This window comes from Epinephelus lanceolatus, chromosome 14 (genome assembly GCF_041903045.1).
Source record: "Epinephelus lanceolatus isolate andai-2023 chromosome 14, ASM4190304v1, whole genome shotgun sequence".
NCBI classification, from domain to species: domain Eukaryota; kingdom Metazoa; phylum Chordata; class Actinopteri; order Perciformes; family Serranidae; genus Epinephelus; species Epinephelus lanceolatus.
This window is the reverse complement of record NC_135747.1, coordinates 39,759,411-39,830,000: the sequence shown is the minus strand read 5'-3', so window position 1 is coordinate 39,830,000 and position 70,590 is coordinate 39,759,411. Positions and strand designations below refer to the sequence as shown.

General features: G+C 42.8%; 6 protein-coding genes across 6 annotated transcripts; all 6 read right to left on the bottom strand.

The window, feature by feature from the left end:
• Nucleotides 1–4,609: 4,609 nt before the first annotated feature.
• LOC144466775 (trace amine-associated receptor 13c-like) lies at nt 4,610–6,166 on the bottom strand. Its single transcript, XM_078174192.1, has 2 exons — nt 6,009–6,166; nt 4,610–5,426 (listed from the first exon to the last, which is right to left on the bottom strand). The coding sequence occupies exons 1-2, from the start codon at nt 6,164–6,166 to the stop codon at nt 4,610–4,612; spliced, it is 975 nt and encodes a 324-aa protein (XP_078030318.1).
• A 5,351-nt stretch (nt 6,167–11,517) lies between these two features.
• LOC144466774 (trace amine-associated receptor 8a-like) lies at nt 11,518–14,373 on the bottom strand. The gene is made up of 3 exons (XM_078174191.1): nt 14,209–14,373; nt 12,915–13,111; nt 11,518–12,328 (listed from the first exon to the last, which is right to left on the bottom strand). Exons 1-3 carry the CDS (start codon nt 14,371–14,373, stop codon nt 11,518–11,520), a joined length of 1,173 nt encoding a protein of 390 aa, XP_078030317.1.
• Nucleotides 14,374–25,285: 10,912 nt separating this feature from the next.
• LOC144466773 (trace amine-associated receptor 13c-like) lies at nt 25,286–30,420 on the bottom strand. The gene is made up of 3 exons (XM_078174190.1): nt 29,974–30,420; nt 26,544–26,740; nt 25,286–26,102 (listed from the first exon to the last, which is right to left on the bottom strand). The coding sequence occupies exons 1-3, from the start codon at nt 30,418–30,420 to the stop codon at nt 25,286–25,288; spliced, it is 1,461 nt and encodes a 486-aa protein (XP_078030316.1).
• Nucleotides 30,421–38,159: 7,739 nt separating this feature from the next.
• Nucleotides 38,160–40,800, bottom strand: LOC144466772 (trace amine-associated receptor 13c-like). The gene is made up of 3 exons (XM_078174189.1): nt 40,790–40,800; nt 39,558–39,740; nt 38,160–38,976 (listed from the first exon to the last, which is right to left on the bottom strand). Exons 1-3 carry the CDS (start codon nt 40,798–40,800, stop codon nt 38,160–38,162), a joined length of 1,011 nt encoding a protein of 336 aa, XP_078030315.1.
• Nucleotides 40,801–45,072: 4,272 nt separating this feature from the next.
• Nucleotides 45,073–47,928, bottom strand: LOC144466771 (trace amine-associated receptor 8a-like). The gene is made up of 3 exons (XM_078174188.1): nt 47,764–47,928; nt 46,470–46,666; nt 45,073–45,883 (listed from the first exon to the last, which is right to left on the bottom strand). The coding sequence occupies exons 1-3, from the start codon at nt 47,926–47,928 to the stop codon at nt 45,073–45,075; spliced, it is 1,173 nt and encodes a 390-aa protein (XP_078030314.1).
• Nucleotides 47,929–64,660: 16,732 nt separating this feature from the next.
• Nucleotides 64,661–66,353, bottom strand: LOC144466770 (trace amine-associated receptor 13c-like). Its single transcript, XM_078174187.1, has 2 exons — nt 66,064–66,353; nt 64,661–65,477 (listed from the first exon to the last, which is right to left on the bottom strand). Exons 1-2 carry the CDS (start codon nt 66,351–66,353, stop codon nt 64,661–64,663), a joined length of 1,107 nt encoding a protein of 368 aa, XP_078030313.1.
• Nucleotides 66,354–70,590: the final 4,237 nt, after the last annotated feature.

Sequence of the window (70,590 nt, the reverse complement as noted above, 5' to 3'; positions counted from 1 at the left end):
GGTTCAACCAGATCCTGCCCGCCAGTTCGTGGTTGAGGTCGACGCTTCTGACGTCGGGGTGGGCACTGTGTTATCCCAAAGAGCTGCAGGAGACAACAAGCTCCATCCTTGTGCGTTCTTTTCCAAGAAACTGTCACCTGCGGAGCGAAACTATGACGTGGGAAACCAGGAGTTGCTGGCTGTCAAGTTGGCTCTGGAGGAGTGGAGACACTGGCTGGAGGGAGCGGAATCACCTTTTACGGTATGGACTGATCATAAAAATTTGGCTTACATTCAAAGTGCTAAACGATTGAACTCTCGCCAAGCCCGGTGGGCTTTGTTTTTTGGCCGGTTCAACTTTAACCTCACTTACCGGCCAGGGAGCAAGAATGTTAAGCCTGACGCCTTATCTAGGCAATTTCACGATGACGGGGGCAGCCCACCTGTGCCAGACACCATTCTTCCCCCGTCCTGTCATGTTGGTTCTCTGACCTGGGAGATTGAGTCCGTGGTTAGGACTGCTCTCCATACTGACCCAGATCCTGGTGGTGGTCCCCAGGGTCGTTTATTTGTGCCTGTCTCTGTCTGTCCTCAGGTCCTCCAGTGGGGACACACATCCCGGTTCACCTGCCATCCTGGAGCCTTCCGCACCCTGACGCTCCTACAACGCCACTTCTGGTGGCCCACCATGTCTTCAGACACCCATGAATATGTCAAGGCCTGTACTGTGTGTGCCCGCGGTAGAGTGACCCATCAGCCACCTGCTGGACTCCTCCGTCCGCTCCCAGTGCCCGGCCGTCCATGGTCCCACATAGCCCTGGATTTCGTGACCGGATTACCTCCATCCCAAGGTAAAGACACCATTCTAACGATTGTGGATCGTTTTTCCAAGTCTGTTCCTTTTGTGGGTCTTCCTAAACTGCCCTCTGCTGCTGAAACTGCTGAACTGTTGGTGGATCATGTGTTCCACATTCATAGAATTCCAGCCGACATTGTGTCAGACAGAGGCCCCCAGTTTACTTCTCAGGTATGGAAGGAGTTTTGCCAAGCACTGGGTGCTACAGTGAGCCTGTCATCGGGTTACCACCCCCAGTCTAATGGTCAGACAGAGAGGGCCAACCAGGACCTGGAGACCACCCTCCACTGCATATGTGCTCGGAACCCAGCTTCATGGAGCACTCACCTCGCCTGGGTGGAGTATGCACACAACTCCCTGACGTCAGCAGCTACGGGTATGACACCATTTGAAGCCTCTTTGGGTTACTTACCACCTCTGTTTCCCTCCCAGGAGCAGGAGATTGCCGTGCCATCGGTCCAGCTCAACCTCCGCAGGATCCGCAGAGTCTGGAGGGAGACCAGAGCGGCTCTCCTGCTCACCCAGGACCAGAACTGGAGGTTGGCTGACCGGCGGCGTACTCCTGCTCCGGAGTACAAACCAGGACAAAAGGTTTGGTTGAATGCGAAGGATATTCCCCTCAGTGTGGCTTCTAAGAAACTGTCTCCCAGATTCATTGGTCCGTTTGAAGTTGAGTCAGTTGTTAATCCCTCTGCTGTTCGCCTCACACTCCCTGCCTCAGGGGGCGTGGCTACCAATACCTGGTGGACTGGGAGGGATATGGACCCGAGGAAAGGAGCTGGATTGTTCGGGGACTGATCCTGGACCCCTCTCTCCTCACTGACTTCTACTGGAGACACCCCGACAAGCCTGGTAGACCGCCTGGAGTCGGTCATTGGGGGGGGGGGGGGTACTGTCATGATCCTCATCATGGCAGCCTCTCCCTCATGTGTGTGTGTGTGTCATTCCCTGTCTGTATTACTCCTCCTGTGTTTCTCCCCCTGTGTTTCTCCCCCTGTCTGTTCTGTGTGTGTGCATATGGGCGTGGCTTCCTTCCACAGGCAGTGCCAGATGAATCCACTCCAGTAATCAACCTCTCCATAAAGCCTCTGGATTCCTCCCTACTCGTCGCCAGATCGTTTCATCAGTCTGCGCAGTAGTTTGTATCCTGGCTCCTCTGTGTTTTTGCCCTCGTGCTTTGTTAGCTTGTGTAGCTAATGCCTCTGTGTTTGTTCCACCTCGATTGCTGTGCTTGCCTCGTGATCTCGTGTGTGCTACTTAACTGCCTGCCTGTGGACCTTCCTGCCGCCGTCAGCTCTCCTGTGTTTCCCCTCGGAGTGAGTACGCTCGAGAAGACGGAACCTGCTGCGCCGTGCCGCAGCACCGCCACCACATGGCGGACGCCACACCACGGACACTCTCACTCTCCTCCTCACCGGTGCCTTCACTGAACACGTTGGGATCCTGGGACCATGCTCCACCCCTCCACCTTGCACTAATCTGCACATTTGAACATTAAAGACTTGTTATTTACTGTGTACCTGTTCCCTGAGTCGTGCTTTTGGGTCCAGACTTTAAACCAAATCATAACACACGAGATGATTAAGGCTCCAACGAGAGACGCACTACCGAATGAGACGGAATTATCTGGCACTCAAGGTGAAGTCAGAGATGGCTTTATAGCAAGGTTGACAAGGTGAGATGGAAACCAGGTGTTCCTCACCACCCGTGGTGGAAAAGTAGGTCAGCCCCGCCTCCACACACCAGCCCTGCAGGTCCAGGAAGGACAGGAAAACAAACAGAAAAACACAAAAGCCACCACCAAACCATGCATCAAAAGCAGACCATAACAAATAGGCTAAATAGTATCTAAGCAATAATAAAGTGTCTAAACAATAATAAATAGTATCCAAGTTATCTATTAGGCTACCATTCCACTCTGTAAATAGATTTTAAAATTTCAATATAATTTCGATATTATTTTTGCTTATTTCATTATTGTTATTATTGGTTTTACTTTGGTTTTACTTTTTAGTAGTATTGTATTGTCTGAGGATGACTCATTTTAGTAACTATCTACAGTAAAAAAGAAAAAACAAGCAAAAATCATTTTATACACTGGGCCTTCAAAGTGCTCTCTGAAACTACACCTGGCATGGCTTGTGTCCAAAAAAAGACAAAATCAAAACTTTGTCGTAGAGCTAAACCAAATACATCATTGGAAAGGTCTCAACCTGGAGAGTAACATATGTCAGTATGAAGATTCTACATGGCTCCTGCTTTCAGCCATTGACCTTTGAACCTTGACCTCAGTGCATGTTTGAGTGCTTATAACTCAGCAACAAAAGGGGGTGCAGACATGGGACCAACTGTTATAGAGAGCTCTTGACCTCAGCTATCATGTGAGTGTAGTCAACAACTGGGGGTGCTGTCAGATATGGGTAAAATATGGATACAATTAATTTTCACCCATTTAGAAATTAGATATTTAAAATCTGATTACACAAGTGTGTTTACCATCCCCTTAAAGTCCACAGTGTACTTTCAATTCAGTATTTACAACTTCCAAATCTGGGAAAAAAAACTTATATTTTTTAAAAACTACAATTCCCTGGGACCGCTCCATGCAGCTTGATACATATCAGCAACATAGTTGTAGTTCTTCTGATTTGCAAAGTAGGGTTCTAAATAGGGTTGTAAAAAGATATATCTACCCAATATATCTAATATCTAGTGAAGCCGAACTAAAACACTAAACACACTGCACCTAGATGAACTATGTTAAGAAAAAGTAAAGATGTCGGCTAATTTTCGATATTTTAGCTAATACACTAGAAACAGCATTTTCGGGACGGCAGGTTTTTTTGCAGCTTGTAAAATAGGGTTGTAAAAAGATAGATCTACTGAATATATCTAACATCTAGTAAAGCCGAACTAGTAATGACACTGCACCTAGATGAACTATGTTAAGAAAAAAAGCAAGGATGTTGGCTAATTTCAGATATTTTCGATAGTACTCTAAAAAAACTGCGTTTTTGGGACGGTAGGTTTTTTGCGGCTTGTTGTAAAATAGAGTCGTAAAAAGATACATCTACTGAATATATCAAATGTCCAGTAAAGCTGAACTAGTAATGACACTACACCTAGATAAAATATGTTAAGAAGAAGCAAGGATGATGGTTAACTTCAGATATTTTAGCAAGTTCTCTAGAAACAGTGTTTTTGGGACTGAATATTTGAATATATCAAATATCTAGTACAGCCGAACTATCATGTTATTATTATTATTATTATTGTTGGTGGGAAATTATAACAGAGGAATATATTTGCCGTTTTAATATCAAGAACACTTTAGTGTTTTTGTGTCTATATAGGACGTTGTTGAATCGGGGAATTTGTGTGTCCACCATGAAAAAGGATCCTAATCGACTTTACATTGGCATTGTTTCTGTGGTACCAGCACGTAATTTCAACCCATTACGTGCTGCCACCATGGAATGCGGTGTTAAGAGGTCGTGGTCATTTCACGTATTTCTGTCAGATCAGGTTGGAAAGGGAGGTACGGTCTAAGAAGCAGCCTAGTTATACTGTAAGACACGGGGAAATATGTGCGGGAAGTGAGTGCGGGAAGTTACACTGTACATCTGTGGAAGTTGGGGTAAAGTAGGTGGTAGGTGAACGGGAGGTACACACTAAGGACGCGGGCCGTATTATGTAGTGTTACCAAAGGTTTTTGTGATTTTCAATTCAAAATCTTGGTGGAGCAGGCCTCATTTAAGTCACTCCACAGCCTCTCTACAGTATGTTGGGGGAGCAGGAGCCAGGCTGCAGAATCTGAAGACTGACAATGAGTTTAACTGCTTTTCTAAACCAGGAATAAAACAAGGCATAGATCAAAGGATTAAGACATGAGTTCAAATAGAACAGATAAAACACAAATGATGCAGATGAAGAACTGACCAAGGCATCACCTGCAAGAGTGACACAGTAAAATGGGCAGAAACATATTAGAAACACAACTACAAGAACACCAAGAGTCCTGGCTGCTTTCAGCTCAGATTTCTTTGTTTGTTGATTCACTGAAAGCTGGAGAGTGACAGCTGTGATGTGAGAGCGCATGGCACGAGCCTGAGACACAGCCACAACAAATACTCTCATGTACAGAACGACAATGACAGAAATGGGAACAATAAAGGTTACAACAAGGTCAACAACTCCTACAGTGTGGTTAATGACAATCACACACTCTCCATGGCAGGAATTATACCTGCCTGGTTGAGTCAGGTCATCCTTTAACAAGAGACTGCAGTAAGAAACAGCACAGAGCCAACACAGACACACATACAGTTTAACTCTTTTCACAGTGACTCTGGTGGTGTAATGCAGAGGGTCACAAATCGCGACACAGCGGTCGACTGATATGAGCACCATGTCTCCTATCGAAGAAGACGTAATGATGAAGGACACATAAAAATAGAGCAAACACAAGAGGTCACCAAGAAACCAGCAGTATGTTTTTAGCAGGACTTCTCCCGGTAGCACCAGGAGGCCCACGAGAAAGTCTGAGAGAGCCAGAGAGAGGAGGAGGATGTTGGTGGGTGTGTGGAGCTGCCTGGAGAGAAAGAAGAAAAACTCATAAACCCAACAAGTCCTCAGATCTAAATAACAAAACAGATAAAACAAGTGTAAAAAAAGGTCTATAATGGAATGTTTTCTGATCGACAACATCTGTAGTTATAATTAACAGTCAGCAAGACAAAGTACATTTCCAAGGTACATTATTCAGTACCAACTCAAAGACAGTTCTTCTAATCTACAGTAGCTTTTGACATTTTTAAGTTAATCTTTGCCTTAAGTGGGAGACTGAGATGATGACAAGGAGGTTAAGAGCCACAGTGAAAACATGAACTCACCACGTCCCCAAACTGAAATGACTAAAACAGTTGTAAAAAAACAAACAAACATATAATTAAATGTTTTCTGATCGACAACATCTGCAGTTTCAATATGGTTAAATGTGGACATCTAACTGCAATATCTGGTGTCAAAATCACAGTTAAGTTTGTGCAAAAGGGCAGAATACAAGTCAAATGTGTCTAAAATACATTTCCAAGGTACAACATTATTCAGTACCAACTCAAAGACAGTTCTTCTAATCTACAGAAACTGTCCACATTTTTAAGTTAATCTTTGCCTGAAGTGGGAGACTGAGATGATGACAAGGAGGTTAAGAGCCACAGTGAGCAGAGAGATAAAGTACAGCACAATGTTAAGGAGCACAAAGTTGGCCCAAGGAGAGGTGGGCTTTCTGCAGGAGGTGTTGAGCAGTTGTGGAAAGCAGAGCTCCTCCATCTTCAGAGAGCTGCAGCTCTGGCAGCTTCCTCAACAAATCTGAGTTATATAATCGAATGACCTCTTACCTCTCCTCCTTTTTCTCTCTGACCTGGTGCATTACTATTAAAACTACTGTTTACATTAAGAATTGACCCCAAAGCAGTACATTAGTCATCATGTACTTTTATTTAACATTACCTGACACATACAAAATAAATATTTTAAATTAAATCTAATCACAAGGCAGACAATTTAAATGAAGTGGCTACAAAAAATGTAAACAAAGGACATGCACAAGTTTGCTGCCTGTAACCGTCTTATAAAGCTTTTGTGCAATACACTACAGTGGTTGTGATACACACATTGACTGTATCAGAAGAGAAACAATGTACGTAGGTGAACCCTGCAGCAAAGTGAACCCTCTTCCTCAGAGAGGATCTTTGTCTTCCAGTTTGTTCCTGGCGGCAGAGCAGAGTGAACCGTCTTTCTTCTCAGAGGATCTTTGTCCCATGAGAGCAGGCACGCTGCTCTCCGTGTCTGTGTAAACAAGTTTCGCTGACGATTTGACAGTCACTAGAAGCACATTATGACCCTTTGTAAAAGTTTCTGTGTGGTACCTGTGTTGTACATGAGCTAACGTTAGCGGCTAAGGACTGAGAGGCTGTCTGGTATGTGTGTGTGTGTCTGAGGAGCGTCAGTACATTTACGCTTGTTACATTAGTCGTAACGTTAGCCTTGCTGTTTGTCATGTTAACGTTATCGTCGGCAGCCCTGAATAGCTTGTAAAGCTGTAGCATAGTTAGTTAACACATTTGTTATCGGCCCATGTGTTTACTGCTACAGAGAATTAATATATCTTTGGTTTATTTGCACAACGCCGCCTCTCTGCCGTCTTTTATCACGCTTGCTAACGCTAAGTTAACATTACCAGCAGATCTGTATGAGGCACAAACTGAGGCTACAGTTAGCAGTGTGCTGATGCTTAGTGGTATTTCTTAATCTTTTTCTGTGAAACTGATGTGTATTTAATAAACATGTGTACATTATTAGCGTTATATTTTTAGGGGAAAATGCGAGTGAAAATACTCGCACCGTAGACCCATGCCTTCAGTGGACACGCTCCCACCATTGTTTGCTGCTCTGTCTTCATTCAGTGTCCGGCCGTCTCGCGAGATCTCTCGCCATGACCTCAGGTGCTAAATGCTGATCTCGTGAGACTACCTGGGTTGATAGTGCTGCAGGCTGCTGCAGTCTGCTACCGGCTGCACAACACGTCCACAGAGGAAAACAGTTGTAGTAAAAGATCGATTTTTTAATTAATGAATCAATTTTGTGCCATTTAAAGGAAAATCGATTCAAATCGATTAAATCTATTTTTTCAACCCAGCTCTAGTCAACCTCATTTTCCTCAATGATATCTTTAACATTCCTGTATACACACAAAAACACGGAAGTGTCCTTGATAACACAACAATATGACAGGTTAATGTCAAGGCCATAAAATAAAATAAATGTATTTTGCCAGCTTTTGATAGCGTAGGGCTTTAAGAGCATTGTGCTGTGGGCGGATGGGGCACGTTCCACTACCATTTTGTAGCTACTGTCCACTGTCTGTGGGCTTCATTGCATTTCAGATTGCCATCCGTCTGCCGTAACTGAATCCAAACACCACTAATAAATAAATAAATAAATAAGAAGAAAAAAATAAGGCTGAGCACGGAAGAACCAGAGAGGAAACACCATCACATGGAGCCATCCGCCCTCCACTCCACCAGGGGAGAGCGGACCCCAAGCCAGCGCTACAGAACCAGCTGCCCCGCCTCCTCCACACACCAGCCCTGCAGGTCCAGGAAGGACAGGAAAACAAACAGAAAAACACAAGAGCCGCCACCAAAACATGCATCAAAAGCAGACCATAACAAATAGGCTAAATAGTATCTAAGCAATAACAAAGTGTCTAAACAATAATAAATAGTATCCAAGTTATCTATTAGGCTACCATTGCACTCTGTAAATAGATTTTAAAATTTCTATATAATTTTTGCTTATTTCATTATTGTTATTATTGGTTTTACTTTTCAGTAGTATTGTATTATCTGAGGATGACTCATTTTAGTAACTATCTACAGTAAAAAAGAAAAAAACAAGCAAAAAACAAAACTCATTTTATACACTGGGCCTTCAAAGTGCTCTCTGAAACTACACCTGGCATGGCTTGTGTCCAAAAATGAAAAAATCTAAACTTTGTCGTAGAGCTAAACCAAATACATCATAGGAAAGGTCTCAACCTGGAGAGTGACATATGTCAGTATGAAGATTCTACATGGCTCCTGCTTTCAGCCATTGACCTTTGAACCTTGACCTCAGTGCATGTTTGAGTGCTTATAATTCAGCAACAAAAGGGGGTGCAGACATGGGACCAACTGTTATAGAGAGCTCTTGACCTCAACTATCATGTGAGTGTCGTAAACAACTGTGGGTGCTGTCAGATATGGATAAAATATGGATACAATTAATTTTCACCCATTTAGAAATTAGATATTTAAAATCTGAGTACACAAGTGTGTTTACCATCCCCTTAAAGTCCACAGTGTACTCTCAATTCAGTATTTACAACTTCCAAATCTGGGAAAAACACTTCGATTTTTTAAAAACTACAATTCCCTGGGACCGCTCCATGCAGCTTGATACATATCAGCAACATAGTTGTAGTTCTTCTGATTTGCAAAGTAGGGTTCTAAATAGGGTTGTAAAAAGATATATCTACCCAATATATCTAATATCTAGTGAAGCCGAACTAAAACACTAAACACACTGCACCTAGATGAACTATGTTAAGAAAAAGTAAAGATGTCGGCTAATTTTCGATATTTTAGCTAATACGCTAGAAACGGTGTTTTCGGGACGGCAGGTTTTTTTGCAGCTTGTAAAATAGGGCTGTAAAAAGATAGATCTACTGAATATATCTAATATCTAGTAAAGCCGAACTAAAACACTAAACACACTGCACCTAGATGAACTATGTTAAGAAAAAGTAAAGATGTCGGCTAATTTTCGATATTTTAGCTAATACGCTAGAAACGGCGTTTTCAGGACGGCAGGTTTTTTTGCGGCTTGTAAAATAGGGTCGTAAAAAGATAGATCTACTGAATATATCTAATATCTAGTAAAGCCGAACTAGTAATTACACTGCACCTAGATGAACTATGTTAACTCTATGGGCCCGAACGACGCACAGTGCGTCCAAATTCACACCTGTCCTTCTCTATTGATTTTCTCCGCGACCGTGCGTCATAGCAAGAAGCCACACATACCATGTGAAACAGCAAAATTGTAGCTTTCCGACAAGACCAAGACTTGTCCGTAGTCCAATGTTTTCATAGCAAAAAAAAATGAAAAATTTACACTAAAATCATGAATAACAGAGCTTTCATACAGCTCTGCACACACATTACTGTTGGATGGATTACTCGCGAATGCAGGCTTGCACAGAAATGCCACACATATCACATGAGAGCGCAGGACCACACACATCATTGTGCTGTCATCCCATCATGCTATAAATCCAGATTAATTGTCTACAAAATAAAAACCTGACGAATTTCTTTACAACCCATTATACAGATCTTGTTATCAGTCACTTCATATAGTGAGGAATATCGTATCTCACCACGTCTTAGGCTTGCGTGTGTTTCTCCCTGTCTATCCACATTTGTAGTCCGGCTTTCACGATGCAAATATCTCCATATTGTCCAGTTGACACTCCATCAAACTTTGTATGACAAGACCAGCCACTTCACCTTTGCACACCCAGACAACTGCAGCCTAATTATGCATGCTGACAGGGCCGTAGTCACCATATACATTGAGGGGGACATGTGCCCCCCCCCCCCCCCCCAATGCCCAAAATGCCCCCCCAGTATATAACTGAAACTGAAAAACAACAACAAACTTTGTTTACTGCAAACAAAGTGGCAAATATTATCTTGGAGGACATCATTGCACTTGGCTGACTATTTTTCTATTATCTTATATGTAAATATTGCATGTTTCCTTCAGATAAAACACATTTTTGACTTGTGAATGAGTCAATGGAATTTCTTGCAATAATGAAAAAATACTGGCAATCATGTCCGCCTGGCACAAACCACATGTTTTGGACAGCTGTGAAGTGACAGAATGTCCCACCATCATGGTTCTTATATTGCCAGATTCCAGAGAGTCTCCCCTCTTCATATATGGCAGAATATGTCAACTTCCAACTTGCTATGGTGAGATACATGTAAAAATGTAAGAATTTAGTAACACGGATTTGTTTTTTTCATTGATATAAAAATTAATATAAAATACAGGCACATAGAAGGACATGTAATGATGGCAAATCTGGTTAGCCCAGATTGTCCTGAAAAAAAAAACAAGATATAGCATGTGTATGTAGCCTTTATAATGACTGTGATATGAGCTTAAAAGTAAAGGCAGTAAAAATACCCCAAAAACGCCTAGGGCCCATAGGGTTCAGAAAAAAAGCAAGGATGTTGGCTAATTTAAGATATTTTCGATAGTACTCTAAAAACGGCGTTTTTGGGACGGTAGGTTTTTTTGCGGTTTGTTGTAAAATAGAGTCGTAAAAAGATACATCTACTGAATATATCAAAAGTCTAGTAAAGCTGAACTAGTAATGACACTGCATCTAGATAAAATATGTTAAGAAGAAGCAAGGATGATGGTTAACTTCAGATATTTTAGCAAGTTATCTAGAAATGGTGTTTTTGGGACTGAATATTTGAATATATCAAATATCTAGTACAGCCGAACTATCATGTTATTATTATTATTATTATTATTATTATTATTATTATTATTATTATTATTGGTGGGAAATTATAACAGAGGAATATATTTGCCGTTTTAATATCAAAAACACTTTAGTGTTTTTGTGTCTATACAGGACATTGTTGAATCAGGGGATTCATGTGTCCACCATGAAAAAGGATCCTAATCGACTTTACATTGGCACTGTTTCTGTGGTACCGGCATGTAATTTCAAACCATTACGTGCTGCCACCACAGAATGCGGTGTTAAGAGGTCGTGGTCATTTCATGTATTTCTGTGAGATCAGGTTGGAACGGGAAGTACGCTCTAAGAAGCAGCCTAGTTATACTGTAAGACACGGGGAAATATGTGCGGGAAATGAGTGGGGGAAGTTACACTGTACATCTGTGGAAGTTGGGGTAAAGTAGGTGGTAGGTGAACAGGAGGTACACACTAAGGACGTGGGCCGTATTATGTAGTGTTACCAAAGTTTTTTGTGATTTTCACTTCAAAACCTTGGTGGAGCAGGCCTCATTTCAGTCACTCCACAGCCTCTCTACAGTATGTTGGTGGAGCAGGAGCCAGGCTGCAGAATCTGAAGACTGACAATGAGTTTAACTGCTTTTCTAAACCAGGAATAAAACAAGGCATAGATCAAAGGATTAAGACATGAGTTCAAATAGAACAGATAAAGCCATGCAGATGAAGAACTGACCAAGGCATCACCTGCAAGAGTGACACAGTAAAATGGGCAGAAACATATTAGAAACACAACTACAAGAACACCAAGAGTCCTGGCTGCTTTCAGCTCCGATTTCTTTGTTTTTTGATTCACTGAAAGCTGGAGAGTGACAGCTGTGATGTGAGAGCGCATGGCACGAGCCTGAGACACAGCCACAACAAATATTCTCATGTACAGAACAACAATGACAGAAATGGGAACAATAACGATTACAACAAGGTCAACAACTCCTGCAGTGTGGTTCATGACAATCACACACTCTCCATGGCAGGAATTATACCTGCCTGGTTGAGTCAGGTCATCCTTTAACAAGAGACTACAGTAAGAAACAGCACAGAGCCAACACAGACACACACAGAGTTTAACTCTTTTCACAGTGACTCTGGTGGTGTAATGCAGAGGGTCACAAATAGCCACATAGCGGTCGACTGATATGAGCACCATGTTTCCTATCGAAGAACACACAATGATGACGGACACATAATAATAGAGCAAACATATGAGGTCACCAAGAAACCAGCAGGATGTTTTTAGAAGGATTTCTCCCGGTATCACCAGGAGGCCCACGAGAAAGTCTGAGACAGCCAGAGAGAGGAGGAGGATGTTGGTGGGTGTGTGGAGCTGCCTGGAGAGAAAGAAGAAAAACTCATAAACCCAACAAGTCCTCAGATCTAAATAACAAAACAGATAAAACAAGTGTAAAAAAAGGTCTATAGTGGAATGTTTTCTGATCAGCAACATCTGTAGTTATAATTAACAGTAAGCAAGACAAAGTACATTTCCAAGGTGCAACATTATTCAGTACCAACTCAAAGACAGTTCTTCTAATCTACAGTAGCTGTTGACATTTTTAAGTTAATCTTTGCCTGAAATGGGAGACTGAGATGATGACAAGGAGGTTAAGCGCCACAGTGAAAACATGAACTCACCAAGTCCCCAAAACTAAATGACTAAAACAGTTGTAAAAAAAAAAAAAAAACATCAAATGAAATGTTTTCTGATCGACAACATCTGCAGTTTCAATATAGTTAAATGTGGACATCTAACTGCAATATCTGGTGTCAAAATCACAGTTAAGTTTGTGCAAAAGGACAGAATACAAGTCAAATGTGTCTAAAATACATTTCCAAGGTGCAACATTATTCAGTACCAACTCAAAGACAGTTCGTCGAATCTACAGAAGCTGTCCACATTTTTAAGTTAATCTTTGCCTGAAGTGGGAGACTGAGATGATGACAAGGAGGTTAAGAGCCACAGTGAGCAGAGAGATAAAGTACAGCACAATGTTAAGGAGCACAAAGTTGGCCCAAGGAGAGGTGGGCTTTCTGCAGGAGGTGTTGAGCAGTTGTGGAAAGCAGAGCTCCTCCATCTTCAGAGAGCTGCAGCTCTGGCAGCTTCCTGAACAAATCTGAGTCATATAACCAAAGTACATCTTAAGCTTTCGAAATTCCTCTCCTCCTTTTTGTCTCGGTCTCTGTTGGACTCAGATGCCCCGCCTCCCTCACTCTGCACATCATCTTCATCACTTTTACTGGAACCCAGTGTTTCTGCTCTATGTCAATCTCCGCTCTTGTTTTCTTTACCTTGTCTTACCTCTTTGCCCTGTTTTAAGTCACCTAAGCAGACCATCAACAGGAAGTTATGGAACAGCCCTTACTGATTTCAAAGAGGCCACACAGCACAGGTGCCAGTGCAGAGGGCTCAAGGAAAAATATTAATATTGTTGTCCAGCGAAAGAGACGAGCCTAGCTCAACTTTTGTGGCAACACAATGCGGAAGCACACATTCCTGATGGACTGCACTGTAATGTGACAGGCTGTTCTCATGCACTGTTTGTACGAACTCATTAATAATATGGTAAATCATTAATGTGCTACCTGTGATTTTATAGAAGACTTTAGAGCCGACGTGAAGAAATGGACCAGAGTTCCGAGAGAGTAACAACAACCTCACAAATAAAATGACACAATATACTTGCTCAGATTTTTTGCATCACTGATAGTTACAGTGGAGAAAAAAATCCATGGTATATACAGTAAGCGTTACTGTTATTGCACAGCTCCATTCGGTGGCATTACTAATATAACATTAACATTACAGCTGTCAAATTTGCAATTATTACATGTTCCCTCAGCTAAGGATCTGTGCCGCTCATAGATTGACTAATGACCACAGAGTGATGCTGTTTCTAAAATTGTTGGGGTGTGAAAGGCTTTTGTTTTTTTTGTTTTTTTTTACCAATTTTATGTTGAAACTCTGAACGTCAACTGTTCCCAACCAGGCTAGCTGCATAGCGTTAATACAGTGATGTAGTCAGCTTCAAAGAGAGCTTTTCTGTATGTAGTTGCCATGGCGGAAAAAAAGCAATATATACAGTCAGCACTTCTGTCATTGCATAGCTTCATTCAGTGGCATCACTAATATAAGGTTAAAATTATGGCTGTCAAGTTTGCAATTATTACATGTGTGACGACCCCTCCACTCCTCTGCGTAGTGCTAGCATACTGTGTGCTGTTGTCTTCCTGGCAGCTTCTGGTCCGAGGCGGGATCGTCGTCATCAGGTGATGAGCTGCACCTGGGCCTGGTGATGTGCTCGACCATATATTCCTCCTTCCTCAGATACCTTGTGGCCGCCGCTGTACCTACACACGCGTTCCTTCCGTGGGGCATGGGGGTGCTCCTACACCGCTGGTTGCTGAAATGGACCTTTTGCCTTCTTTTGTTTTACTTTCATAAATAAACTAAGCGCTATTTGGCACTGATCCCCTCTCTGCTCTCGTTTCTGGTTGCGGCCTCAGAGCCAGGTCATAACACATGTTCCCTCAGCTGAGGATCTGTACTGCTCATAGATTGACTATTTAATACAGAGAGACTATTTCCAAAAGGGTTGGGTAGTGTAGTGTAATGTACTGATTTACTGAAGACATATACTGTACCTTTTAGCTGACCTTTAAAAGATATGTGTTGAAGCAATATAATCTGTGCAACTGACAAATTACACACTGGTTTAATATTTCATGTATTCTTATGACACACACGCACACTCATTGAGCACTTAAGCATTGTGGTGGAGAAGTACCTAGGACTCACTGTGAATCATTTCTAAAAATAGCATGAGGATGGGTTCAGAAAACACTAGTGGAAAATTAGGGGAATTACAGCTTGTCCTGAGAATGACCCTAGTAAGAGGAGGCAGTCTTAGATCTAGGAAAAACATTACTCAGCAGAAATATGACACCATTATGGTGGAGAAAAAGTGACTCAGCAGAGGTGGGATATGTTACGATCAGAGCCAAGTGAGAAGGATTAAGGGAAAGAGATGACTCAGCAGAAATTCTACGATAAAAGAGCGAGCGCAAACAAAGAAATTCCAGCCTTGCTCCGGAGCTTGGCTCATTTGGGTTGTGATGTGTTTGTTGCCTGCGAGCACATTAAACTCAGTTGCGTCTGATTCTACGTGTCTCCAGTGATTTTTTTGATCTCTGAGTATTTGAGTTTTTGATATCTAATGGAAGAAAAAGAAAGTCCGTTTGAGAGGGGAAGAGCGAGGTCGCGAGCTAACTGGCCCAGCTCGGGACCTTGACTTTTTTGCTTCTACAGTAGTTTTTTGCCATTTTTATGTCAAATCTCTGTTTTTGACTAGGCTAGCTGTGCAGCATAAATACAATGATCTAGCCAGATTAAAACAGAGCCACCCTTGTGACACGGAAAACTTTTTAGACTCTTCAGCCTCGACATATCCCACTAACCCACTAATCTTCCTTTGCAGTACAAGCTTTACAGTACTCTGATGCCTTTTGGGAAAGTGTGTTTGTTTAGAGTTTGTGCAGTATAATACACAGAGCAGAGCGAAGGTGAAAGTGTGATAAACTGGAGGTCTCATTTCAAATGTTGAAGGATCTGCTGAAGAAATACCAGCTAGCAGTCAAAAATGCCAGGGCCCAATATTTCTCTGATCATATTAACTGTCATAACCCCAGGATACTTTTTAGTGTGTTAAACTCTGTTATCTCCCCCACCCCAGTGGTGTAGTGGAGGGTATACTCAGGTTTACGGGGTATACCCACTTCTTTTTCTATCCAGTGACAGTATACCCACCTATCAGCTAAACAGCCATTGTAATATATAGGAGAGTATGCCCACTTCGTCACTGGTAACCTACCTATCTACCTAGTAGTACACTCACCTCATCAACTACCACTACACCACTGTCCCACCCCCACCCCTTGTCTTGAAGCATCTGCCTCTAAATGTGCAGAGCAGGGCTCTCTTGATATTATACCAACCAAACTCTTCAAAGAAGTAATTAATACCATTGGTCCCAGTATTCTCTCAACTATCAATAGCTCTGTGGAAACCAGCCATGTTCCCAAATCTGTCAAACATGTGGTAGTCCAGCCACTTTTAAAAAACAGAATTTCATCTCAACTCATCCTCCTCCTCAGCCCCCATCTCCTGACTTCCTGTTGTTAGTGGGTGGCACAGTGGTGCAATGACTATAAGTCAATTTGATAATGTAGATGTCTTTAGAAGCCAACGGTTTCTAACTTGGGTTTTGAGATGGACAGTGGTTTTAAATTGGAGCGTCAAATTGGTGCAGTGGTTAAGTCCAGCTTCTTTCACCTTAGGCAGCTGGCAAAGGTTAAACCTTTTCTTGCACAACAGCACTTTGAGATAGTAACCCATGCCTTCATCACATCCTGGCTGGATTACTGTAACGTACTTTATTTTGGAGTCAGCCAGTCTTCCCTCGCACGTCTTCAGTTGGTTCAGAACGCCACTGCTCGGCTCTTAACTGGAGCACGTAAGAGGGAACACATTACGCCCATTCTGCTCCTGGATGTTCTGAGGTCTAAGCGGAAGCTCAGAGGGGATAGAGCCTTTTCTGTAGCGGCTCTCAAATTGTAGAATGATTTACCTGTCCACATTAGACTGGCCCCCTCACTATCCGTTTTTAAAACCAGTCTTAAAACCCATTTTTACTCCTTGGCTTTTATCCCAGCGTGAGACTCTGCTCTTGTTTTACTGTTTTGTTTTTATTGTTTTTATTGTTTGTCTTATGTTTTTATTTTTGTACAGCACTTTGTTTCAGCTGTGGTTGTTCTTAAAGTGCTCTATAAATAAAGTTGAGTTGAGTTGAGTTGAGTTGAGTGGACTCTCTTATCCAGCACGTGAAATTCAAGACAGCTTGGATGGTGTAAAGTCAAATTACAACAACCTCCTGCCTCCAGTCAAAACACTGAAATTTTCCGTGCAGCCAAGGCAACACCATTCGATGAAAACTCACAAGCTTCAAAATAAAGCATAATCAGGGTCTTAAGGCTTGTCATCCGTCAGCATGATAAGAACTACCCAAAATGACAGAAACCATCTTTGGGAAAAATTTTAATGAGCTACGCTGCAGCCAGCCACCAGGGGCCAATCAAAATGTTTTGACTTCACTTTTGGGGAGCTGTCATGTTGTCCACCTTCATAAACAGTCTATGGTTGCAATGTCATAAGTAAAACAAAGAGTGAGAGGTGGTCAGGAGGTCGGGGTGGAGGATGGGTCAAACAGACACACGATTTTCAACCAGGACACTGCTGTTTGTGTCCTGTGTGAAAGTAAAAGTCCTCTTTTATGTATCTGTACTCAGCGTACTTTAATCTTTTAAGTAGTAACGTCACATTACATGAGGTACTTATGTCACTTTACAATATACTTACATCCCTTACATGTAGTTAAATGTAGTTATTTTAACACAAAACACAATCTTTTTCTAAACCTAACCAAATACTTTTGGTGCCTAAACCCAAGCATGCTGCCATCATGTAATTTCAACACCACAGGTGCCACCAGTACGTGATGCGGTGTTCAAAGATGGTGGTCATTTCACATTTTTCTGTGAGATCATGTTGCATCAGCAATTGTGGCATGAAATATTTTTTATCATTTGGTTTTGGTATTGCCTGAAACAAAGCATGCAAATACAGATCTGCCCAAGGTGTGGTTTTAGATACAAATCACATTTGTTCATGTTTTACATGTTAGCTTTTTTGTCCCATTTTGAGTTATGCATTTTTTTAATTGGACACAATTATCTCCAAATTTGCAGACACTAAGAATGCTCGCTGGTCACCTTTCTCATTGGCCTCAATAACCTAGGCTGGATTATATTTATTACTCTACATGAACACGTTTACTTACATTTTGCATCACTGACAGGTTTTGTTGTGCTGTACAGCACAGAGATGGTAAAATTACAGAGATAAAGTCTTGTATTGTGGGATTTTTGCAAAATTAGAAAAGCGCTTCATTTTTTATTCCATTGTTTTTATTTTGAGGGTACACAATACATACAGTTTACACTTAGTATTTAGACATCAAAGTACGTTAACAAACAGCAGATGAACTGTGCAAACATCAATTTATAATACAATGTGACATCCACTTTGTGATCAATTCATTTGCATTCACCAACCTCCCTTGTCACATTTGTGGGATATCTGGGATATATATGACTTTTGTGCCAGCTTTTATTTTGTCTAAACTTGTCATAATTATATTTTTGTCCAAAATATGCAGCAATATGTTGTGATTCACTGGACCACAGACGATTTGTCATTTGTGCAGATCTAAACTGGACATGTAAGGGTTCTTTGTTCTTTGTTCGTCAAACAAAGAGCAGCCATTTGGCCCTTATCTCCACAGGATGCCCCACCTCAAACCTAAGTGAGAGACCAGTGTCCTGCTTTCTCACACAGTCTTTGTTTTTTCTCCTGAGCTGTTGACCAGCTCAGACGTCTCTTTCTCCTGGGCCCTTAACTGGCCCAGATGCCTTCTTCCTCTGAGTGGCCGACCAACTCGGATCCCGGCGTCTGCTCCTGAGACCTCTTGCTCTCTTTCTCCTGGACCACGACTTTCCCTCACTCATAGCAGGAGATAAACCTGGAACCAGAGAAGTTAGTGTGCAAACACAAGGTTCGCAACTACCTTTCCAGCAACAAGGTGAACCAAGTTGAGTTGCAAACCCAACATCTAGCTCTGCAAGGACCCCGCGCGACCGGCTTTCTCGGATCTGCACCTTTGGAACAAAGGACACAACAAAGACTGCACATGGAACCACAGCTCTATCCACCCCTCATCAGCCGGCTCACAAAAGCAGCCACCACAAAGCAACTCTTCCCCCATCCATTCAAGGATTGGTAATGTAACAACTGGCATAGCATTATCACAACTGCACAAGTTAAGCAAGGCTATTTAGCTTTGCCAGTTGTGATTTAATGCTGTTTATTGAGTTACTGTTGTGATTATTGCAGTCTTTTTATTGGTTGGTTGGCTTTACCAAAGCTAAGTGATGTTATATTGTTAATGCTTTTCACAGACAGAGTCTTGCATGCAACTAAACATCCACAGCACTAATCCAGACCCTTTGCAACACATATCACTCACACACTGGCTTTGAACAGGGCTACACCCAAAGAGGCAACTCAAAGTTCCTGCTTCTTTTCCTTTATCTTTGCCCTAACCACATGCTCTTCTCTCTCTCTCTCTCTCTCTCTCTCTCTCTGAGTGAGGAGTGAGTGCGGTGCCTGGAGTGAGATGTTTTTTTTTTTTTGGTATAATCTTTGTTTAATGTAGTATAATTTGTGGCAATAAGTTTAATAAGTTTATTGTTAGTGTTTGGGTTTTGTTTGGTGAGGTGAGAGGGGTTTCTTGGTGTGTTTTGTGCCCTCCAGCATAATCGCTGGTCGGCGTCTGACACGCCATGGTGAATGGAGATTTTTCCAGGCTGACTAGGAGGCATGGCATCAAGGTCGGTGCGGGCCTTCAGTACAATGTGGAGGAGGTCAGCCTGGCTGCTGGAGAGGTAAATTGGCCACAGCAGCGTGAAGTCGGCGGCTCGGATGAATGGTGGCGTGGTTTTGTTTCTGGATCAGGTGGAGAAGGTGAACCAGCTCATAGTGACAGGTATTTCTATCAATGAAAGCTTTGTGTCAGTGTTACCGTTAACGCAGCCAGCAACAAAGGTAATCCTGTCAAATGTCCCTCCATTCATAACAGATGCATTTCTTAGTCGAGAACTCTCTCGGCACGGGAAGATAGTTTCTCCGATTAAGATGATTCCTTCTGGGTGTAAATCGCTGTTATTGAAACATGTGGTGTCTCACAGAAGACAGCTGTATATGACTCTAAACAATCGCAATGAAGAGCTTAATTTGCGCTTCCACGTTAAAGTGGACGATTTTGACTATGTTTTGTTTGCCACCTCTTCACTGATGAAGTGTTTTGGTTGCAGTGAAGAGGGACACACTGTTAAGGCCTGTCCTAAATCGAAGAAACTGGCTCCGACTGATCCGAAGGTAGCGGATGTCCAGGCACCACGGTACAGGCTGCCGGGTCCGGAGCGCAGCGCACCGCTGAGCTGCGGCCTGGTGCCGACAAGCAGCGGGGGGCTGTTACGGAGCTAGATGGTGAGAAAGAATGTGTTGAAGATGAAAGTCAGGTCGGTGATGAGCAAGAAACAAGTGTAAATTGTGTGTGTGAGACACAAGTGAAGAGCAATGGTGAACTTGGTGAGACACAGATAGAAAAGACAGGTGAGCTTGGTGAGATGCAGGCGGAGGAGACGGGTGGGACTGGGCACGCATGGAGTGAACAGGTTGAAGATGCTTGGATGATGAAAACACCTGTTCCACGTAAATGTAGGAACAAAAATAAAAATGTGTACAGTGATGCACGGTGGAGTAGAGTGTTGTTGGACAGACAGAAAGACAGGCAGACAGGTAAAACACAAGTGCAGTCAGACAGCAGTGAGAGCGAGGAAGAGTGTGTGTCTGACAGTAGTGATGTGTCTCTTATTAAAATGACTAGTAGTCAGGAAAGAAAGGCTTACACTGCTGAAAGTATAAAATCTTTTCTTCAGGAGACAAAAAACATAAAGGGAGTTAAACTAGAGGAATATTTTCCTAACATAGAGGGTTTCTACAACTCAGCCAGATTCCATATGAGGAATAAAGAGGAATCATGTCTGACTGATCAGGATTTTTTTAGGTTAAGGAAAATTGTTTTGAAAGTGAGAAGACAACTCAGTAGTAATGAGAGTGGAGGCTCGAACTTGCACTTTGCTTAAAATGATGTTTTTATGTGTGTTTTTCCTCACATCAGCTTTGATGAGTGAATTTAGAGTTTCCATGCTCAGTTTAAATGGAGCAAGGGATGTGAGGAAAAGATCTTGTTTGTTTGAACTCATGAAACTGAAGAGCATTAATGTAATGTTTGTTCAGGAAACACACAGTAACAGTGTAAATGAGACTGACTGGAAGAGGGAATGGGATGGAGAGGTGGTTCTTAGCCATCTAAGTACAGTCAGTGGAGGAGTAGCTCTCCTTTTCTCTAAAAACTTCCTACCAAAGTCTTATGTGGTGGAAGAAGTAGTAAAGGGCAGACTGATGGTCGTTAGAACAGAGTACGAAAACTCTACTCTTGTTTTTATAAATGTCTATGCACCGAATAATGGAGCTGAAAGAGTTGTTTTCCTAAATGAAATCAGTACAGTTTTGAGCAATTGTGAGCCTGAAAAGTTTTTATTCTTGGCAGGAGACTGAGAATGAACGGCTGGATAGAAACCACATAGAGCCTCATGCTGCTTCAAAACATGTGATGAGGCAAGTGGTGGAGACACAGAATTTGACTGATGTGTGGAGAGAAATGCATGATAAAAACCGACAGTACACCTTTGTCAGCAGTAGGGAGAATTTAATTTCTGTGAGCAGATTAGATAGACTTTACTGTTTTAAACATCATTTTGGCACTTTTAAAAAGTGCCAAATACTGCCTGTAGGGTTTTCTGATCACTCTATGGTGTCTTGTAGTGTTTTTATTGCCAATGTAAAACACAAGTCTGCTTACTGGCATTTTAATACTGCCCTGCTTTCAGATGTACATTTTAAGGAACCTTTTAATGTTTTTTGCAAAGGTTTTAGAAATAGGAAAACAGATTTTGCTTCACTGAGGCAATGGTGGGATTGTGGTCAAGTGGAAATCAAGCAGCTTTGTCAACAATATACTCTCAGTGTCTCTCATGACATCACCAAGTCTATTAGAGATCTAGAGATTGGTATAGTGGAGCTGCAGGGTTCTGCGGAGTCCACAGGAAATCGAGGTTGTTTTGAGGACCTCAAATCCAAAAAAGCCTTACTGGCTGACCTGCTGTGCTGGGCTCTAAAGCACAGGGAGCATTGGTCCGGTCTCGTTTTCAGAGTGCTGCTGGGATGGACTCACCTTCCAAGTTCTTCTTCAATTTGGAAAAAAAAATGGACAGAGCAGATTTATCCATGCACTGCGTTCAAATACAAGACAGCTGCTGACTGACGCTAGTGAGATCCGGCAGAGGGCCGTGGATTTTTATTCTCACCTGTACACCACTGAGTACATTGAAGACCAGGCAGCTTTTGACTCCTTCTGTGATGGGTTGCCCAGGGTCGCAGAGGAGAGCAACAAAGAGCTGGAGGGTCCTCTGACAACTGAAGAGCTGTTTATGGCGTTACAAGGTATGCAGGGGGGGAAGGCCCCGGAAATTGATGGACTCCCACCAGAGTTTTATAAAGAGTTCTGGCCTGAGCTGGGTGGTGACTTTTCTGAAGGTTTCACAGAGAGTTTCGAGGAGTCATCTCTGCCTCAGAGCTGCAGGAGAGCAGTTTTGACCCTATTACTGAAGAAAGGTGATCTCCAAGATATTAAGAACTGGCGTCCAGTCTCGCTGTTGTGTGTGGACTACAAGATAGTGTCAAAAGCCCTGTCCAATAGACTGAAAAATGTGATGGACCAAGTAATTCATTGGACCCAGACCTATTGTGTGCCTGGCAGATTCATTGTTGACAATGTGTCATTAATTAGAGATATTTTGGACGTCTCTGGTTCATTGGGTTTGGTTGTTGGTCTGGTTTCTTTGGACCAAGAAAAAGTTGGCTAAGTGGAAGTGGTTGCTTCCTCAGATGTCCTATAGAGGAAGAGTGCTGATCCGTAACCATCTGGTAGCATCAACTCTCTGGCACAGGTTAGCATGTATAGAACCCCCTGCTGGCCTCTTGCAAAAAAGTACAGTCTGTCATGTTGAAATTTTTTTGGGGTCGTTTACACTGGGTGCATCAAAGTGTACTTTACCTGCCGAAAGATGAAGGGGGCACGGGTTAGTACATTTAAAGAGCAGAGCAGCAGCATTCAGGTTACAGTTCATACAACGATACCTCACAGGAAATGATGATGTGATCTGGAAGCCAGTAACAAACGTTATTTTGAGAAAAGCAGCAGGTCTAGGTTTAGATGCCTCTTTGTTTTTAATGAATTGTAACTTGATTCGTTTGTGTAAATTGCCTCCTTTCTATAAGGGACTGTTTAAAGCCTGGACTTTGTTTCAGTGGGAAAGACTGCAACCTGCGGCGGCGTTGTTCTGGCTCCTGGAGGAGCCTCTAGTCCACGGGGCCAGGCTGGACATTCAGAAGGACAGTAGACCTGGCCTCACACAGTGCTTGTGTTCAGTTGGGGCAGTTCAGCTGAAGCACAAAGTGGAGGCTGCAGGTCCCAGTTTTCACAACACAGAAGCGGTGGCTGCTCTTCTTGGCATCAAGTCATGTCGTCACACCAGAGACATTTTAAATGCCTGGACCAAAATCCTAACCAGTGATGAACTGGACATGTTCAGGGACTACTTTAATGGAACAGAGTTTCCTGATGGGGGGACCCTTTTCTGGAGCTGGTTCTCAGAATAGACCAAACTGGACTGACAGGAGAAAGGATACTGTGTGGAGAGAGAGGCGAAATGTACAAGATGAGTGTAAACCGGTGCGGAGGGTGTTTTATAAAGCACCTTTAAACAAAAGGTCCACTGATCTGCAGTGGCGAATTCTTCAGGGGGCATAGGCCATGAACACTTTTGTGTGCAAAATGAATCCCGGTGTCTGTGCTCAGTGTCCTTTCTGCCAGGGACTGTTTTCACTGTTATTTAGAATGCCACAGACTCCAAGTGTTGTTTGACTTGATTTATTTTTATGAAATGTAATGTAATCTGGTTTGGAACTGCTTTTATTTTTGGTGCAGGTTAGAGTACACGAAAGTGGCAGTTGTTAAATTTTGTGGTGGGACAGGCCAAACTGTCAATCTATAAGACAAGGAAAAATCAGATAGAGAATGTTTTGGATGAAGGGCTGCAGTCAATGTTTGTTTCCTTGGTGAAGGCCAGAATCAGAGTTGATTTTAAATTTTATTCACTTATGAAAAGGAGTTTGTGGCTCAGTGGTGCTTCACATGTGCTCTGTGTAGTGTGATTGAGGGGGCACTGGTTTTTAATCACTCTCTAGAATGATCTGAGAGGTTAGGTGTTTGTCCTGTGTTTTTTTCTACATCTGTTTTAAGATGGTTGTGTCATGTTGACTTTGATTTTTTATTGATAAAATAAAAATCTCTCTCACTCACTCACTCACTCACACTCACACACACACACACACACACACACACACACACACATACACACACTTGCTTGCATAAAGTTAGTTTGTTAGAATTTGTGTGTTTTGTTGTAATTTTTGTTATGGTTATTAACTTAGTTATTAATCAAAGTTTCCACTTGATAGCTTAGTGAACACATTATTTAACATGATTGATAATTATCATTAATAATTATTAATTATTTCCAGTAGCAGTTTTTATACCTTAATTGGAGATCTATTGCAAGGTCAGGCACATGTAAAGGCTAACCCCCAGTTTCCACCAGATGCATGTTGGTTGCGTCTGCACTCCGGCACGGCAGCGGAGCCCATAGGATTTAATTCTTGTCAATGTGTGTGTTTCCACCGGCTGCAGCTGTGCTGCATTCCAGCTCCGTCTCAGCTGCGGCGCTCCGGAGCCCTCCGCAACAGATACGCAGGACTTCTATTTTTGCCGGCCACCGGAGCACAACGCAGCAATTCAGCACAGAGCAGATCGTGCGGGGCAGGAAGTCGTGCACAGAAACAAAATAAAACATCCGGTTAATTTTCAAAATAAAATACACAGTGTTCACGGCGGATCATATTTCCCTGCACTATACCTTGAAAACTACATAATGGGCAGAGGCAGGCCTGAAGTCATCAGGTCAGAGGCTTTCAGACATCATTTCACCCTGTTGACACCATGGACGAGGAGATACTAATCATGGAGGTGCACCGAGATGTCTTCCAGCAGAGCTGCACCACTCCGCACAGCAAACGCAGCCGGTGGGTGTTGACGGACGGCGGAGTACGTAGCAGATAACCAGCGCTGCCGTTCTGCAACGGACATGCATCCAGTGGAATTCTGGCTTAAGTCCCAAAAAATGGTGCTGCCTCGATGAGGCATAGATCCCAACATTAGGTGTCCCCATGTGATGCATAGATTTGTTGTAGATTTCCGGATCACAGCAAGTTGGAATCCTTACATGAAACTGACACCGGGTAGAGCAATGCACAATTTTATCATATACTGCTTATATACAGTAATATATACAGAGATTTTACTTCAATTTTTGTGATTTTCAAATCAAAACCTTGGTGGAGCAGGCCTCATTTCAGTCACTCCACAGCCTCTCTACAGTATGTTGGTCTCACAGGAGCCAGGCTGCAGAATCTGAAGACTGACAATGAGTTTAACTGCTTTTCTAAACCAGGAATAAAACAAGGCATAGATCAAGGGGTTAAGACATGAGTTAAAACAGAACAGATAAAACACAAATGATGCAGATGGAGAACTGACCATGGCATCACCTGCAAGAGCGACACAGTAAAATGGGCAGAAACATATTAGAAACACAGCTACAAGAACACCAAGAGTCCTGGCTGCTTTCAGCTCAGATTTCTTTGTTTGTGGATTCACTGAAAGCTGGAGAGTGACAGCTGTGATGTGAGAGCGCATGGCACGAGCCTGAGACACAGCCACAACAAATACTCTCATGTACAGAACGACAATGACAGAAATGGGAACAATAAAGGTTACAACAAGGTCAACAGCTCCTGCAGTGTGGTTCATGACAATCACACACTCCCCATGGCAGGAATTATACCTGCCTGGTTGAGTCAGGTCATCCTTTAACAAGAGACTGCAGTAAGAAACAGCACAGAGCCAACACAGACACACACACAGTTTAACTCTTTTCACAGTGACTCTGGTGGTGTAATGCAGAGGGTCACAAATAGCCACATAGCGGTCGACTGATATGAGCACCATGTTTCCTATGGAAGTAGAACTAAATATGAGGGACACATAATAATAGAGCAAACACATGAGGTCACCAAGAAACCAGCAGGCTGTTTTTAGCAGGACTTCTCCTGGTATCACCAGGAGGCCCACGAGAAAGTCTGAGACAGCCAGAGAGAGGAGGAGGATGTTGGTGGGTGTGTGGAGCTGCCTGGAGAGAAAGAAGAAAAACTCATAAACCCAACAGGTCCTCAGATCTAATTGACTGAAACAGTTGTAAAAAAAAACAGATATAATGAAATGTTTTCTGATCGACAACATCTGCAGTTTCAATATGGTTAAATGTGGACATCTAACTGCAATATCTGGTGTCAAAATCACAGTTAAGTTTGTGCAAAAGGGCAGAATACAAGTCAAATGTGTCTTAAATACATTTCCAAGGTTGCAACATCTGTATCATAATATAATTAAGTGTGGACAACTACTGCAGTATCTGGTGTTGAAATCACCAGTCAACAGTCAGCAAGACAGAGTACAAGTCAAATGTGTCTAATGTAAAAGTCCAAGCTGAAACATTATTCAGTACCAACTGAAAGACAGTTCTTCTAATCTACAGAAGCTGTTCACATCAGTAAATTAAGTTAATCTTTGCCTGAAGTGGGAGACTGAGATGATGACAAGGAGGTTAAGAGCCACAGTGAGCAGAGAGATAAAGTACAGCACAATGTTAAGGAGCACAAAGTTGGCCCAAGGAGAGGTGGGCTTTCTGCAGGAGGTGTTGAGCAGTTGTGGAAAGCAGAGCTCCTCCATCTTCAGAGAGCTGCAGCTCTGGCAGCTTCCTGAACAAATCTGAGTTATATAACCAAATGAGCTCTTACGTTTTCGAAATTCCTCTCCTCCTTTTTCTCTCGGTCTCTGTTGGACTCAGATGCCCCGCCTCCCTCACTCTGCACATCATCTTCATCACTTTTACTGGAACCCAGTGTTTCTGCTCTATGTCAGTCTCCACTCTTGTTTTCTTTACCTTGTCTTACCTCTTTGCCTTGTTTTAAGTCACCGAAGTGGACCGTCAACAGGAAGTTATGGAACAGCCCTTACTGATTTCAAAGAGGCCACACAGCACAGGTGCCAGTGCAGAGGGCTCAAGGAAAAATATTAATATTGTTGCCCAGTGAAAGAGACGAGCCTAGCTCAACTGTTGTGACAACACAATGCGCAAGCTCACATTCCTGGTGGACTGCACTGAAATGTGACAGGCTGTTCTCATGCACAGTTTGTACGAACTCATTAAAGGAAAATTTCGGTTTATTTCAACCTGTCTCCTATCGTCCGAAATTTGTTTCAAGTGACTAGTGACATAAAAATAATAGTTAGCATGTTAGCCGTTAGCCTAGATACAGCCGGGGCGCATAGTAGCGTCAGACCTGTTAAAACGTAAGTGAACGGGCAACCTTCAAGTGCAAAGTTAGTCCACTAAACAAGCTTTTTTTCCACAAAGACCGCCTCATATCGTTAGGATAAATGTCAGAGAACATATAGAAAACGACATGTAAACGTGTTGTCTTACCTTACCAGTGTGCTGCCATGTTTGTTTACCATTTAGCTCTGCTTTCCAAAGCGTGGCCGAAATATCGCGAGCAGCGATCTCATACCGTGCCTGAAATCTCGCGAGAACAAGCAGCAACAGCTGGAAGGCAGAACCGGACAGTAGCCTGAAAAGTTCATTCATTTATTTTATGAAAGATTTATAGAATAATGGCTGACTTTTTGCCAGACTTCGACTTTGTGGAGGAGGAATTTGATTTTGCAGAGTTTGATGGCCGCCCTTATTTATTTGAGCCAGAATACATTGACGAAGAGCTTTGTGAAATTGAAGAACGGAGGAGGAGAGAGAGAGAGGCGCAACAGGTAGAGGATGAGAGAGGAGGAATGGCTGCTGCAAGGCTGCGTAGCTCTGGAGATTGGTGGTGTACCTGTGAATGCTGTGCCCCAGTGCCCACAGAAGAGGAATGCCTCTGTTGCAAGGAATGGGACCGGTTGCGGCCTTATTTTCAAGGTCTGGATGTGACCAAGGACGAGACACCTCCACCTGGAGTAGTATCCAGCTGGGCTTTATCTAGAGCTCGCAAGATATATTTCGGCCGCGCTTTGGAAAGCAGAGCTAAATGGTAAACAAACATGGCAGCACACCGGTAAGGTAAGACAACATGTTTACATGTCGTTTTCTATATGTTCTCTGACATTTATCCTAACGATATGAGGGGGTCTTTGTGGAAAAAAAGCTTGTTTAGTGGACTAACTTTGCACTTGAAGGTTGCCCGTTCACTTACGTTTTAACAGGTCTGACGCTACTATGCGCCCCAGCTGTATCTAGGCTAACGGCTAACATGCTAACTGTTATTTTTATGTCACTAGTCACTTGAAACAAATTTCGGACGATAGGAGACAGGTTGAAATAAACCGAAATTTCCCTTTTAATAACATGGTAAACCATTAATGTGCTACCTGTGATTTTAAAGAAGGCTTCTTTTAGAGCCAGCATGAAGAAATGGACCAGAGTATAGTGAGAGTAACAACAACATCACAAATATATTGACACAATATTCTTGCTCAGATTTTCTGTAACACCCATAGTTGCCATGGCGGGAAAAAAAAATGCAATATATACAGTAAGCACTTCTGTCATTGCATAGCTTCATTCAGTGGCATCACTTTAAGAGCATTGTGCTGTGGGCAGATGGGGCGCGTTCCACTACCATTTTGTAGCTACTGTCTGCCGTCTGTGGGCTTCATTCCATTTCAAATTGCCATCCGTCTGCTGTAACCGAATCCAAACGCCACTAATAAATAAATAAATAAATAAGAAGAAAAAAATAAGGCTGAGCACGGAAGAACCAGAGAGGAAACACCATCTCATGGAGCCGTCTGCCCTCCACTCCACCAGGGGAGAGCGGACCCCAAGCCAGCGCCACAGAACCGCCACGTCGGGATCCTGGGACCACGCTCCACCCCTCCCCCTTGCACTAATCTGCACATTTGAACATTAAAGACTTGTTATTTACTGTGTACCTGTTTCCTGAGTCGTGCTTTTGGGTCCAGGCTTTAAACCAAATCATAACAGAATGATCTGGCCATGTTGGAACCAGCCAACTCAGACTCAGGTTCACCGGTGATGAATCTGAGACATGCTGTTTCATCCCAAGGGATAATGCTTGGACATCATGACCAGACGCTGCGGGAGATCGTGGACTCCCTCTCCAATCTTACCTCCGGTCTCGCTTGAGTTGAGAACCAGCTGCAAACAAATAATCCACCTGTGTTTAATCTCTCCCCAGCAGTACCAGTGGGCACATTGCAACCCCGTGAGCCGTACGTTCCTGCCCCTGAACGTTATGACGGAGCCTTAGGTGACTGTAAGTCTTTTCTTTTCCAGTGTTCCCTAGTGTTCCCTACTTACAGTTCTGACAGGTCCAAGATTGCCTATGTGTTGGGTTTGCTCACGGGGAGGTTTTTGGTTTTCAAAATCCCTTTATTGAACCATTGCCAGACCTAATGAACAACAATAACAACCACCATCAAAACAAGTAAAGAACTCTGTCCAATCAGAAATTTACAATCAACTCCTCATCCTCCCCCACAGAGCACAGAACCCCGCCAACAGCCCATATTTGACGAAATGTCAATATGTTGTCCGTCATCCTATAATAGGCGTGTTCCACTCTCAGTCTGGCTTTTAACAAGCCCTCCAGAACCGGCACTGGCTCCACACTGGTGATACCCTGCGCCTGGTTCTTGCGCGTCAACCAAATGGCCAACTTGGCAGAACCAGATATGAAGTTAATCAGTGTGTGAGCACTCTTCCTCCGTGCACTGTGCTTTGGGCCAAAGATGAACAAGCTGAAAGAAAAAACCTCCCCGAAACCCTGAAACCATCTTTTTAACAGCTCAAACAATGCTGACAGCCGGGGACACTGTACAAATAAATGAAACAAAGTCTCTGTCTGTGTACAGAAAGTGCACTCCTCCCCAACCCCTGGATCCAGGTGCGCTCTGTATCTGTTCGTGGCTATTGCACCACGTACAACCCTCCACTGGAGGTCTGCTGTCCGCTTTTCAACGGGCAGCTTGTACAGGGACCGCCAGCTGCCTTTCGGGGACACGTCTGTGCCAAAAAATTCAGCCCACCTCGACTCCTTCAGCCCTGCCAAAGAGTGCAGGTTCAGCACCTTCACGCAGACATGGTAAAGTGCTTTCTTCCTTACATCCTTAAAAGTGTCCAGGTGAGGGGTTGTAAAAGACAGCAGCTGACCACCTCCCTCCTGCCACTCCCTCACTGCTGGGTAAATGAGCAGAGAGGGGAAGCTGTATTCACTGTTCTCAGACCACTGATCACATAAAGCACAGTTCTCTGCAAAAGCTCTCAGAGATTGTGGCAGGGCGGCATGGACTTCCTCCACCACTCTGGTGATGAGCCTGATAGAGGTGATGTTGGTCCTCGCTCTCAGGGTGTCCACAGAACTTGCTGTCATCTTCATCAGATGACCCAGTTTGGTGCAGCCAGCCTCTCTGAGGCTAGCTCGCAGACTGGGAGACTGTAATGTCTGAGTCTTTAGAAGGTTGTTAAAAAACAAAGGCTCCTCAAACAGCCACATACCTGGTGTCTCATCTGTGGTACGTACAAGCTGGAAAATCTGCCATGCCTGCAACACAGAGCTGTAAAACGGTGTCAGTCCAGCAAGAACCACAGCTTCAGGTTGTAGAAGGAACAGTTGTTTGTCATAGCCCAGGCGCCCAGCTCTCCTCAGCAGCAGTCTAGCTGTATAGAGCCAACCTGGGCCAGAGGTATACAGGAGTCTTTGTGCAGTCTGGAGTCGAAAGGAAGCAATTTTAGACTGGATGTTTATCAGACCCTGTCCCCCTTCCGCCGCAGGCAGATAAAGGGCTGCTGCCCGGACCCAGTGTTTGCCAGACCAGAAGAAATCCACGATGGCTCTCTGAATGTCCTCTATCAGGCTTTTTGGTGGTGTTAAAACGTTGAACTTGTGCCAAAGGGCCGAGGCAACCAAGTTATTGGCAACCAGAACTCGTCCCCTATATGACAACTGGGGTAGCAACCATTTCCATTTAGACAACCTCGCGCACACCTTCTCCCTAATACACTCCCAGTTCTTTGCCTGAAAACCTTCTGTGCCCAAGAACACCCCCAGCACTTTCAGACCCTCCTTCCCCCACTCAAGACCTCCAGGCAAAATGGGCACTGCCTGATCCCTCCACTGTCCCACCAACAAAGCTTCACTTTTTGCCCAATTCACCCATGCAGATGTGGCCCCTTCATACAGGGACAGGGTGTCCTGCAAATATTGAACATCCCTCTGGCTGGTGATGAAGATACAAACATTATCCGCATAGGCCGATACAGTAGGAGGTTGAGCAAGATCCGAGGACCCAGGCAGTGAAAGACCACGGAGCTGACCCCTCAGCCTGTGCAGCAAGGGCTCGATGGCTAGACTATATAGCTGACCTGAGATAGGACAGCCTTGCCTTATCCCTCGCTGCACAGGGGAGGGCTAGAGCCTGGGGAACAGCCTTTTGGCATAATCCACTCACTGCTCAAGCTACTTTTGAATGGTTTTCCAACGAGATGATGTCTGTTTTTGACCATCCCATTACCAGTCATGACACCAGTAACCAACTGTTGAGCCTGCGCCAGGGTTCTCTTAGTGCGGCCAATTATTCAGTTGAGTTCCGTACTCTGGCGGCTGAACTTGGGTGGGATGACAAAGCACTCCAGAGCATTTTTTTGAGAGGACTTAATGAAACTGTTAAAGACTGTCTCGTGGGTAGGGCAGAGCCCAAGAGTTTACAGGAGCTAATCGCGTTAGCCATTAAAGTGGACAATAGGCTAAGAGAGTGACGCAGAGACAGAGCACAGGTTGTGAGATCCCCTGGAACTGCTGCTTCACCTATTGCTCCACGTTGGCCTGTTGAAACTACTCCTGCATCTAATAACCAGTCTGTTGCTCCCACAAGACAAGAGGAACCCATGCAGTTGGGTCGTAACCAGCTAACCCCAGCCGAGCGCAGTCGGCGCTTCAAAGAGAGACTATGTATCTATTGTGGACAGCCTGGACATCAACTCGCCACATGCCCTCAATGTTTAAACCCAAGTCCTCACCAGTCGCAGCCGGGGTTCTGGTGAGTAGCACTGTGGTCCCTATGTTACCCCGTAAACGCATTAACATTGAAGCCTGTATTTTGCTAAACGGTGAAACCTTTAAACTGGAGGCTCTAGGTGATTCTGGCTCTGATTCCAATTTGCTTGATTCCCAGTTTGTTGAACAAACCCTGATTAATACTTTCCCCACTGACACACCTCTCGTGGCTAATGCATTAAATGCGGAGCTACTGGCTCACATCTCCCATCAAACAGAGACACTATCACTGTTGCTGGCCGGTAATCATCGAGAACAAATATCTTTTCATATCATGCCATCCTCTCACGCCCCTCTAGTACTCGGGTTACCCTGGCTCCAAAAACATAATCCAGTCATCAATTGGGCAGCCAGTAAAATTACAAGTTGGAGTTCATTCTGTCACACCTCATGTCTCAAGTCTGCTCTTCCTCCAAGCTCAAGTAAACCCAGTGCAACCCCACCATAACCTCCAGACCTCTCCTCTGTACCATCCGTGTATCATGACCTGGCTGAGGTGTTCAGCAAACAGCGGGCTCAATCATTACCACCTCACAGACCTTACGACTGCGCCATTGAGCTGCTGCCCGGAGCCCCCCTTCCCACCAGCAGGCTCTACAACCTCTCCGTACCTGAGCGAGAAAGCATGGAAACCTACATAACAGACTCCCTGAACTCAGGTATCATACGACCTTCCTCTTCTCCACTTGGTGCCGGTTTCTTTTTTGTGGGAAAGAAAAATAAAACCCTGAGACCCTGCATTGATTATCAGGGCTTAAACAACATCACTGTCAAAAATAAATATCCATTACCCCTCATTAATTCTGCGTTTGAACCTCTCCATGGTGCAACTATCTTCACGAAGCTGGACCTGCGTAACGCCTACCACCTGGTGCGTATAAAAGAGGGTGATGAGTGGAAAACGGCATTCAACACACCCCTGGGACATTTCGAGTACCTCGTGATGCCGTTTGGGTTAACTAATGCTCCAGCCGTTTTCTAAGCATTAGTTAATGATGTTCTGAGAGACTTCCTGAATCATTCTGTGTTCGTTTATCTGGATGACATTTTGATTTTCTCCCGCAACCTCGAGGAGCACATTGTGCATGTGCGACAGGTTCTGCAGAGGTTGCTGGAGAATAAGCTGTTTGTGAAGGGGGAGAAGTGCGAGTTTCATGTGACCTCTGTTTCCTTCCTGGGGTACATCCTGGAGAGCGGGCAGGTGAGACCAGATCCCACGAAGATCCAGGCAGTGACGGACTGGCCCCAACCCAAGTCTCGCAAGCAGCTCCAGAGGTTCCTGGGCTTCGCAAATTTCTACCGGCACTTCATCAGGAACTACAGTCAGGTAGTTGCACCTTTAACCCAACTCGCTTCTTCTTCTGTGCCTTTTGTCTGGTCTCCTGTGGCTGAAGATGCCTTCAGGGAGCTGAAGAAGTGCTTCACCTCGGCTCCTGTCCTGGTTCAACCAGATCCTGCCCGCCAGTTCGTGGTTGAGGTCGACGCTTCTGACGTCGGGGTGGGCACTGTGTTATCCCAAAGAGCTGCAGGAGACAACAAGCTCCATCCTTGTGCGTTCTTTTCCAAGAAACTGTCACCTGCGGAGCGAAACTATGACGTGGGAAACCAGGAGTTGCTGGCTGTCAAGTTGGCTCTGGAGGAGTGGAGACACTGGCTGGAGGGAGCGGAATCACCTTTTACGGTATGGACTGATCATAAAAATTTGGCTTACATTCAAAGTGCTAAACGATTGAACTCTCGCCAAGCCCGGTGGGCTTTGTTTTTTGGCCGGTTCAACTTTAACCTCACTTACCGGCCAGGGAGCAAGAATGTTAAGCCTGACGCCTTATCTAGGCAATTTCACGATGACGGGGGCAGCCCACCTGTGCCAGACACCATTCTTCCCCCGTCCTGTCTTGTTGGTTCTCTGACCTGGGAGATTGAGTCCGTGGTTAGGACTGCTCTCCATACTGACCCAGATCCTGGTGGTGGTCCCCAGGGTCGTTTATTTGTGCCTGTCTCTGTCTGTCCTCAGGTCCTCCAGTGGGGACACACATCCCGGTTCACCTGCCATCCTGGAGCCTTCCGCACCCTGACGCTCCTACAACGCCACTTCTGGTGGCCCACCATGTCTTCAGACACCCATGAATATGTCAAGGCCTGTACTGTGTGTGCCCGCGGTAGAGTGACCCATCAGCCACCTGCTGGACTCCTCCGTCCGCTCCCAGTGCCCGGCCGTCCATGGTCCCACATAGCCCTGGATTTCGTGACCGGATTACCTCCATCCCAAGGTAAAGACACCATTCTAACGATTGTGGATCGTTTTTCCAAGTCTGTTCCTTTTGTGGGTCTTCCTAAACTGCCCTCTGCTGCTGAAACTGCTGAACTGTTGGTGGATCATGTGTTCCACATTCATAGAATTCCAGCCGACATTGTGTCAGACAGAGGCCCCCAGTTTACTTCTCAGGTATGGAAGGAGTTTTGCCAAGCACTGGGTGCTACAGTGAGCCTGTCATCGGGTTACCACCCCCAGTCTAATGGTCAGACAGAGAGGGCCAACCAGGACCTGGAGACCACCCTCCACTGCATATGTGCTCGGAACCCAGCTTCATGGAGCACTCACCTCGCCTGGGTGGAGTATGCACACAACTCCCTGACGTCAGCAGCTACGGGTATGACACCATTTGAAGCCTCTTTGGGTTACTTACCACCTCTGTTTCCCTCCCAGGAGCAGGAGATTGCCGTGCCATCGGTCCAGCTCAACCTCCGCAGGATCCGCAGAGTCTGGAGGGAGACCAGAGCGGCTCTCCTGCGCACCCAGGACCAGAACTGGAGGTTGGCTGACCGGCGGCGTACTCCTGCTCCGGAGTACAAACCAGGACAAAAGGTTTGGTTGAATGCGAAGGATATTCCCCTCAGTGTGGCTTCTAAGAAACTGTCTCCCAGATTCATTGGTCCGTTTGAAGTTGAGTCAGTTGTTAATCCCTCTGCTGTTCGCCTCACACTCCCTGCCTCAGGGGGCGTGGCTACCAATACCTGGTGGACTGGGAGGGATATGGACCCGAGGAAAGGAGCTGGATTGTTCGGGGACTGATCCTGGACCCCTCTCTCCTCACTGACTTCTACTGGAGACACCCCGACAAGCCTGGTAGACCGCCTGGAGTCGGTCATTGGGGGGGGGGGGGGGGGGGGGGGGGGGGTACTGTCATGATCCTCATCATGGCAGCCTCTCCCTCATGTGTGTGTGTGTGTCATTCCCTGTCTGTATTACTCCTCCTGTGTTTCTCCCCCTGTGTTTCTCCCCCTGTCTGTTCTGTGTGTGTGCATATGGGCGTGGCTTCCTTCCACAGGCAGTGCCAGATGAATCCACTCCAGTAATCAACCTCTCCATAAAGCCTCTGGATTCCTCCCTACTCGTCGCCAGATCGTTTCATCAGTCTGCGCAGTAGTTTGTATCCTGGCTCCTCTGTGTTTTTGCCCTCGTGCTTTGTTAGCTTGTGTAGCTAATGCCTCTGTGTTTGTTCCACCTCGATTGCTGTGCTTGCCTCGTGATCTCGTGTGTGCTACTTAACTGCCTGCCTGTGGACCTTCCTGCCGCCGTCAGCTCTCCTGTGTTTCCCCTCGGAGTGAGTACGCTCGAGAAGACGGAACCTGCTGCGCCGTGCCGCAGCACCTCCACCACATGGCGGACGCCACACCACGGACACTCTCACTCTCCTCCTCACCGGTGCCTTCACTGAACACGTCGGGATCCTGGGACCATGCTCCACCCCTCCACCTTGCACTAATCTGCACATTTGAACATTAAAGACTTGTTATTTACTGTTCCCTGAGTCGTGCTTTTGGGTCCAGACTTTAAACCAAATCATAACACACGAGATGATTAAGGCTCCAACGAGAGACGCACTACCGAATGAGACGGAATTATCTGGCACTCAAGGTGAAGTCAGAGATGGCTTTATAGCAAGGTTGACAAGGTGAGATGGAAACCAGGTGTTCCTCACCACCCGTGGTGGAAAAGTAGGTCAGCCCCGCCTCCACACACCAGCCCTGCAGGTCCAGGAAGGACAGGAAAACAAACAGAAAAACACAAGAGCCGCCACCAAAACATGCATCAAAAGCAGACCATAACAAATAGGCTAAATAGTATCTAAGCAATAACAAAGTGTCTAAACAATAATAAATAGTATCCAAGTTATCTATTAGGCTACCATTCCACTCTGTAAATAGATTTTAAAATTTCAATATAATTTCGATATTATTTTTGCTTATTTCATTATTGTTATTATTGGTTTTACTTTGGTTTTACTTTTTAGTAGTATTGTATTGTCTGAGGATGACTCATTTTAGTAACTATCTACAGTAAAAAAGAAAAAACAAGCAAAAATCATTTTATACACTGGGCCTTCAAAGTGCTCTCTGAAACTACACCTGGCATGGCTTGTGTCCAAAAAAAGACAAAATCAAAACTTTGTCGTAGAGCTAAACCAAATACATCATTGGAAAGGTCTCAACCTGGAGAGTAACATATGTCAGTATGAAGATTCTACATGGCTCCTGCTTTCAGCCATTGACCTTTGAACCTTGACCTCAGTGCATGTTTGAGTGCTTATAACTCAGCAACAAAAGGGGGTGCAGACATGGGACCAACTGTTATAGAGAGCTCTTGACCTCAGCTATCATGTGAGTGTAGTCAACAACTGGGGGTGCTGTCAGATATGGGTAAAATATGGATACAATTAATTTTCACCCATTTAGAAATTAGATATTTAAAATCTGATTACACAAGTGTGTTTACCATCCCCTTAAAGTCCACAGTGTACTTTCAATTCAGTATTTACAACTTCCAAATCTGGGAAAAAAAACTTATATTTTTTAAAAACTACAATTCCCTGGGACCGCGCCATGCAGCTTGATACATATCAGCAACATAGTTGTAGTTCTTCTGATTTGCAAAGTAGGGTTCTAAATAGGGTTGTAAAAAGATATATCTACCCAATATATCTAATATCTAGTGAAGCCGAACTAAAACACTAAACACACTGCACCTAGATGAACTATGTTAAGAAAAAGTAAAGATGTCGGCTAATTTTCGATATTTTAGCTAATACACTAGAAACAGCATTTTCGGGACGGCAGGTTTTTTTGCAGCTTGTAAAATAGGGTTGTAAAAAGATAGATCTACTGAATATATCTAACATCTAGTAAAGCCGAACTAGTAATGACACTGCACCTAGATGAACTATGTTAAGAAAAAAAGCAAGGATGTTGGCTAATTTCAGATATTTTCGATAGTACTCTAAAAAAACTGCGTTTTTGGGACGGTAGGTTTTTTGCGGCTTGTTGTAAAATAGAGTCGTAAAAAGATACATCTACTGAATATATCAAATGTCCAGTAAAGCTGAACTAGTAATGACACTACACCTAGATAAAATATGTTAAGAAGAAGCAAGGATGATGGTTAACTTCAGATATTTTAGCAAGTTCTCTAGAAACAGTGTTTTTGGGACTGAATATTTGAATATATCAAATATCTAGTACAGCCGAACTATCATGTTATTATTATTATTATTATTGTTGGTGGGAAATTATAACAGAGGAATATATTTGCCGTTTTAATATCAAGAACACTTTAGTGTTTTTGTGTCTATATAGGACGTTGTTGAATCGGGGAATTTGTGTGTCCACCATGAAAAAGGATCCTAATCGACTTTACATTGGCATTGTTTCCGTGGTACCAGCACGTAATTTCAACCCATTACATTGCTGCCACCATGGAATGCGGTGTTAAGAGGTCGTGGTCATTTCACGTATTTCTGTCAGATCAGGTTGGAAAGGGAGGTACGGTCTAAGAAGCAGCCTAGTTATACTGTAAGACACGGGGAAATATGTGCGGGAAGTGAGTGCGGGAAGTTACACTGTACATCTGTGGAAGTTGGGGTAAAGTAGGTGGTAGGTGAACGGGAGGTACACACTAAGGACGCGGGCCGTATTATGTAGTGTTACCAAAGGTTTTTGTGATTTTCAATTCAAAATCTTGGTGGAGCAGGCCTCATTTAAGTCACTCCACAGCCTCTCTACAGTATGTTGGGGGAGCAGGAGCCAGGCTGCAGAATCTGAAGACTGACAATGAGTTTAACTGCTTTTCTAAACCAGGAATAAAACAAGGCATAGATCAAAGGATTAAGACATGAGTTGAAATAGAACAGATAAAACACAAATGATGCAGATGAAGAACTGACCAAGGCATCACCTGCAAGAGTGACACAGTAAAATGGGCAGAAACATATTAGAAACACAACTACAAGAACACCAAGAGTCCTGGCTGCTTTCAGCTCAGATTTCTTTGTTTGTTGATTCACTGAAAGCTGGAGAGTGACAGCTGTGATGTGAGAGCGCATGGCACGAGCCTGAGACACAGCCACAACAAATACTCTCATGTACAGAACGACAATGACAGAAATGGGAACAATAAAGGTTACAACAAGGTCAACAACTCCTACAGTGTGGTTAATGACAATCACACACTCTCCATGGCAGGAATTATACCTGCCTGGTTGAGTCAGGTCATCCTTTAACAAGAGACTGCAGTAAGAAACAGCACAGAGCCAACACAGACACACACACAGTTTAACTCTTTTCACAGTGACTCTGGTGGTGTAATGCAGAGGGTCACAAATCGCGACACAGCGGTCGACTGATATGAGCACCATGTCTCCTATCGAAGAAGACGTAATGATGAAGGACACATAAAAATAGAGCAAACACAAGAGGTCACCAAGAAACCAGCAGTATGTTTTTAGCAGGACTTCTCCCGGTAGCACCAGGAGGCCCACGAAAAAGTCTGAGACAGCCAGAGAGAGGAGGAGGATGTTGGTGGGTGTGTGGAGCTGCCTGGAGAGAAAGAGGAAAAACATCATGAACCCAACAAGTCCTCAGATTTACATAACAAACAGATAAAACAAGTGTAAAAAAGGTCTATAATGGAATGTTTTCTGATCGACAACATCTGTAGTTATAATTAACAGTCAGCAAGACAAAGTACATTTCCAAGGTACATTATTCAGTACCAACTCAAAGACAGTTCTTCTAATCTACAGTAGCTTTTGACATTTTTAAGTTAATCTTTGCCTTAAGTGGGAGACTGAGATGATGACAAGGAGGTTAAGAGCCACAGTGAAAACATGAACTCACCACGTCCCCAAACTGAAATGACTAAAACAGTTGTAAAAAAACAAACAAACATATAATTAAATGTTTTCTGATCGACAACATCTGCAGTTTCAATATGGTTAAATGTGGACATCTAACTGCAATATCTGGTGTCAAAATCACAGTTAAGTTTGGGCAAAAGGGCAGAATACAAGTCAAATGTGTCTAAAATACATTTCCAAGGTACAACATTATTCAGTACCAACTCAAAGACAGTTCTTCTAATCTACAGAAACTGTCCACATTTTTAAGTTAATCTTTGCCTGAAGTGGGAGACTGAGATGATGACAAGGAGGTTAAGAGCCACAGTGAGCAGAGAGATAAAGTACAGCACAATGTTAAGGAGCACAAAGTTGGCCCAAGGAGAGGTGGGCTTTCTGCAGGAGGTGTTGAGCAGTTGTGGAAAGCAGAGCTCCTCCATCTTCAGAGAGCTGCAGCTCTGGCAGCTTCCTCAACAAATCTGAGTTATATAATCGAATGACCTCTTACCTCTCCTCCTTTTTCTCTCTGACCTGGTGCATTACTATTAAAACTACTGTTTACATTAAGAATTGACCCCAAAGCAGTACATTAGTCATCATGTACTTTTATTTAACATTACCTGACACATACAAAATAAATATTTTAAATTAAATCTAATCACAAGGCAGACAATTTAAATGAAGTGGCTACAAAAAATGTAAACAAAGGACATGCACAAGTTTGCTGCCTGTAACCGTCTTATAAAGCTTTTGTGCAATACACTACACTGGTTGTGATACACACATTGACTGTATCAGAAGAGAAACAATGTACGTAGGTGAACCCTGCAGCAAAGTGAACCCTCTTCCTCAGAGAGGATCTTTGCCTTCCAGTTTGTTCCTGGCGGCAGAGCAGAGTGAACCGTCTTTCTTCTCAGAGGATCTTTGTCCCATGAGAGCAGGCACGCTGCTCTCCGTGTCTGTGTAAACAAGTTTCGCTGACGATTTGACAGTCACTAGAAGCACATTATGACCCTTTGTAAAAGTTTCTGTGTGGTACCTGTGTTGTACATGAGCTAACATTAGCGGCTAAGGACTGAGAGGCTGTCTGGTATGTGTGTGTGTGTCTGAGGAGCGTCAGTACATTTACGCTTGTTACATTAGTCGTAACGTTAGCCTTGCTGTTTGTCATGTTAACGTTATCGTCGGCAGCCCTGAATAGCTTGTAAAGCTGTAGCATAGTTAGTTAACACATTTGTTATCGGCCCATGTGTTTACTGCTACAGAGAATTAATATATCTTTGGTTTATTTGCACAACGCCGCCTCTCTGCCGTCTTTTATCACGCTTGCTAACGCTAAGTTAACATTACCAGCAGATCTGTATGAGGCACAAACTGAGGCTACAGTTAGCAGTGTGCTGATGCTTAGTGGTATTTCTTAATCTTTTTCTGTGAAACTGATGTGTATTTAATAAACATGTGTACATTATTAGCGTTATATTTTTAGGGGAAAATGCGAGTGAAAATACTCGCACCGTAGACCCATGCCTTCAGTGGACACGCTCCCACCATTGTTTGCTGCTCTGTCTTCATTCAGTGTCCGGCCGTCTCGCGAGATCTCTCGCCATGACCTCAGGTGCTAAATGCTGATCTCGTGAGACTACCTGGGTTGATAGTGCTGCAGGCTGCTGCAGTCTGCTACCGGCTGCACAACACGTCCACAGAGGAAAACAGTTGTAGTAAAAGATCGATTTTTTAATTAATGAATCAATTTTGTGCCATTTAAAGGAAAATCGATTCAAATCGATTAAATCTATTTTTTCAACCCAGCTCTAGTCAACCTCATTTTCCTCAATGATATCTTTAACATTCCTGTATACACACAAAAACACGGAAGTGTCCTTGATAACACAACAATATGACAGGTTAATGTCAAGGCCATAAAATAAAATAAATGTATTTTGCCAGCTTTTGATAGCGTAGGGCTTTAAGAGCATTGTGCTGTGGGTGGATGGGGCACGTTCCACTACCATTTTGTAGCTACTGTCCACTGTCTGTGGGCTTCATTGCATTTCAGATTGCCATCCGTCTGCCGTAACTGAATCCAAACACCACTAATAAATAAATAAATAAATAAGAAGAAAAAAATAAGGCTGAGCACGGAAGAACCAGAGAGGAAACACCATCACATGGAGCCATCCGCCCTCCACTCCACCAGGGGAGAGCGGACCCCAAGCCAGCGCTACAGAACCAGCTGCCCCGCCTCCTCCACACACCAGCCCTGCAGGTCCAGGAAGGACAGGAAAACAAACAGAAAAACACAAGAGCCGCCACCAAAACATGCATCAAAAGCAGACCATAACAAATAGGCTAAATAGTATCTAAGCAATAACAAAGTGTCTAAACAATAATAAATAGTATCCAAGTTATCTATTAGGCTACCATTGCACTCTGTAAATAGATTTTAAAATTTCTATATAATTTTTGCTTATTTCATTATTGTTATTATTGGTTTTACTTTTTAGTAGTATTGTATTATCTGAGGATGACTCATTTTAGTAACTATCTACAGTAAAAAAGAAAAAAACAAGCAAAAAACAAAACTCATTTTATACACTGGGCCTTCAAAGTGCTCTCTGAAACTACACCTGGCATGGCTTGTGTCCAAAAATGAAAAAATCTAAACTTTGTCGTAGAGCTAAACCAAATACATCATAGGAAAGGTCTCAACCTGGAGAGTGACATATGTCAGTATGAAGATTCTACATGGCTCCTGCTTTCAGCCATTGACCTTTGAACCTTGACCTCAGTGCATGTTTGAGTGCTTATAATTCAGCAACAAAAGGGGGTGCAGACATGGGACCAACTGTTATAGAGAGCTCTTGACCTCAACTATCATGTGAGTGTCGTAAACAACTGTGGGTGCTGTCAGATATGGATAAAATATGGATACAATTAATTTTCACCCATTTAGAAATTAGATATTTAAAATCTGAGTACACAAGTGTGTTTACCATCCCCTTAAAGTCCACAGTGTACTCTCAATTCAGTATTTACAACTTCCAAATCTGGGAAAAACACTTCGATTTTTTAAAAACTACAATTCCCTGGGACCGCTCCATGCAGCTTGATACATATCAGCAACATAGTTGTAGTTCTTCTGATTTGCAAAGTAGGGTTCTAAATAGGGTTGTAAAAAGATATATCTACCCAATATATCTAATATCTAGTGAAGCCGAACTAAAACACTAAACACACTGCACCTAGATGAACTATGTTAAGAAAAAGTAAAGATGTCGGCTAATTTTCGATATTTTAGCTAATACGCTAGAAACGGTGTTTTCGGGACGGCAGGTTTTTTTGCAGCTTGTAAAATAGGGCTGTAAAAAGATAGATCTACTGAATATATCTAATATCTAGTAAAGCCGAACTAAAACACTAAACACACTGCACCTAGATGAACTATGTTAAGAAAAAGTAAAGATGTCGGCTAATTTTCGATATTTTAGCTAATACGCTAGAAACGGCGTTTTCAGGACGGCAGGTTTTTTTGCGGCTTGTAAAATAGGGTCGTAAAAAGATAGATCTACTGAATATATCTAATATCTAGTAAAGCCGAACTAGTAATTACACTGCACCTAGATGAACTATGTTAACTCTATGGGCCCGAACGACGCACAGTGCGTCCAAATTCACACCTGTCCTTCTCTATTGATTTTCTCCGCGACCGTGCGTCATAGCAAGAAGCCACACATACCATGTGAAACAGCAAAATTGTAGCTTTCCGACAAGACCAAGACTTGTCCGTAGTCCAATGTTTTCATAGCAAAAAAAAATGAAAAATTTACACTAAAATCATGAATAACAGAGCTTTCATACAGCTCTGCACACACATTACTGTTGGATGGATTACTCGCGAATGCAGGCTTGCACAGAAATGCCACACATATCACATGAGAGCGCAGGACCACACACATCATTGTGCTGTCATCCCATCATGCTATAAATCCAGATTAATTGTCTACAAAATAAAAACCTGACGAATTTCTTTACAACCCATTATACAGATCTTGTTATCAGTCACTTCATATAGTGAGGAATATCGTATCTCACCACGTCTTAGGCTTGCGTGTGTTTCTCCCTGTCTATCCACATTTGTAGTCCGGCTTTCACGATGCAAATATCTCCATATTGTCCAGTTGACACTCCATCAAACTTTGTATGACAAGACCAGCCACTTCACCTTTGCACACCCAGACAACTGCAGCCTAATTATGCATGCTGACAGGGCCGTAGTCACCATATACATTGAGGGGGACATGTGCCCCCCCCCCCCCCAATGCCCAAAATGCCCCCCCAGTATATAACTGAAACTGAAAAACAACAACAAACTTTGTTTACTGCAAACAAAGTGGCAAATATTATCTTGGAGGACATCATTGCACTTGGCTGACTATTTTTCTATTATCTTATATGTAAATATTGCATGTTTCCTTCAGATAAAACACATTTTTGACTTGTGAATGAGTCAATGGAATTTCTTGCAATAATGAAAAAATACTGGCAATCATGTCCGCCTGGCACAAACCACATGTTTTGGACAGCTGTGAAGTGACAGAATGTCCCACCATCATGGTTCTTATATTGCCAGATTCCAGAGAGTCTCCCCTCTTCATATATGGCAGAATATGTCAACTTCCAACTTGCTATGGTGAGATACATGTAAAAATGTAAGAATTTAGTAACACGGATTTGTTTTTTTCATTGATATAAAAATTAATATAAAATACAGGCACATAGAAGGACATGTAATGATGGCAAATCTGGTTAGCCCAGATTGTCCTGAAAAAAAAAACAAGATATAGCATGTGTATGTAGCCTTTATAATGACTGTGATATGAGCTTAAAAGTAAAGGCAGTAAAAATACCCCAAAAACGCCTAGGGCCCATAGGGTTCAGAAAAAAAGCAAGGATGTTGGCTAATTTAAGATATTTTCGATAGTACTCTAAAAACGGCGTTTTTGGGACGGTAGGTTTTTTTGCGGTTTGTTGTAAAATAGAGTCGTAAAAAGATACGTCTACTGAATATATCAAAAGTCTAGTAAAGCTGAACTAGTAATGACACTGCATCTAGATAAAATATGTTAAGAAGAAGCAAGGATGATGGTTAACTTCAGATATTTTAGCAAGTTATCTAGAAATGGTGTTTTTGGGACTGAATATTTGAATATATCAAATATCTAGTACAGCCGAACTATCATGTTATTATTATTATTATTATTATTATTATTATTATTATTATTATTATTATTATTATTATTGGTCTGAAATTATAACAGAGGAATATATTTGCCGTTTTAATATCAAAAACACTTTAGTGTTTTTGTGTCTATACAGGACATTGTTGAATCAGGGGATTCATGTGTCCACCATGAAAAAGGATCCTAATCGACTTTACATTGGCACTGTTTCTGTGGTACCGGCATGTAATTTCAACCCATTACGTGCTGCCACCACAGAATGCGGTGTTAAGAGGTCGTGGTCATTTCATGTATTTCTGTGAGATCAGGTTGGAACGGGAGGTACGCTCTAAGAAGCAGCCTAGTTATACTGTAAGACACGGGGAAATATGTGCGGGAAGTGAGTGGGGGAAGTTACACTGTACATCTGTGGAAGTTGGGGTAAAGTAGGTGGTAGGTGAACGGGAGGTACACACTAAGGACGTGGGCCGTATTATGTAGTGTTACCAAAGTTTTTTGTGATTTTCACTTCAAAACCTTGGTGGAGCAGGCCTCATTTCAGTCACTCCACAGCCTCTCTACAGTATGTTGGTGGAGCAGGAGCCAGGCTGCAGAATCTGAAGACTGACAATGAGTTTAACTGCTTTTCTAAACCAGGAATAAAACAAGGCATAGATCAAAGGATTAAGACATGAGTTCAAATAGAACAGATAAAGCCATGCAGATGAAGAACTGACCAAGGCATCACCTGCAAGAGTGACACAGTAAAATGGGCAGAAACATATTAGAAACACAACTACAAGAACACCAAGAGTCCTGGCTGCTTTCAGCTCCGATTTCTTTGTTTTTTGATTCACTGAAAGCTGGAGAGTGACAGCTGTGATGTGAGAACGCATGGCACGAGCCTGAGACACAGCCACAACAAATACTCTCATGTACAGAACGACAATGACAGAAATGGGAACAATAAAGGTTACAACAAGGTCAACAACTCCTGCAGTGTGGTTCATGACAATCACACACTCTCCATGGCAGGAATTATACCTGCCTGGTTGAGTCAGGTCATCCTTTAACAAGAGACTACAGTAAGAAACAGCACAGAGCCAACACAGACACACACACAGTTTAACTCTTTTCACAGTGACTCTGGTGGTGTAATGCAGAGGGTCACAAATAGCCACATAGCGGTCGACTGATATGAGCACCATGTCTCCTATCGAAGAACACACAATGATGACGGACACATAATAATAGAGCAAACATATGAGGTCACCAAGAAACCAGCAGGATGTTTTTAGCAGGATTTCTCCCGGTATCACCAGGAGGCCCACGAGAAAGTCTGAGACAGCCAGAGAGAGGAGGAGGATGTTGGTGGGTGTGTGGAGCTGCCTGGAGAGAAAGAAGAAAAACTCATAAACCCAACAAGTCCTCAGATCTAAATAACAAAACAGATAAAACAAGTGTAAAAAAAGGTCTATAGTGGAATGTTTTCTGATCAGCAACATCTGTAGTTATAATTAACAGTAAGCAAGACAAAGTACATTTCCAAGGTGCAACATTATTCAGTACCAACTCAAAGACAGTTCTTCTAATCTACAGTAGCTGTTGACATTTTTAAGTTAATCTTTGCCTGAAATGGGAGACTGAGATGATGACAAGGAGGTTAAGCGCCACAGTGAAAACATGAACTCACCAAGTCCCCAAAACTAAATGACTAAAACAGTTGTAAAAAAAAAAAAAAAACATCAAATGAAATGTTTTCTGATCGACAACATCTGCAGTTTCAATATAGTTAAATGTGGACATCTAACTGCAATATCTGGTGTCAAAATCACAGTTAAGTTTGTGCAAAAGGACAGAATACAAGTCAAATGTGTCTTAAATACATTTCCAAGGTGCAACATTATTCAGTACCAACTCAAAGACAGTTCGTCGAATCTACAGAAGCTGTCCACATTTTTAAGTTAATCTTTGCCTGAAGTGGGAGACTGAGATGATGACAAGGAGGTTAAGAGCCACAGTGAGCAGAGAGATAAAGTACAGCACAATGTTAAGGAGCACAAAGTTGGCCCAAGGAGAGGTGGGCTTTCTGCAGGAGGTGTTGAGCAGTTGTGGAAAGCAGAGCTCCTCCATCTTCAGAGAGCTGCAGCTCTGGCAGCTTCCTGAACAAATCTGAGTCATATAACCAAAGTACATCTTAAGCTTTCGAAATTCCTCTCCTCCTTTTTGTCTCGGTCTCTGTTGGACTCAGATGCCCCGCCTCCCTCACTCTGCACATCATCTTCATCACTTTTACTGGAACCCAGTGTTTCTGCTCTATGTCAATCTCCGCTCTTGTTTTCTTTACCTTGTCTTACCTCTTTGCCCTGTTTTAAGTCACCTAAGCAGACCATCAACAGGAAGTTATGGAACAGCCCTTACTGATTTCAAAGAGGCCACACAGCACAGGTGCCAGTGCAGAGGGCTTAAGGAAAAATATTAATATTGTTGCCCAGCGACAGAGACGAGCCTAGCTCAACTTTTGTGGCAACACAATGCGGAAGCACACATTCCTGATGGACTGCACTGAAATGTGACAGGCTGTTCTCATGCACTGTTTGTACGAACTCATTAATAATATGGTAAATCATTAATGTGCTACCTGTGATTTTATAGAAGACTTTAGAGCCGACGTGAAGAAATGGACCAGAGTTCCGAGAGAGTAACAACAACCTCACAAATAAAATGACACAATATACTTGCTCAGATTTTCTGCATCACTGATAGTTACAGTGGAGAAAAAAATCCATGGTATATACAGTAAGCGTTACTGTTATTGCACAGCTCCATTCGGTGGCATTACTAATATAACATTAACATTACAGCTGTCAAATTTGCAATTATTACATGTTCCCTCAGCTAAGGATCTGTGCCGCTCATAGATTGACTAATGACCACAGAGTGATGCTGTTTCTAAAATTGTTGGGGTGTGAAAGGCTTTTGTTTTTTTTGTTTTTTTTTACCAATTTTATGTTGAAACTCTGAACGTCAACTGTTCCCAACCAGGCTAGCTGCATAGCGTTAATACAGTGATGTAGTCAGCTTCAAAGAGAGCTTTTCTGTATGTAGTTGCCATGGCGGAAAAAAAGCAATATATACAGTCAGCACTTCTGTCATTGCATAGCTTCATTCAGTGGCATCACTAATATAAGGTTAACATTATGGCTGTCAAGTTTGCAATTATTACATGTGTGACGACCCCTCCACTCCTCTGCGTAGTGCTAGCATACTGTGTGTTGTTGTCTTCCTGGCAGCTTCTGGTCCGAGGCGGGATCGTCGTCATCAGGTGATGAGCTGCACCTGGGCCTGGTGATGTGCTCGACCATATATTCCTCCTTCCTCAGATACCTTGTGGCCGCCGCTGTACCTACACACGCGTTCCTTCCGTGGGGCATGGGGGTGCTCCTGCACCGCTGGTTGCTGAAATGGACCTTTTGCCTTCTTTTGTTTTACTTTCATAAATAAACTAAGCGCTATTTGGCACTGATCCCCTCTCTGCTCTCGTTTCTGGTTGCGGCCTCAGAGCCAGGTCATAACACATGTTCCCTCAGCTGAGGATCTGTACTGCTCATAGATTGACTATTTCATACAGAGAGACTATTTCCAAAAGGGTTGGGTAGTGTAGTGTAATGTACTGATTTACTGAAGACATATACTGTACCTTTTAGCTGACCTTTAAAAGATATGTGTTGAAGCAATATAATCTGTGCAACTGACAAATTACACACTGGTTTAATATTTCATGTATTCTTATGACACACACGCACACTCATTGAGCAGTTAAGCATTGTGGTGGAGAAGTACCTAGGACTCACTGTGAATCATTTCTAAAAATAGCATGAGGATGGGTTCAGAAAACACTAGTGGAAAATTAGGGGAATTACAGCTTGTCCTGAGAATGACCCTAGTAAGAGGAGGCAGTCTTAGATCTAGGAAAAACATTACTCAGCAGAAATATGACACCATTATGGTGGAGAAAAAGTGACTCAGCAGAGGTGGGATATGTTACGATCAGAGCCAAGTGAGAAGGATTAAGGGAAAGAGATGACTCAGCAGAAATTCTACGATAAAAGAGCGAGCGCAAACAAAGAAATTCCAGCCTTGCTCCGGAGCTTGGCTCATTTGGGTTGTGATGTGTTTGTTGCCTGCGAGCACATTAAACTCAGTTGCGTCTGATTCTACGTGTCTCCAGTGATTTTTTTGATCTCTGAGTATTTGAGTTTTTGATATCTAATGGAAGAAAAAGAAAGTCCGTTTGAGAGGGGAAGAGCGAGGTCGCGAGCTAACTGGCCCAGCTCGGGACCTTGACTTTTTTGCTTCTACAGTAGTTTTTTGCCATTTTTATGTCAAATCTCTGTTTTTGACTAGGCTAGCTGTGTAGCATAAATACAATGATCTAGCCAGATTAAAACAGAGCCACCCTTGTGACACGGAAAACTTTTTAGACTCTTCAGCCTCGACATATCCCACTAACCCACTAATCTTCCTTTGCAGTACAAGCTTTACAGTACTCTGATGCCTTTTGGGAAAGTGTGTTTGTTTAGAGTTTGTGCAGTATAATACACAGAGCAGAGCGAAGGTGAAAGTGTGATAAACTGGAGGTCTCATTTCAAATGTTGAAGGATCTGCTGAAGAAATACCAGCTAGCAGTCAAAAATGCCAGGGCCCAATATTTCTCTGATCATATTAACTGTCATAACCCCAGGATACTTTTTAGTGTGTTAAACTCTGTTATCTCCCCCACCCCAGTGGTGTAGTGGAGGGTATACTCAGGTTTACGGGGTATACCCACTTCTTTTTCTATCCAGTGACAGTATACCCACCTATCAGCTAAACAGCCATTGTAATATATAGGAGAGTATGCCCACTTCGTCACTGGTAACCTACCTATCTACCTAGTAGTACACTCACCTCATCAACTACCACTACACCACTGTCCCACCCCCACCCCTTGTCTTGAAGCATCTGCCTCTAAATGTGCAGAGCAGGGCTCTCTTGATATTATACCAACCAAACTCTTCAAAGAAGTAATTAATACCATTGGTCCCAGTATTCTCTCAACTATCAATAGCTCTGTGGAAACCAGCCATGTTCCCAAATCTGTCAAACATGTGGTAGTCCAGCCACTTTTAAAAAACAGAATTTCATCTCAACTCATCCTCCTCCTCAGCCCCCATCTCCTGACTTCCTGTTGTTAGTGGGTGGCACAGTGGTGCAATGACTATAAGTCAATTTGATAATGTAGATGTCTTTAGAAGCCAACGGTTTCTAACTTGGGTTTTGAGATGGACAGTGGTTTTAAATTGTAGCGTCAAATTGGTGCAGTGGTTAAGTCCAGCTTCTTTCACCTTAGGCAGCTGGCAAAGGTTAAACCTTTTCTTGCACAACAGCACTTTGAGATAGTAACCCATGCCTTCATCACGTCCTGGCTGGATTACTGTAACGTACTTTATTTTGGAGTCAGCCAGTCTTCCCTCGCACGTCTTCAGTTGGTTCAGAACGCCACTGCTCGGCTCTTAACTGGAGCACGTAAGAGGGAACACATTACGCCCATTCTGCTCCTGGATGTTCTGAGGTCTAAGCGGAAGCTCAGAGGGGATAGAGCCTTTTCTGTAGCGGCTCTCAAATTGTAGAATGATTTACCTGTCCACATTAGACTGGCCCCCTCACTATCCGTTTTTAAAACCAGTCTTAAAACCCATTTTTACTCCTTGGCTTTTATCCCAGCGTGAGACTCTGCTCTTGTTTTACTGTTTTGTTTTTATTGTTTTTATTGTTTGTCTTATGTTTTTATTTTTGTACAGCACTTTGTTTCAGCTGTGGTTGTTCTTAAAGTGCTCTATAAATAAAGTTGAGTTGAGTTGAGTTGAGTTGAGTGGACTCTCTTATCCAGCACGTGAAATTCAAGACAGCTTGGATGGTGTAAAGTCAAATTACAACAACCTCCTGCCTCCAGTCAAAACACTGAAATTTTCCGTGCAGCCAAGGCAACACCATTCGATGAAAACTCACAAGCTTCAAAATAAAGCATAATCAGGGTCTTAAGGCTTGTCATCCGTCAGCATGATAAGAACTACCCAAAATGACAGAAACCATCTTTGGGAAAAATTTTAATGAGCTACGCTGCAGCCAGCCACCAGGGGCCAATCAAAATGTTTTGACTTCACTTTTGGGGAGCTGTCATGTTGTCCACCTTCATAAACAGTCTATGGTTGCAATGTCATAAGTAAAACAAAGAGTGAGAGGTGGTCAGGAGGTCGGGGTGGAGGATGGGTCAAACAGACACACGATTTTCAACCAGGACACTGCTGTTTGTGTCCTGTGTGAAAGTAAAAGTCCTCTTTTATGTATCTGTACTCAGCGTACTTTAATCTTTTAAGTAGTAACGTCACATTACATGAGGTACTTATGTCACTTTACAATATACTTACATCCCTTACATGTAGTTAAATGTAGTTATTTTAACACAAAACACAATCTTTTTCTAAACCTAACCAAATATTTTTGGTGCCTAAATCCAAGCATGGTGCCATCATGTAATTTCAACACCACAGGTGCCACCAGTACGTGATGCGGTGTTCAAAGATCGTGGTCATTTCACATTTTTCTGTGAGATCATGTTGCATCAGCAATTGTGGCATCAAATATTTTTTATCATTTGGTTTTGGTATTGCCTGAAACAAAGCATGCAAATACAGATCTGCCCAAGGTGTGGTTTTAGATACAAATCACATTTGTTCATGTTTGACATGTTAGCTTTTTTGTCACATTTTGAGTTATGCATTTTTTTAATTGGACACAATTATCTCCAAATTTGCAGACACTAAGAATGCTCGCTGGTCACCTTTCTCATTGGCCTCAATAACCTAGGCTGGATTATATTTATTACTCTACATGAACATGTTTACTTACATTTTGCATCACTGACAGGTTTTGCTGTGCTGTACAGCACACAGATGGTAAAATTACAGAGATAAAGTCTTGTATTGTGGGATTTTTGCAAAATTAGAAAAGTGCTTCATTCTTTATTCCATTGTTTTAATTTTGAGTGTACACAATACATACAGTTTACACTTAGTATTTAGACATCAAAGTACGATAACAAACAGCAGATGAACTGTGCAAACATCAATTTATAATACAATGTGACATCCACTTTGTGATCAATTCATTTGCATTCACCGACCTCCCTTGTCACATTTGTGGGATATCTGGGATATATATGGCTTTTGTGCCAGCTTTTATTTTGTCTAAACTTGTCATAATTATATTTTTGTCCAAAATATGCAGCAAGTTTGTTGTGATTCACTGGACCACAGACGATTTGTCATTTGTGCAGATCTAAACTGGACATGTAAGGGTTCTTTGTTCTTTGTTCATCAAACAAAGAGCAGCTATTTGGCCCTTATCTCCACAGGATGCCCCACCTCAAACCTAAGTGAGAGACCAGTGTCCAAACTTGATTTGACAGTACTTTTACAGTGTCATGTGACTCAGTGATGTCAACAGGCAACTATAAAAGAAGTCCTGCTTTCTCACACAGTCTTTGTTTTTTCTCCTGAGCTGTTGACCAGCTCAGACGTCTCTTTCTCCTGGGTCCTTAACTGGCCCAGATGCCTTCTTCCTCTGAGTGGCCGACCAACTCGGATCCCGGCGTCTGCTCCTGAGACCTCTTGCTCTCTTTCTCCTGGACCACGACTTTCCCTTACTCATAGCAGGAGATAAACCTGGAACCAGAGAAGTTAGTGTGCAAACACAAGGTTCGCAACTACCTTTCCAGCAACAAGGTGAACCAAGTTGAGTTGCAAACCCAACATCTAGCCCTGCAAGGACCCCGAGCGACCAGCTTTCTCGGATCTGCACCTTTGGAACAAAGGACACAACAAAGACTGCACATGGAACCACAGCTCTATCCACCCCTCATCAGCCGGCTCACAAAAGCAGCCACCACAAAGCAACTCTTCCCCCATCCATTCAAGGATTGGTAATGTAACAACTGGCATAGCGTTATCACAACTGCACAAGTTAAGCAAGACTATTTAGCTTTGCCAGTTGTGATTTAATGCTGTTTATTGAGTTACTGTTGTGATTATTGCAGTCTTTTTATTGGTTAGTTGGCTTTACCAAAGCTAAGTGATGTTAGATTGTTAATGCTTTTCACAGACAGAGTCTTGCATGCAACTAAACATCCACAGCACTAATCCAGACCCTTTGCAACACATATCACTCACACATTGGCTTTGAACAGGGCTACACCCAAAGAGGCAACTCAAAGTTCCTGCTTCTTTCCTTTATCTTTGCCCTAACCACATGCTCTTCTCTCTCTCTCTCTCTCTTTCTCTCTCTCTCTCTCTCTCTCTCTCTCTCTCTCTCTCTCTCTCTCTCTGAGTGAGGAGTGAGTGCGGTGCCTGGAGTGAGATGTTTTTTTTTTTTGGTATAATCTTTGTTTAATGTAGTATAATTTGTGGCAATAAGTTTAATAAGTTTATTGTTAGTGTTTGGGTTTTGTTTGGTGAGGTGAGAGGGGTTTGTTGGTGTGTTTTGTGCCCTCCAGCGTAATCGCTGGTCGGCGTCTGACACGCCATGGTGAATGGAGATTTCTCCAGGCTGACTAGGAGGCATGGCATCAAGGTCGGTGCGGGCCTTCAGTACAATGTGGAGGAGGTCAGCCTGGCTGTTGGAGAGGTAAATCGGCCACAGCAGTGTGAAGTCGGCGGCTCGGATGAATGGTGGCGTGGTTTTGTTTCTGGATCAGGTGGAGAAGGTGAACCAGCTCATAGTGACAGGTATTTCTATCAATGAAAGCTTTGTGTCAGTGTTACCGCTAACGCAGCCAGCAACAAAGGTAATCCTGTCAAATGTCCCTCCATTCATAACAGATGCATTTCTTAGTCAAGAACTCTCTCGGCACGGGAAGATAGTTTCTCCGATTAAGATGATTCCTTCTGGGTGTAAATCGCTGTTATTGAAACATGTGGTGTCTCACAGAAGACAGCTGTATATGATTCTAAACAATCGCAATGAAGAGCTCAATTTGCGCTTTAAAGTGGACGAATTTGACTATGTTTTGTTCGCCACCTCTTCACTGATGAAGTGTTTTGGTTGCGGTGAAGAGGGACACACTGTTGAGGCCTGTCCTAAATTGAAGAAACCGGCTCCGACTGATCCGAAGGTAGCGGATGTCCAGGCACCACGGCACAGGCTGCCGGGTCCGGTGCGCAACGCACCGCTGACCTGCGGCCTGGTGCTGAAGAGCAGCGGGGGACTGTTACGGAGCTAGATGGTGAGAAAGAATGTGTTGAAGATGAAAGTCAGGTCGGTGATGAGCAAGAAACAAGTGTAAATTGTGTGTGTGAGACACAAGTGAAGAGCAATGGTGAACTTGGTGGGACACAGATAGAAAAGACAGGTGAGCTTGGTGAGATGCAGGCGGAGGAGACAGGTGGGACTGGGGACGCATGGAGTGAACAGGTTGAAGATGCTTGGATGATGAAAACACCTGTTCCACGTAAATGTAGGAACAAAAATAAAAATGTGTACAGTGATGCACGGTCGAGTAGAGTGTTGTTGGACAGACAGAAAGACAGGCAGACAGGTAAAACACAAGTGCAGTCAGACAGCAGTGAGAGCGAGGAAGAGTGTGTGTCTGACAGTAGTGATGTGTCTCTTATTAAAATGACTAGTAGTCAGGAAAGAAAGGCTTACACTGCTGAAAGTATAAAATCTTTTCTTCAGGAGACAAAAAACATAAAGGAAGTTAAACTAGAGGAATATTTTCCTAACATAGAGGGTTTCTACAACTCAGCCAGATTCCATATGAGGAATAAAGAGGAATCATGTCTGACTGATCAGGATTTTTTTAGGTTAAGGAAAATTGTTTTGAAAGTGAGAAGACAACTCAGTAGTAATGAGAGTGGAGGCTCAAACTTGCACTTTGCTGAAAATGATGTTTTTATGTGTGTTTTTCCTCACATCAGCTTTGATGAGTGAATTTAGAGTTTCCACGCTCAGTTTAAATGGAGCAAGGGATGTGAGGAAGAGATCATGTTTGTTTGAACTCATGAAACTGAAGAGCATTAATGTAATGTTTGTTCAGGAAACACACAGTAACAGTGTAAATGAGACTGACTGGAAGAGGGAATGGGATGGAGAGGTGGTTCTTAGCCATCTAAGTACAGTCAGTGGAGGAGTAGCTCTCCTTTTCTCTAAAAACTTCCTACCAAAGTCTTATGTGGTGGAAGAAGTAGTAAAGGGCAGACTGATGGTCGTTAGAACAGAGTATGAAAACTTTACTCTTGTTTTTATCAATGTCTATGCACCGAATAATGGAGCTGAAAGAGTTGTTTTCCTAAATGAAATCAGTACAGTTTTGAGCAATTGTGAACCTGAAAAGTTTTTATTCTTGGCAGGAGACTGAGAATGAACGGCTGGATAGAAACCACATAGAGCCTCATGCTGCTTCAAAACATGTGATGAGGCAAGTGGTGGAGACACAGAATTTGACTGATGTGTGGAGAGAAATGCATGATAAAAACCGACAGTACACCTTTGTCAGCAGTAGGGAGAATTTAATTTCTGTGAGCAGATTAGATAGACTTTACTGTTTTAAACATCATTTTGGCACTTTTAAAAAGTGCCAAATACTGCCTGTAGGGTTCTCTGATCACTCTATGGTGTCTTGTAGTGTTTTTATTGCCAATGTAAAACACAAGTCTGCTTACTGGCATTTTAATACTGCCCTGCTTTCAGATGTACATTTTAAGTAAACTTTTAATGTTTTTTGGAAAGGGTTTAGAAATAGAAAAACAGATTTTGCTTCACTGAGGCAATGGTGGGATTGTGGTAAAGTGGAAATCAAGCAGCTTTGTCAACAATATACTCTCAATGTCTCTCGTGACATCACCAAGTCTATTAGAGATCTAGAGATTGGTATAGTGGAGCTGCAGGGTTCTGTGGAGTCCACAGGAAATCGAGGTTGTTTTGAGGACCTCAAATCCAAAAAAGCCTTACTGGCTGACCTGCTGTGCTGGGCTCTAAAGCACAGGGAGCATTGGTCCGGTTTCGTTTTCAGAGTGCTGCTGAGATGGACTCACCTTCCAAGTTCTTCTTCAATTTGGAAAAAAAAATGGACAGAGCAGATTTATCCATGCACTGCGTTCAAATACAAGACAGCTGCTGAGTGACGCTAGTGAGATCCGGCAGAGGGCCGTGGATTTTTATTCTCACCTGTACACCACTGAGTACATTGAAGACCAGGCAGCTTTTGACTCCTTCTGTGATGGGTTGCCCAGGGTCGCAGAGGAGAGCAACAAAGAGCTGGAGGGTCCTCTGACAACTGAAGAGCTGTTTATGGCATTACAAGGTATGCAGGCGAGGAAGGCCCTGGAAATTGATGGACTCCCACCAGAGTTTTATAAAGAGTTTTGGCCTGAGCTGGGTGGTGACTTTTCTGAAGTTTTCACAGAGAGTTTCAAGGAGTCATTTCTGCCTCAGAGGTGCAGGAGAGCAGTTTTGACCCTATTACCGAAGAAAGGTGATCTCCAAGATATTAAGAACTGGCATCCAGTCTCGCTGTTGTGTGTGGACTACAAGATAGTGTCAAAAGCCCTGTCCAATAGACTGAAAAAGGTGATGGACCAAGTAATTCATTGGACCCAGACCTATTGTTGACAATGTGTCATTAATTAGAGATATTTTGGACGTCTCTGGTTCATTGGGTTTGGTTGTTGGTCTGGTTTCTTTGGACCAAGAAAAAGTTGGCTAAGTGGAAGTGGTTGCTTCCTCAGATGTCCTATAGAGGAAGAGCGCTGATCCTTAACCATCTGGTAGCATCAACTCTCTGGCACAGGTTAGCATGTATAGAACCCCCTGCTGGCCTCTTGCAAAAAAGTACAGTCTGTCATGTTGAAATTTTTTGGGAGTCATTTACACAGGGTGCATCAAAGTGTACTTTACCTGCCGAAAGATGAAGGGGGCACGGGTTAGTACACTTAAAGAGCAGAGCAGCAGCATTCAGGTTACAGTTCATACAAAGATACCTCACAGGAAATGATGATGTGATCTGGAAGCCAGTAACAAACGTTATTTTGAGAAAAGCAGCAGGTCTAGGTTTAGATGCCTCTTTGTTTTTAATGAATTGTAACTTGATTCGTTTGTGTAAATTGCCTCCTTTCTATAAGGGACTGTTTAAAGCCTGGACTTTGTTTCAGTGGGAAAGACTGCAACCTGCGGCGTCATTATTCTGGCTCCTGGAGGAGCCTGTAGTCCACGGGGCCAGGCTAGACATTCAGAAGGACAGTAGACCTAGCCTCACACAGTGCTTGTGTTCAGTTGGGGCAGTTCAGCTGAAGCACAAAGTGGAGGCTGCAGGTCCCGGTTTTCACAACACAGAAGTGGTGGCTGCTCTTCTTGGCATCAAGTCATGTCGTCACACCAGAGACATTTTAAATGCCTGGATTGACGGGACAGGTACTGGTCACTGAGAGTGCTGCAGACCTGTACATGTTGAATGGAAAAACTCTGTACAAATACTGTGTGAAGGCCATAAATAAGAGAAAGTTGAGTGGGAGAAAGGATACTGTGTGGAGAGAGAGGCGAAATGTACAAGATGAGTGTAAACCGGTGTGGAGGGTGTTTTATAAAGCACCATTAAACAAAAGGTCCACTGATCTGCAGTGGCGAATTCTTCAGGGAGCATTGGCCATGAACGAATGAATCATCCTTACGTACTAAAGTTTGTTTTGGAGTTCCGCAAGGTTCTGTGCTCGGACCAATCCTACTTATTCTTTATATGCTTCCTTTAGGTAACATCATTAGAAATCACTCTATAAATTTCCATTGTTATGCGGATGATACACAGTTGTATTTATCGATGAAGCCAGAAGAAACTAATCAATTAACTAAACTCCATAACTGCCTTAAAGACATAAAAACCTGGATGAGCACCAATTTCCTGATGTTAAATTCAGACAAAACTGAAATTATTGTTCTTGGCCCCAAACAACTCAGATACTCTATCTGATGACATAGTTTCTCTAGATGGCATTGCTCTGGCCTCTAGCACTACCGTAAGAAACCTCGGAGTAACATTTGATCAAGATTTGTCTTTTAATTCTCATTTAAAACAAACCTCATGGACTGCATTTTTTCATCTGCGTAATATTGCAAAAATTAGGCCTATCCTGACCCGAAAAGATGCAGAAAAATTGGTCCACGCTTTTGTTACCTCTAGGCTGGATTACTGTAACTCTCTATTATCAGGTAGCTCTAGTAAGTCCTTAAAAACTCTCCAGCTAATTCAGAATGCAGCAGCATGTGTACTAACAGGAACTAAGAAACAAGATCATATTTCTCCTGTTTTAGCTTCTCTGCACTGGCTCCCTGTAAAATCCAGAATTGAATTTAAAATCCTACTGTTAACTTATAAAGCTCTAAATGGTCAAGCTCCGTCATGTCTTAGAGAGCTCATAGTGCCATATTATCCCACCAGAACACTGAGCGCTGAGAACGCAGGGTTACTCGTGGTCCCTAAAGTCTCCAAAAGTAGATCAGGAGCCAGAGCCTTCAGCTATCAGGCTCCTCTCCTGTGGAATCATCTTCCTGTTACGGTCCGGGAGGCAGACACCATCTCCACATTTAAGACTAGACTTAAGACTTTCCTCTTTGATAAAGCTTATAGTTAGGGCCGGCTCAGGCTTGCCCTGTACCAGCCCCTAGTTAGGCTGACTTAGGCCTAGTCTGCCGGAGGACCCCCCTATTATACACGGGGCACCTTCCCTCCTTCTCCCTCTCTCTCTCTCTCTCTCTCTCTCTCTCTCCCTCCCTCTCTCTCTCTCTCGTATCCTATTACTGCATCTTGCTAACTCGGCCATTCTGGATGTCACTAACTTGGCTTCTTCTCTGGAGCCTTTGTGCTCCACTGTCTCTCAGATTAACTCATATCGCAGCGGTGCCTGGACAGCGTGACGTGTGTGGTTGTGCTGCTGCCGTGGTCCTGCCAGATGCCTCCTGCTGCTGCTGCCATCATTAGTCATTAGTCATACTTCTACTGTTATTATACACATATGATTATTATCACACATGTATACTGCCAGATACTAATATATACATTCAACATATTGTACCACAGTAGCCAGAACTATAACGATAATATTATTACTTTCATTAATGTTGTTGTAACCTACTGTCATTACCGTCTGTCCTGCATCTCTCTCTCTCTCTGTCTCTCTCTGTCTGTCTCTCTTTCTGTCTCATTGTGTCATACGGATTACTGTTAATTTATTATGTTGATCTGTTCTGTACGACATCTATTGCACGTCTGTCCGTCCTGGAAGAGGGATCCCTCCTCAGTTTTTTTCCTCCGTTAGAGGGGTTTTTTGGGGAGTTTTTCCTTATCCGCTGTGAGGGTCCAATGACAGAGGGATGTTGTATGCTGTAAAGCCCTGTGAGGCAAATTGTGATTTGTGATATTGGGCTTTATAAATAAAATTGATTGATTGAAATTGAACACTTTTGTGTGCAAAATTAATGCCGGTGTCTCTGCTGCTCAGTGTCCTTTCTGCCAGGGACTGTAAACTGTTTTTCACTGTTATTTAGAATGCCACAGACTCAAAGTGTTGTTTGACTTGATTTATTTTTATGAAATGTAATGTAATCTGGTTTGGAACTGCTTTTATTTTTGGTGCAGGTTATAAAGGAGAGAGTGCACAAAAGTGGCAGTTGTTAAATTTTGTGGTGGAACAGGCCAAACTGTCAATCTATAAGACAAGGAAAAATCAGATAGAGAATGTTTTGGGTGAAGGGCTGCAGTCAAAGTTTGTTTCCTTGGTGAAGGCCAGAATCAGAGTTGATTTTAAATTTTATTCACTTATGAAAAGGAGTTTGTGGCTCAGTGGTGCTTCACAGATGCTCTGTGTAGTGTGGTTGAGGGGGCACTGGTTTTTAATCAGTCTCTAGAATGATCTGAGAGGTTAGGTGTTTGTCCTGTGTTTTTTTCTACATCTGTTTTAAGATGGTTGTGTCATGTTGACTTTGATTTTTTATTGACATAAATAAAGATGGATTAAAAATCAAATCTCTCTCTCTCTCTCTCTCTCTCTCTCTCTCTCTCTCTCTCTCTTTCTGTCTTTCTCTTGCACACACACACACACACACACACACACACACACACACACACACACACAGACATTTGCTTGTATAAAGTTATTTAGTTCGAATTTGTGTTTCATATACTTTGCTTCCTTTATGAATAACTATATTTTGGAATCATACCTGCTGTCTGTTTAATATTGCACAAAAGTGACTGAATATTCAACCTCTGCTATGTCAAGAACTCCGAAATTCTTCAGGCTTTACTATTAACTGTGGTTATTTTTATTCATTTAATTATTAATTAATATACCAAATTGATAGTTTAGTGAACTTTTTGGGACTGATATCTTTAACTGGCTATCATGTTTCCCTTTTTGAGAATAGTGCCCCATGAGGTGATTTATCAATCAATCAATCAATCAATTTTATTTATAAAGCCCAATATCACAAATCACAGTTTGCCTCACAGGGCTTTACAGCATACAACATCCCTCTGTCCTTAGGACCCTCACAGCGGATAAGGAAAAACTCCCCAAAAAAACCCCCCTTTAACGGGGAAAAAAAAGGGTAGAAACCTCAGGAAGAGCAACTGAGGAGGGATCCCTCTTCCAGGACGGACAGACGTGCAATAGATGTCGTACCGAACAGATCAGCATAATAAATTAACAGTAATCCGCATGACACAATGAGACAGAGAGAGAGACAGAGAGAGAGATGCAGGTAATGACAGTAGGTTACAACAACATTATTGAAAGTAATAATATTATAGTTATAGTTCTGGCTACTGTGGTACAATATGTTGAAAGTATGTATTAATATCTGGCAGTATACATGTGTGACAATAGTCATGTGTATAATAACAGTAGAAGTATGACTAATGACTAATGATGGCAGTAGCAGCAGGAAGCATCTGGCAGGACCACGGCAGCAGCACAACCACACACGTCACGCTGTCCAGGCACCGCTGCGGTATGAGTTATTCTGAGAGACAGTGGAGCACAAAGGCTCCGGAGAAGAAGCCGAGTTAGTGACATCCAGAATGGCCGAGTTAGCAAGATGCAGTAATAGAATACGAGAGAGAAGGAGAGAAGGTGCCCGGTGTATTATAGGGGGGTCCTCTGGCAGACTAGGCCTAAGTCAGCCTAACTAGGGGCTGGTACAGGGCAAGCCTGAGCCAGCCCTAACTATAAGCTTTATCAAAGAGGAAAGTCTTAAGTCTAGTCTTAAATGTGGAGACGGTGTCTGCCTCCCGGACCGTAACAGGAAGATGATTCCACAGGAGAGGAGCCTGATAGCTGAAGGCTCTAGCTCCTGATCTACTTTTGGAGACTTTAGGGACCACGAGTAACCCTGCGTTCTCAGAGCGCAGTGTTCTGGTGGGATAATATGGCACTATGAGCTCACTAAGATATGACGGAGCTTGACCATTTAGAGCTTTATAAGTTAACAGTAGGATTTTAAATTCAATTCTGGATTTTACAGGGACGCAGTGCAGAGAAGCTAAAACAGGAGAAATATGATCTTGTTTCTTAGTTCCTGTTAGTACACGTGCTGCTGCATTCTGAATTAGCTGGAGAGTTTTTAAGGACTTACTAGAGCTACCTGATAATAGAGAGTTACAGTAATCCAGCCTTGAGGTAACAAAAGCGTGGACCAATTTTTCTGCATCTTTTCGGGTCAGGATAGGCCTAATTTTCGCAATATTACGCAGATGAAAAAATGCAGTCCGTGAGGTTTGTTTTAAATGAGAATTAAAAGACAAATCTTGATCAAATATTACTCCGAGGTTTCTTACGGTAGTGCTAGAGGACAGAGCAATGCCATCTAGAGAAACTATGTCATCAGATAAAGAGTCTCTGAGTTGTTTGGGGCCAAGAACAATAACTTCAGTTTTGTCTGAATTTAACATCAGGAAATTGGTGCTCATCCAAGTTTTTATGTCTTTAAGGCAGTTATGGAGTTTAGTTAATTGATTACTTTCTTCTGGCTTCATCGATAAATACAACTGAGTATCATCCGCATAACAATGGAAATTTATAGAGTGATTTCTAATGATGTTACCTAAAGGAAGCATATATAGAGTAAATAGGATTGGTCCGAGCACAGAACCTTGCGGAACTCCAAAACAAACTTTGGTACGTAAGGATGATTCATTATGAACGTCAACAAACTGAAAACGATCAGATAAATAAGATTTAAACCAGCTTAGTGCAGAACCTTTTAGGCCAATTAAGTGATCCAGTCTCTGCAGTAGAATTTGATGGTCAATTGTGTCAAACACCGCACTAAGATCTAATAAAACAAGTACAGAGACAAGTCCTTTGTCTGAAGCAATCAGAAGGTCATTTGTAATTTTAACTAGTGCTGTCTCAGTGCTATGATGCACTCTAAATCCTGACTGAAATTCCTCAAATAAATTATTATCATGGAGAAAATCACACAGCTGGTCTGCGACTACTTTCTCAAGGATCTTTGACATAAAGGGAAGATTAGATATTGGTCTATAGTTGGCTAACACCTCTGGATCCAGGGTGGGCTTTTTTAGGAGAGGTTTAATTACAGCTACCTTAAAAGACTGTGGTACATAGCCTGTTAATAAGGATATATTGATCATATCTAATATATGAGTGTTAACTAAAGGAAAGACCTCCTTAAGTAGCCTAGCTGGGATGGGGTCTAAGAGACACATTGATGATTTAGATGAAGAAATCACTGCTGTCAATTCTTGAAGAGAAATTGGGGAGAAGCAATCTAAATATATATTAGGTCTTACAGCTGTGTTTGAGGTTAGATAGGTACTATCTGAGGACAAGAGGTCATGAATTTTGCCTCTAATAGTTAGAATTTTGTCATTAAAAAAGCTCATAAAATCATTACTGCTAAGGGCTAAAGGAATACAAGGCTCAATAGAGCTTTGACTCTCAGTCAGCCTGGCTACAGTGCTGAAAAGAAACCTGGGGTTGTTCTTGTTTTCTTCTATTAATGCTGAGTAATAGTTTGCTCTGGCATTGCGGAGGCCCCTCTTATAAGTTTTGAGACTGTCTGTCCAGATTAAACGAGATTCTTCCAGTTTGGTCAATCGCCACTTCCTTTCAAATTTTCGCGATATTTGTTTTAACTTACGGGTTTGAGAGTTATACCAAGGAGCGAACTTTCTTTGCTTTTTTAACTTCTTTTTAAGAAGAGCTACAGAGTCAAGTGTTGTTCGCAGCGAGCCTACGGTGCTATCGACAAAATGATCAAAGTCAGTACAGGAATCGGGTAAAAAGAAATCAAAAGTAATCAGATAATGATCTGATAGCGAGGGATTCTGTGGAAAGACTTTTAGGTTATCAATTTCAATTCCATACGTCAGAACTAGATCGAGGGTATGGTTAAAACAATGAGTGGGTTCATGTACACCCTGACTGAAGCCAATGGAGTCTATTAATGAGATAAACGCGGTAGCCAGGGAGTCATTATCAACGTCGACATGAATGTTAAAATCGCCTACAATAATAACTTTATCTGATTTAAGAACTAAACTGGATAAAAACTCTGAGAATTCAGATACAAATTCAGAATACGGGCCAGGAGCACGGTACACTATAACAAATAAAAGTGGCTGCGAGGTTTTCCAGGTCGGATGTAAAAGACTAAGAACGAGGCTTTCAAATGAATTATAATCTAGTTTAGGTTTAGGGCTGATTAACAGACTAGAGTTAAAAATGGCTGCAACTCCCCCTCCTCGGCCGCTGCCTCGAGGAATGTGGGTATTATTATGACTGGGAGGAGTGGATTCATTGAGACTGACATATTCATCTTGACACAGCCAGGTTTCTGTGAGACTGAGTAAATCAATATGATTATCTGATATTAATTCGTTCACTAACACTGCTTTAGACAATAGAGACCTGATATTTAACAGTCCGCATTTAATTCTCCTGTTTTGTCTTTCTGTCGCAGAAGAGGTTTTAATTTTTATGAGGTTGTTATGCACAACTCCTCTTTGTTTAATTTTAGATTTAAATAATGTAGGTGGTCGGGGGACAGACACCGTTTGTATAAAACTATGAAAACTATGGCTGGGTAACTGAACTAGAAGCTCAGAGAGGCGTATAGGACTGCGTCTCTGAGTCCTGGTCTCAACTCTGGGTTGTCAGGGATTTAAATTACTAATAAAGTTTGCCAGGTTCCTAGAAATGAGAGCAGCTCCATCCAAAGTGGGATGAATGCCGTCTCTCCCCAGAAAGTTTGCCAATTATTAACGAAACCCACATCGTTTGCTGGACACCACCTGGACAGCCAGCGATTAAGTGATGACATGCGGCTAAACATGTCATCACTGGTCAGATTTGGGAGGGGTCCAGAGAAAACTACGGAGTCCGACATCGTTTTTGCATATTCACACACCGAGGCAATATTAATTTTAGTGACCTCCGATTGGCGTAACCGGGTGTCATTGCCGCCGACGTGAATAACAATCTTACTGAATCTATGTTTGGCTTTAGCCAGCAGTTTTAAATTTGACTCAATGTCGCCCGCTCTGGCCCCAGGGATACATTTGACTATGGCCGCTGGTGTTGCTAACTTCACGTTCCTCAGAATAGAGCTGCCAATAACCAGAGTTTTATCCTCAGCGGGTGTGTCGCTGAGTGGGGAAAAGCGGTTGGAAACGTGAACAGGCTGCTGGTGAGCCATGGGCTTCGGCTTGGAGCTGTGCTTCTGGCGAACCGTAACCCAACCTCCCGGCTGAACGGGAGTTGCCGGAGGACCGCTAGCAGAGGCTAAGGCTATGCTATGTGGCTCCGCACCGGCTACAGGGGGCTGGCTAACTACTGCAGCTACTGAATGGTTTTCCATGGTGTGGAGCCGCGCTTCTAATTCACTTCATTTATGTAAAGTAAGTCATGTTATTTAACATAATCAATCATTAATATTAATAATGATTACTTATTTTCCGTAGCGATCTTTATACCTTAAGGATTAGTCCCAATGAATGGTGCTGCCTCGATGAGGGAGATCCCAAAGATAGATCCCAAAATTTCCACAGCCTCTCTACAGTATGTTGGTCTCACAGGATCCAGGCTGCAGAATCTGAAGACTCACAGTGAGTTTAACTGCTTTTCTAAACCAGGAATAAAACAAGGCATAGATCAAGGGGTTTAGACATGAGTTCAAAAAGAACAGATAAAGCACAAATGATGCAGATGAAGAACTGACCAAGGCATCACCTGCAAGAATGACACAGTAATATGGGCAGAAACATATTAGAAACATAACTACAAGAACACCAAGAGTCCTGGCTGCTTTCAGCTCAGATTTCTTTGTTTGTTGATTCACTGAAAGCTGGAGAGTGACAGCTGTGATGTGAGAGCGCATGGCACGAGCCTGAGACACAGCCACAACAAATACTCTCATGTACAGAACGACAATGACAGAAATGGGAACAATAAAGGTTACAACAAGGTCAACAGCTCCTGCAGTGTGGTTAATGACAATCACACACTCTCCATGGCAGGAATTATACCTGCCTGGTTGAGTCAGGTCATCCTTTAACAAGAGACTGCAGTAAGAAACAGCACAGAGCCAACACAGACACACATACAGTTTAACTCTTTTCACAGTGACTCTGGTGGTGTAATGCAGAGGGTCACAAATAGCCACATAGCGGTCGACTGATATGAGCACCATGTCTCCTATCGAAGAAGACACAATGATGACGGACACATAATAATAGAGCAAACACATGAGGTCACCAAGAAACCAGCAGTATGTTTTTCGGAAGACTTCTCCTGGTAGCACCAGGAGGCCCACGAGAAAGTCTGAGACAGCCAGAGAGAGGAGGAGGATGTTGGTGGGTGTGTGGAGCTGCCTGGAGAGAAAGAGGAAAAACATCATGAACTCAACAAGTCCTCAGATCTAAATAACAAAACAGATAGAACAAGTGTAAAAAAAGGTCTATAATGGAATGTTTTCTGATCAGCAACATCTGTAGTTATAATATAATTAAGTTTGGACAACTACCGCAGTAAGTAAAACAGTCAGCAAGACAGAGTACAAGTCAAATGTGTCTAGTGTACAAGTCCAAGGTTCAACATTATTCAGTACCAACTCAAAGACAGTTCTTCTAATCTACAGCAGCTGTTGACATTTTTAAGTTAATCTTTGCCTGAAGTGGGAGACTGAGATGATGACAAGGAGGTCAAAAACAAAACACAAAAAAAAACATCTAATGAAATGTTTTCTGATCGACAACATCTGCAGTTTCAATATGGTTAAATGCGGACATCTAACTGCAATATCTGGTGTCAAAATCACAGTTAAGTTTGTGCAAAAGGGCAGAATACAAGTCAAATGTGTCTTAAATACATTTCCAGGGTGCAATATTATTCAGTACCAACTCAAAGACAGTTCTTCTAATCTACAGAAGCTGTTGACATTTTTAAGTTAATCTTTGCCTGAAGTGGGAGACTGAGATGATGACAAGGAGGTTAAGAGCCACAGTGAGCAGAGAGATAAAGTACAGCACAATGTTAAGGAGCACAAAGTTGGCCCAAGGAGAGGTGGGCTTTCTGCAGGAGGTGTTGAGCAGTTGTGGAAAGCAGAGCTCCTCCATCTTCAGAGAGCTGCAGCTCTGGCAGCTTCCTGAACAAATCTGAGTCATATAACCAAATGAGCTCTGCCCCGCCTTCTTCACTCTGCACATCATCTTCATCACTTTAACTGAAACCCAGCATTTCTCATGCATGTCTTCTATGTAAATTTCCACCGTTGTTTTCTTTACCTTGTCCTGCCTCTTTGCTTAAATTGTTGAAAAAGGGGCAGACGGTCAACAGGAAGTTATGGAACAGCCCTTACTGATTTCAAATAGGCCACACAGCCTCTTTTACAAACTGATTAATAATATGGTAAACTATTAATGTGCTACCTGTGATTTTAAGGAAGGCTTTTTTTAGAGTCGGCGTGAAGAAATGGACCAGAGTTCAATGGGAGCAAGAACAACCTCACAAATATAATGAAACAATATGTTTGCTCAGATTTACTGCAACACTAATACAATAACAAAGACCACACTAATAAAATAAAGATTTCGAATGATTTATTTCGTATGATTGATTATGGGTTCGGAGGAAAGCGCGAAGGGATGAGGATCCAGGGGTTTGATCAAGAAAGGGTGTCGAATACACAGGATTGTGTCTTATTTTGATACGTCCACCACTGTCTGTTCAAAATATGTATTATTGTGCTTTTGAATTTTTATTTATTTGTTTATTTTTGTTCCTGCTCAAACCAAACCAAGACTCAGACTGGGTGAACGCAACCAAGACTTTGGTGTGCTCACTTTTTTATTACTTTATTTATTCATTCATTTATAAAAACAAACAAAAAAAAATCTGCTGCCCCATCAGACCTGGCCAATCAGAACACATTTTCGGCCCATACCCAGTCCGACCTGTCAGGCTTTTATGGACCCATCAGGCTTGGGTTGAGATTGAAAACTCTAACATGACCACACAAAATGCACTGTTGGAATGACACAGTAAACCCCAAACTTGTATTATTGATCAGCGATATCATAGGCCCATTATTTTTGAAGGCTTTAATGTATGAACGGAATTACATATTATTATATGCAGGGATTTTTTTTATTATTAGGCCTATGCTTATTTATTAAAAATATGTATACAGCCTATTTAGATCCGGGGCGAATCATAAAACATTCAGGGCTGAAACTTGGACACCACCAAACAACACAATGATTATGAGAGTAAAGGAAACAGATCTGGTGAGCCATGGAATACGATATAGGTACTAATTGTTCAGATCATCCAGACACCAAATTAATGCAGCACGAGGCTGCGGAGGAATCAGGGACATTTGCTATTTTCCCTTCAAAGAATAACAGATTGTTAGTCAGTGGCATTTCTGTGACATCATATTGAGCATATAAAGCCTCAGTGTGTGAAAATGAATAATTTGTCATAAATAATATAAACCCTTTCAAAAAAGTATTCACGATGACTGATATAATTAATATTAAATATTTAACTAATATTAAACTTTTTTTGTAACATAAACAGTGTCACAGAGTGTTAATAAATCAAATATACAGTACAGGCCAAAAGTTTGGACACACCTTCTCATTCAATGCGTTTTCTTTATTTTCATGACTATTTACATTGTAGATTCTCACTGAAGGCATCAAAACTATGAATGAACACATGTGGAGTTATGTACTTAACAAAAAAAGGTGAAATAACTGAAAACATGTTTTATATTCTAGTTTCTTCAAAATAGCCACCCTTTGCTCTGATTACTGCTTTGCACACTCTTGGCATTCTCTCCATGAGCTTCAAGAGGTAGTCACCTGAAATGGTTTTCCAACAGTCTTGAAGGAGTTCCCAGAGGTGTTTAGCACTTGTTGGCCCCTTTGCCTTCACTCTGCGGTCCAGCTCACCCCAAACCATCTCGATTGGGTTCAGGTCCGGTGACTGTGGAGGCCAGGTCATCTGCCGCAGCACTCCATCACTCTCCTTCTTGGTCAAATAGCCCTTACACAGCCTGGAGGTGTGTTTGGGGTCATTGTCCTGTTGAAAAATAAATGATCGTCCAACTAAACGCAAACCGGATGGGATGGCATGTCGCTGCAGGATGCTGTGGTAGCCATGCTGGTTCAGTGTGCCTTCAATTTTGAATAAATCCCCAACAGTGTCACCAGCAAAACACCCCCACACCATCACACCTCCTCTTCCATGCTTCACAGTGGGAACCAGGCATGTGGAATCCATCCGTTCACCTTTTCTGCGTCTCACAAAGACACGGCGGTTGGAACCAAAGATCTCAAATTTGGACTCATCAGACCAAAGCACAGATTTCCACTGGTCTAATGTCCATTCCTTGTGTTTCTTGGCCCAAACAAATCTCTTCTGCTTGTTGCCTCTCCTTAGCAGTGGTTTCCTAGCAGCTATTTGACCATGAAGGCCTGATTGGCGCAGTCTCCTCTTAACAGTTGTTCTAGAGATGGGTCTGCTGCTAGAACTCTGTGTGGCATTCATCTGGTCTCTGATCTGAGCTGCTGTTAACTTGCGATTTCTGAGGCTGGTGACTCGGATGAACTTATCCTCAGAAGCAGAGGTGACTCTTGGTCTTCCTTTCCTGGGTCGGTCCTCATGTGTGCCAGTTTGGTTGTAGCGCTTGATGGTTTTTGCGACTCCACTTGGGGACACATTTAAAGTTTTTGCAATTTTCCGGACTGACTGACCTTCATTTCTTAAAGTAATGATGGCCACTCGTTTTTCTTTAGTTAGCTGATTGGTTCTTGCCATAATATGAATTTTAACAGTTGTCCAATAGGGCTGTCGGCTGTGTATTAACCTGACTTCTGCACAACACAACTGATGGTCCCAACCCCATTGATAAAGCAAGAAATTCCACTAATTAACCCTGATAAGGCACACCTGTGAAGTGGAAACCATTTCAGGTGTCTACCTCTTGAAGCTCATGGAGAGAATGCCAAGAGTGTGCAAAGCAGTAATCAGAGCAAAGGGTGGCTATTTTGAAGAAACTAGAATATAAAACATGTTTTCAGTTATTTCACCTTTTTTTGTTAAGTACATAACTCCACATGTGTTCATTCATAGTTTTGATGCCTTCGGTGAGAATCTACAATGTAAATAGTCATGAAAATAAAGAAAACGCATTGAATGAGAAGGTGTGTCCAAACTTTTGGCCTGTACTGTATGTACAAACACAAGAGGGAAAAACACACACAATAACTGAACAAAATAATAATATAAGAATGCAAAAATAACAATACATAAGTAATTTCTAAAATGAAAAATAAAAAAATCTATATTCCTGCGTTGATATGCACCACAATATACTCTGATCTACAAGCAGCAGATTAGTTCTCAGACGCTCAAAAAGTGTACAACAGAGCATCATACATGTGGTGTATGATTCACTTCAAGATAAGTCCACACCAGCAATGTACTCCAAGTATCTTCTCCACTTCACCACATATTTCTCCGTCCTATCCTTAAGACCTGAAAGAGAACTTTTGCCCACTCTGTGAACCAGAGGGCTTAGCTGGTTTCCTCCAGTTTCTAATTATAATTCTCTTTCCCACCATTATACTGGTATGAATAAAGTCCGTGGCTCCAAAGTGAGATGTCTTTTGTGAGTCACTGAGAACATACAGCCTCGGGCAGAACTTGAAGTTCTGGGGGTGGAATCGCATACCGAATGTAAGATATGTCAGACTGTGAACACAATACTTTAAATTCAATGTAAGCTTTTCTAAGCTTTCACTGTTACTGCAGTTTTGTTTTGTATTCTGGAACTTTGAACATAAATTCAAATGAATGGGCCAATGAATGAGCGAGAAATCAACTCACTGATCCACACCACCAGGATCTACAGCAAGGACATAGGGATGTCATTCGGATTAGACAAGTGTGGTCGGATGGCATCAAAGAGAGGCAAAATGATCAGAACTGAAAGAGCTGACCTATCAGAGGGCAACATAGGAGATATCCAGGACAGCTATAAGTTCTTTGGGATCCCGTGGGATCTCATGGAAATCATAAGGAGGCCGCAAGGAAGTTGACCACAACCAAACACCTCCAGAGAGTAAGGCAAATCCTGAGAAGTCAGCTGAATGGTCAGAACAAGGTCTAAGATATCAATGTGTACGCACTGCCAGTCATCAGATACCCAGTTGGGATCATAAGCTGGCCAAAGGAGGAGATAGAAGACACAGACATCAAGACAAGAAAGCTCCTTACCATGCATGGAGGGTTCCACCCCAGGTCCAGCATCCTGAGGCTATACACTAAGAAGAAAGAGGGAGGCCTAGGACTAGAGAGCATCAGAGCCACTATCCAGGATGAAACATCCAAAATCCAGGAGTACATCAAGAAGATGGCCCCAAAGGATGAACTGCTAAGTGAATGCCTCAGACAACAGAAACCTGATGGGAGCAA

What these genes read in the sequence shown, in the direction of transcription:
- LOC144466775 (XM_078174192.1), bottom strand. Translation starts at nt 6,166, where the DNA reads ATGGAGGAGCTCTGCTTTCCACAACTGCTCAACACCTCCTGCAGAAAG. An exon ending in ATCTCAGTCTCCCACTTCAG is followed by an intron (nt 5,427 to 6,008) that starts GCAAAGATTAAC and finishes CTTTCTCTCCAG; the next exon opens with GCAGCTCCACACACCCACCA.
- LOC144466774 (XM_078174191.1), bottom strand. Translation starts at nt 14,373, where the DNA reads ATGCCCCACGGAAGGAACGCGTGTGTAGGTACAGCGGCGGCCACAAGG. An exon ending in CAGGAAGACAACAGCACACA is followed by an intron (nt 13,112 to 14,208) that starts GTATGCTAGCAC and finishes TATATGACTCAG; the next exon opens with ATTTGTTCAGGAAGCTGCCA. An exon ending in ATCTCAGTCTCCCACTTCAG is followed by an intron (nt 12,329 to 12,914) that starts GCAAAGATTAAC and finishes CTTTCTCTCCAG; the next exon opens with GCAGCTCCACACACCCACCA.
- LOC144466773 (XM_078174190.1), bottom strand. Translation starts at nt 30,420, where the DNA reads ATGACAGCAAGTTCTGTGGACACCCTGAGAGCGAGGACCAACATCACC. An exon ending in CAGACCTCCAGTGGAGGGTT is followed by an intron (nt 26,741 to 29,973) that starts GTACGTGGTGCA and finishes TATATAACTCAG; the next exon opens with ATTTGTTCAGGAAGCTGCCA. An exon ending in ATCTCAGTCTCCCACTTCAG is followed by an intron (nt 26,103 to 26,543) that starts GCAAAGATTAAC and finishes CTTTCTCTCCAG; the next exon opens with GCAGCTCCACACACCCACCA.
- LOC144466772 (XM_078174189.1), bottom strand. An exon ending in ATCTCAGTCTCCCACTTCAG is followed by an intron (nt 38,977 to 39,557) that starts GCAAAGATTAAC and finishes CTTTCTCTCCAG; the next exon opens with GCAGCTCCACACACCCACCA.
- LOC144466771 (XM_078174188.1), bottom strand. Translation starts at nt 47,928, where the DNA reads ATGCCCCACGGAAGGAACGCGTGTGTAGGTACAGCGGCGGCCACAAGG. An exon ending in CAGGAAGACAACAACACACA is followed by an intron (nt 46,667 to 47,763) that starts GTATGCTAGCAC and finishes TATATGACTCAG; the next exon opens with ATTTGTTCAGGAAGCTGCCA. An exon ending in ATCTCAGTCTCCCACTTCAG is followed by an intron (nt 45,884 to 46,469) that starts GCAAAGATTAAC and finishes CTTTCTCTCCAG; the next exon opens with GCAGCTCCACACACCCACCA.
- LOC144466770 (XM_078174187.1), bottom strand. Translation starts at nt 66,353, where the DNA reads ATGCATGAGAAATGCTGGGTTTCAGTTAAAGTGATGAAGATGATGTGC. An exon ending in ATCTCAGTCTCCCACTTCAG is followed by an intron (nt 65,478 to 66,063) that starts GCAAAGATTAAC and finishes CTTTCTCTCCAG; the next exon opens with GCAGCTCCACACACCCACCA.